At 31.1% G+C, this 72,089-nt stretch overlaps 8 protein-coding genes and 3 long non-coding RNA genes across 12 annotated transcripts in view; 5 read left to right on the top strand and 6 right to left on the bottom strand.

Annotated features, from left to right (window-relative positions):
• Positions 1-468: 468 nt before the first annotated feature.
• On the bottom strand, positions 469-2,824 carry LOC108482297 (peroxidase N1-like). Its single transcript, XM_017785421.2, has 3 exons — positions 2,165-2,824; positions 1,247-1,409; positions 469-1,107 (listed from the first exon to the last, which is right to left on the bottom strand). Exons 1-3 carry the CDS (start codon positions 2,558-2,560, stop codon positions 692-694), a joined length of 975 nt encoding a protein of 324 aa, XP_017640910.1. The 5' UTR covers positions 2,561-2,824; the 3' UTR covers positions 469-691.
• A 3,233-nt stretch (positions 2,825-6,057) lies between these two features.
• LOC108482805 (defensin-like protein 155) lies at positions 6,058-6,599 on the top strand. Its single transcript, XM_017785906.2, has 2 exons — positions 6,058-6,174; positions 6,323-6,599. The coding sequence occupies exons 1-2, from the start codon at positions 6,123-6,125 to the stop codon at positions 6,517-6,519; spliced, it is 249 nt and encodes an 82-aa protein (XP_017641395.1). The 5' UTR covers positions 6,058-6,122; the 3' UTR covers positions 6,520-6,599.
• A 4,431-nt stretch (positions 6,600-11,030) lies between these two features.
• On the top strand, positions 11,031-11,665 carry LOC128289847 (putative defensin-like protein 165). Its single transcript, XM_053025301.1, has 2 exons — positions 11,031-11,148; positions 11,324-11,665. Exons 1-2 carry the CDS (start codon positions 11,097-11,099, stop codon positions 11,518-11,520), a joined length of 249 nt encoding a protein of 82 aa, XP_052881261.1. The 5' UTR covers positions 11,031-11,096; the 3' UTR covers positions 11,521-11,665.
• Positions 11,666-20,027: 8,362 nt separating this feature from the next.
• On the top strand, positions 20,028-20,642 carry LOC128289836 (uncharacterized). Its single transcript, XR_008279484.1, has 2 exons — positions 20,028-20,139; positions 20,318-20,642. It is a non-coding gene; the product is annotated as an uncharacterized LOC128289836 (long non-coding RNA).
• A 5,338-nt stretch (positions 20,643-25,980) lies between these two features.
• On the bottom strand, positions 25,981-27,659 carry LOC108480098 (uncharacterized). Its single transcript, XM_017782952.2, has one exon. It carries the CDS (start codon positions 27,509-27,511, stop codon positions 26,204-26,206), a length of 1,308 nt encoding a protein of 435 aa, XP_017638441.1. The 5' UTR covers positions 27,512-27,659; the 3' UTR covers positions 25,981-26,203.
• Positions 27,660-32,500: 4,841 nt separating this feature from the next.
• Positions 32,501-36,192, top strand: LOC108481306 (putative clathrin assembly protein At1g03050). Of its 2 annotated transcripts, XM_053025300.1 has the most exons (3): positions 32,501-32,582; positions 32,802-33,463; positions 34,913-36,192. In XM_053025300.1, exons 2-3 carry the CDS (start codon positions 32,818-32,820, stop codon positions 36,010-36,012), a joined length of 1,746 nt encoding a protein of 581 aa, XP_052881260.1. In that variant the 5' UTR covers positions 32,501-32,582; positions 32,802-32,817; the 3' UTR covers positions 36,013-36,192. The 2 variants fall into 2 exon arrangements, with proteins under 2 accessions (XP_052881260.1, XP_052881259.1); XM_053025299.1 differs by having other exon boundaries at positions 32,519-33,463.
• Positions 36,193-37,488: 1,296 nt separating this feature from the next.
• LOC108482563 (vacuolar iron transporter homolog 2-like) lies at positions 37,489-38,415 on the bottom strand. Its single transcript, XM_017785692.2, has one exon. It carries the CDS (start codon positions 38,292-38,294, stop codon positions 37,650-37,652), a length of 645 nt encoding a protein of 214 aa, XP_017641181.1. The 5' UTR covers positions 38,295-38,415; the 3' UTR covers positions 37,489-37,649.
• A 4,927-nt stretch (positions 38,416-43,342) lies between these two features.
• LOC108481305 (probable galacturonosyltransferase 3) lies at positions 43,343-48,152 on the bottom strand. Its single transcript, XM_017784456.2, has 6 exons — positions 48,063-48,152; positions 47,848-47,985; positions 47,200-47,343; positions 46,781-47,118; positions 45,016-45,964; positions 43,343-43,699 (listed from the first exon to the last, which is right to left on the bottom strand). Exons 1-6 carry the CDS (start codon positions 48,150-48,152, stop codon positions 43,424-43,426), a joined length of 1,935 nt encoding a protein of 644 aa, XP_017639945.2. The 3' UTR covers positions 43,343-43,423.
• Positions 48,153-51,345: 3,193 nt separating this feature from the next.
• Positions 51,346-53,446, bottom strand: LOC128289769 (metallothionein-like protein 4B). Its single transcript, XM_053025298.1, has 2 exons — positions 53,264-53,446; positions 51,346-51,523 (listed from the first exon to the last, which is right to left on the bottom strand). Exons 1-2 carry the CDS (start codon positions 53,353-53,355, stop codon positions 51,361-51,363), a joined length of 255 nt encoding a protein of 84 aa, XP_052881258.1. The 5' UTR covers positions 53,356-53,446; the 3' UTR covers positions 51,346-51,360.
• Positions 53,050-53,768, top strand: LOC128289785 (uncharacterized). The gene is made up of 2 exons (XR_008279433.1): positions 53,050-53,363; positions 53,477-53,768. It is a non-coding gene; the product is annotated as an uncharacterized LOC128289785 (long non-coding RNA).
• A 17,386-nt stretch (positions 53,769-71,154) lies between these two features.
• The window catches only part of LOC128296570 (uncharacterized), a 2,177-nt gene continuing 1,242 nt past the window's right edge, over positions 71,155-72,089 (bottom strand). Inside the window, exon 2 of the long non-coding RNA XR_008287204.1 lies at positions 71,155-71,310. This is a non-coding gene — a long non-coding RNA (uncharacterized LOC128296570). The remainder of the gene's footprint in view (positions 71,311-72,089) is intronic.

Here is a 72,089-nt window from a genome sequence, read left to right as displayed (position 1 = left end):
CCCCTCTCTTCCCTCCGCAGCTATAAATACCTCTGCCTTCACCGTACCCACAACATGCTGTTGCTTCCTTGAAACCTTTCATATCACCACCCACAGAAAACATATAATTATTCCGGACTCAATGTGAATGTTGAATGTAGAAACTGACACAAATATTTCAAAATTTTGGCCATATCTCATATTTAAGCATGTAGAAATTTGACACAAATAGTTCATGGTCTGTTCGTGATATATTGCGGTGAGTGTTGGCAATGAAAAGTGTTGAAACTAAGATTAAATGAATCTGAGTTTTAAAGATTTTAAGTGATAGATTAATTTCGAGTTCTGATTATTTTAAATTTGAAGCACTTTTCAAATCGATTTATTTAAGTTTAGAAACAGTCTAGCATATTTAACACGAAAGACAATGAACATTACTATTTAGATGATTAAATTAGAATTACAATATCCAAAATAATTCACACTTCATTGTTTTTAACAAAACAAATTCTTAGAATTCAAATATAAACTTATAAAATGATGACAATTTTTTCTTCTAAGATTTTCAATATCCGATAATCACATTACGCATTGATTAGAGCCGGAACACATTTTCGAAAGAGATAAAGGTCTTTTGATTCATATTTCCTCCATTCGCAAGACTTGAAATCGAGAGATTTCATTATCCGAAAACTCGCAATGGTGAAATAAATTAGTTAATGGCCGAGCAAACTCTTCGAATTTCACTGTTACTACCCGTCTTCACACCTATATTGCTCATCTTCACCATGGACTTCGCGAATTCCTTTCCGAAGTTCAATTTTCGGACGCCTTTCTCGCCCAAGAACTGTTGTACAAAAGTCCTCGTCGATGCATCGGTCCACAACTTCTGGTCCGACTCGAGCACTCCCCGACCGTTTTTCAAGTTGGTGAAGAAAGATGTGTCGAACTTGTTAGCACTACCGGTATCCAAATCAACACGTCGGAAGTTGTTTCCGTTTTGCGGGCAAAATGATCGGAGTTGAGGGAGGAATGATGGGTTGATCGTTGGGTCCGGACCACCATTGGTGAAGTTGTTTAATCTATAGTTAAATACCAAGCAAGCTGCTGTCCCTATGGTGTGTCCTCCTATATGATGGAATTTAAAAATAGGGTTAACTTTGGGTTAAACTTATATATATTATGAATATCATGTATATTTATGTATGCTTGATTCTCGATTTAACCGATTAATTAGATTCGAGTTAAAAAAAAAAAAGTTGCTTACCAACAAGGGCGACAAGGTCTTGAGTGTTGAGACCAAAGCGAGCGAACTGTTGCTTTTGGGACTCAATGGAGTCCGTAAATCCAGGCAATTTTGCGGCATCTGACTGCAATGAAACCCTCCCATCTCTACGTCCCGTCGGCACCTTCCAATTTATTCCTTTTGTCTGCATTTTTCAAAGTATTAGACTTTTAGCGACGAAAAATAAGTCGTCACTAAAAACTGTAATATAATAGTTTAATTATGGTTTTAGTCCCTCTTTTATGTTCAAAATTTATAGTTTACCTCCCTACTTTGATTTGGTCTTTTTTATTTTGGGATAAAACAACATTTAGCCCTTGAACTTGGTAATGTTTTTTTTTTTTTTAGTTTGGACACTAAACTCTTTTTCAGGACGGCATTAGTCTTGGAACTTGGCAACTTTTTTCAATTTGGTCCATAAATTTGGATAACATTAAGGCTTAAAAGTTTAAAAAGAAATTATATAAAATCTGAAAAATTTTAGGGACATTATATTAAAAAAATTTTCAGGTGATGACATAGTATAATACCAAAGTATCATTTCATTACACTTTAACAGGATTCAAGTTTAGAGACCAAATTGGAAAAAGCTAAGTTCTAGCACCAATATTGACCAAGAAATTTTTAAGGATCAAGGTAGAAAAGAATGCCAAGTTCAAGGACTAAATATTTGATTTATTCCTTTTTTTATTTTTTTTATGAAGTTGAATTGATAACATTATCATCCTTCGTTGCTATTATGATGAGGTGAATTTTTTTACTGTTACTTAATCTCCACAACTAACATTATAAAAACAAATTATCAAACTACGGTAAAAATTAAAAATGCAAATTTTAGTTAGTAGAGGGACTAAAATTAGTATTAGACCAATATTAGAGAATTCGAGTGTTTTTGTTTACCAAGACGACGGAATCACGAGCGGCGAGAGCTAGAATATCAGCACACGAAACGACGCCGGGACAAGCAGCTTCAAGCTTAGCTTTAGCATCGTCGATGACTTCAAAACCTCTCAACAAGCTATTCTGAACGGCTTTCCTCTCCGTATTAGGACCGTCGATAAGGACGGAGCCGTCACAGCCATTAACGAAGCAATCATGAAAATGCATCCTCAACAACCCTGGCGCAATAGCTGGATTTGAACGGAAATGGGATTCAACAGTCGACTTAACGATGGATTCAGCTCGTGGGCATGTTTTTGAATAGAACCCGACCCGAGTAGTTCCTTGCCCGAAACCAGTCGCAGGCATTGATAACAATGTGACAGCCATTGTAAGGAATATGTAAGAAGGCTCCATTGTTGATGAGGTTGAAGAAAGTGATTTTGGGAGTGATGGATGGTTTGGTTTTGAGGGTTTATTTATAGGGAAAAAAAGGTTAGGGTCAAAAGTAAAGAAAGTCGGCTATAAAGGAATCGCCATTAACAAAGGAGAAAAGAAGGTTTTGGAACAATAATGGAGTAACTATGAGTGTGTAAAGAAGGTTAGAGGAAGCTGCTGGGAACACTGTAATGGCGAGCTGGTGTTTTTGAGGTTCACGTGAAGAAATGTCCTTTTTTGTTCTTGAAGGACGTTGAGCGATGTTATTTGGCAAAAGATTCGTTGTATAATATTATATCGACATATCCATAAAACATGGAGAAACGTGATAGAATTATGAATAAAATATCAATTTTATATCTCCCATGAAATCTATATTATATAAGGGTAGAGTGATTTTATTTTTTTCTTTAAAAGTTTTATTTTTTTTATGTTAAAAACTGTTGTAGACTTAATCACGAGATGAGTCATTCATTTAAGTTGGGAGGTTTATCTGAAAAATAAGAGAATTTAGATAAAAATATATATTTGACAGAAAATAATGTTCGTTTAGAAAATGGGTCAGTCTTAGGTAAAATTTTTTTGCCTAGGCCCTAACATGAATTTGTCTAAATTTTTTCTCTTATTGTCGTTTACTTCTGTTTTGCTGCCATTTTAATGTTGTTTTTACCGTTATTTTATTATTATTTGAATGTTGTATAATTCGTATATTATTATTAATTTTGTTACTATTTTAGAGGTATTTTGCTTGCTAAATTATAATTATTTTAGTGTTATTTAAGTATTAAGACTTTTTTAATATATTTTCAATTTGTTGGAAACATTAATTTTTAATGTTTTTAGTAATTTGTTTTTATATAAAAAAATTTAATTCAGGCGGGCCGAGTCAGGCTCAGATTTAGCATTTTTTATCTAGGTTGGGCTTGGGCAAAATTTTAAGCTCATTTTTCAGTCGGGACTAAAATTTTGCATTGTCTTAGCCCATGACCAGGTCTATCACGCTAACAGTGTAAATGGATGGAATTTTTAACATAAAAGACTGATTTCCTCTTTGCTCTAACATATATGGTCTAATTTTCTCATTTTCTTAATAAAGAGGGTAAAATGCAATATGACTCTTAGTATAGGGGCCTCCATGTTACTTTTACCAAAAATTGATGATAAAAAAAAATTACAAATATGACTAGGTCTATTAGGTCAAGTTGTAAAGAGTTTAATATTCCTTGCCAACCTTAATTTGTCAATTGAGTTAGGTTAATTTTGAGTTTAGTTAATCTGAATTGGATGAATTCAAAATTTAAGATTTTGAATTATTTTGGATTCGATCAATTTTAGGATTTGGTTATTTTGGATTCATACAATTTCAAGTTAAGAAAATTTTCTTTTACTATATATATAGATATATGTTTGTCAAATTTTTAAAAGGTCCTTGAAGTATGTACTTCTTGCAAATTTAATCTTCTATTATAATTTAATCTTTTTTTTCTGAAACAAGTAATTTGATCAGTAAGTATTCTATTACGTTTTATCCTTGTAGTTTATTTTAGTCCTAAAATCAATGATTTTTTGCTAATTATATCCAATAATTTAACATAATTTAGATTTTAAAATGTGATATTATAATTTAACACATATTTTCTTACATTGATAATAATACACATGCTAATCGAATTAAGAATAAATCGACCATACACACAATATATTCTTTATAAGGTTAAACACTTTTTTCACATTTTAAAAGATTAAATATATAATATTTATTCCCACAGTAATAATCCATAAAATTAATATAAAAAACCCATAAAATATTAAGAGAAATGGATATAGTTTTAGATTTAGATTATGGATAAAATAATTTTAAATTATGAAATGCCAAATGCCTTACTGTAAAGTTACCAACCAATATTCCTGTAAAGTTGCCATATGCACGTTGTGTGGTTGAATTTTATATTCTATTAAATAATATATATTTAAATTTTTAAATGGAAGAATTTGAGATATCTTTTGGTTTAATAGTAAAGTTAATACCAATGAGATTTTAAGTTCGAGTTTTACTTGTGTAAATCATATGTGAGTTAAGTTAATTATATGCATAGTGATAAATTTAGCATTCAATATATGTTTATATATTTTTAGGGTTAGATATAAAATTGGTTATTAACCTTTCCGAAAGAGTCAAATAGTTTTTTTTTAACTAAAATGTGGACTAAAATATTATTTTTTGTTAAAATGTGTTATTAGTCCCTGAATTTGTATAAAATTAGAGATTTGGTCCATGTACTTTAAAAGTTACAAAGTTCAATCCTCATGCTTTTTCAATTTAAAAATCCTAATCAAATGATTTTCGTTGTCAGTAGTTTCTGTCAAAATTTGTCAATTTAATATGTTTATTTCTGTCAATTATATACCACTTCATATAAGGACAACCTAATCAAATATTCAAGTTGATAAATTTTGATAGAAAATACTTATAATTTTAATTACTAGACTAAGATTTTTATATAAAAAAGTAGGACTTAATTTTTAAACGTTTCAAGTACAAGGACTAACAACATATTTCAACCTTAATTTTTTTGACGATGTTGGCATGACAACCGACGTGGTAATCCACATAAACTTTATGTTAACATGGCACTATTTAAAAAATATATAAATTATACAATGTTCACAAAAATAAAAATAAAAATTTCAATGAAATACACCTGGATTGCCATACAATATGCCATGTTCAAAATTTTAGCGTTTTAGTCGGTATTTCTATTTAAAAACAAAAATTCGACTATTTTTAAAAAGTCAATTGTCAAATTCAACTATTTCTAAAAGGTTGAGGACTAACTTTTTCAAAAAAAAAAACAAATAAAGACCAAATTGACAAAAGACAAATATTAAAGACTAAATCTATTGATATGATATGGCAAGTTACATGGAGGTGAAGGCGAAATAGCCTAAAAGCAAAAATTATTTTAAAAATTGGTATAATATTTAAAATTATACATGAGTTTTAGTTCAATGTGTAATATTATACATGACTTCTAATTATGTAGCATTTTATACAATAAAGGTTAATTTGATTCAATTTTCAGTATTTCACAAATCACTAACATTATTATTGATATAACATCATTATACTATGTACACATATAATTATATTCATTCAATATAAAAGTAAATTGATGTATTTTTCTTCAAATATGTACATTTGAATCAAAATCAAAGTTTCTTTTATATATATATATATATATATATATATATTTAAACTGTAATTAAAATTTCATTTGTAAAAATTATATCAAATCAAAGTTCATGCATCAAATTAAATATTGAATCAAATTAATATATAATTTTCATATTTATCTCAATAAAGAAAGAAATCTTAAATTTTGCCTTGTATGGAAATAAAATTTGGGTTTTATTTTTAAGTAAATAACACCGAATCAAAACTATAACTATGTCAATCTATATAAAGCTCAAAAATTTCTAAGGCCAAATCACACTTAGAAAATACATCAATTTTTTTTTTAGCAAATTAAATCCTTAAAACATGGGCAAATTTTCTCTCACTCATGTCTTCATCCTTGCCCTTCTTTTCACTGGTTTGTTTTCTTTTATCCCAATAGTTGTTGAGGATGAAGTCGAGAATTTCTTTTTGAAGAATCGAGATTAAGTTATATATTTTTATAAAAAAATAAAATGTAATTTAATTGTTAGTATAAGGGCCGAATTTGATTGTGTTTCTTGCAGTTATTTCAATGGTAGCCAATGTTGAAGCACAAAAGAGATGCTCGGAGGTGTTGAACCCTAGCGGGTGTTTGCTTGCGGAATGTAGACAAGAGTGTTCTGAAAAATACGCAAGTGGAGTTGGAGAATGCATTGGAAATGGTGGAACTCCTTTGCAGCCTATTTATGAGTGTGTTTGTGTTTATGATTGTCCCCTTTAATTATTTTTTTTAAATTTCTATTTTGTATTTCAATAAGTAATGAGAGAGATTTTATATATAAAATTTTGATTTGATTCAAATTTCATTATACACCAATAATATTATTGAATTATCACCTTTTTTACATTGATATATATCGCATATGTATACAATTATATTATTCTGATATGACAATAAAAGGTTAAAAAATGCCATGGGTTCTTTTACTTTTCACAAAATTGGAATTTAATCTTTGTACTTTAGTTTTCTGAAATTTGGTCTGTCTACTTTGTAGTAATGTAACTAAAGGAAGGACGTAATGAACCTGAGTTTAACAAAATAATTTTATCGATGTTAATCGATCTAAATTTTAAAAATTAAAAAGTAAAAAAGAATAAATTCCAAATTTATAAAGAGCAGGAACTTATGCCATATTTTAACCAAAAGATAAACATGCATATATCCAATTAGACATGAAATATTCAAAAATGAAAAAAAAAAGAAGTTTGACTTAGGGTCTCTTGGGATGGGCAATGCGTTTACTAGCGGTTAGTGTAAAAACGGCAGTGGTTGTGAGATTAAATATTGTAGCGAAACTATAGCATGAGATCACAACAAGAAAACTAAATGCACCGTACTGGAGGTAAACACCCATCCAAAGAGGCCTTTGGTTTAGCGAGCAAAGTTAGATTTCGGTAAATAACAACAACATCAACAAAAAGTAACTTGGGTTTATATCATACCATACCAAAGAACTGGGAAATCACAATAAAGGAGCTCATACAATCCAATATATTATCATACAGTTTCTTCTTTCACAACAACATAAGATTTTTCATCGCAACAGTAATGTAGCATCAAGTGTTCCTGTTGTCAATCTCGAAGGCAAAATATTCTTTTCAAAGTCTCTAATCTTCCATTTCTAAGCAGCTTCATTGTATTTCTTTTAAATTCTAGATGCCTAAAAGGTTGCTCTACTAATGTGAATTTATGTACTTAAGGCTTGGAGGTAAAAGTATCATGGAGTTGCCTGTATTACAAGATTGCATTTTGTCCAATTTATTAAAAAAATTGGGTACATTAATCCATGTATGTTAGATTCAAAAGCAACTCCTGTTAAAAATTCCATTATACCCATTTCTACTGTTAAAAATTTGTCCCTGTACGTCAGCATGAGGTACACGTGATACGTTATGTGTTATCGTTGTCAACCATGCCCCTTTTTAACAGCAAAAACAGATGAGATTTTTAACAGGAGGAGCAATTTGCTCTTTGATCTAATGTACAAGGACTATAGTGCCCATTTTTTTTAGTAAACAGGCAAAATGCGATCCGACTCCTAATGCAAGGGCCTTTATAGAACTTTTACCGTCTTTGGACAAATATAGTATCTACTCATCATTATGTAGTAGGGGCCTTGAAATCTTAAGCTCTAGTCTTTGGAACCAAGATGGCTAGATCTTGATGGTATTCCCAAAGAACATTAATTTTACGGTTCATGTCTTAACCTTAATTTTTAACTTTTTAAATACAATGACTAAATCTCAAATTTTGTTAAAGTAGGACTAACAACATATTTTAACCTTAATTTTTTTACGATGTTGGAGTGACAACCCGTGTGCAGTCCACATATACTTCATGTTAACATGACACTATTTATCTTATGTAACACCCTATACTCGACCCGGTCGCCGAGTCTGAGCTATGGGATGCTACATCAGTTGTCGGAGCAATGTAGAAGCCCAAATTGCCCGGGCCCAATTATATGAAAACCCAACCAAACCTCTAAACCCACTAAAACCCTTAACCCATGACCCATTTACATCTACCCAAACCCAATTCAAAAGCCCATTAAGCCCCCCAAAAAAAAAACCTAACCCAAAAAAAAACAAAGAAAAAAAAAGAAAAAGAAAAACCTACCCCAAAAAAAACCTAACCCAAAAAAAAAAAGAAGAAAAAAGAAAAACCTAACAAAAAAAGATAAAAAAACCTAGCCACCTAACCACTTTCCCACTTGCCCCATTTTTCCTCCCATTGTCTACCACCACCACCTACAAAATAGAAAAAAAAAAGAAAATCATGTAAAAGATGGCTATAAAAAGCCATTCAAAAATCATGTAAAAAAGAAAAGGGGGGGGATTTTACAAAAGATTGAAAAAAAAAAGAGGAGACAAACACAAAAATCCCTTCAAATTTTGAACACAAAAGAAACATCAATAAAAAGGTTGCATTTTTTCTTTTTTTCCTCTTCTTTCGAATCTTTTTTTCTTTTTTTTTTGTGTTGTTTTTTTCTTTTTATATACATATATTGTTAAAAAAATTTACCTTTTCCGGCCACCGCCCACGGTTGCAATGGCGGTGTTGGTTGACGGCGGCGACCGACGATCGACCGGTGACCGGCCCCCCTTTGGCCGGATTTCCTTTCCCCCCTCCCTTCTCTCTTCTTTCCACCTTTTTTTTTAGGTATTTTATATATATTATGTATATATTTTTAATGCCATTAGTTATATATTTCTTATGTATTTATTATGTATATATTCTTAAATACTATTATATATATATATATATATATATTTTAAATACCATGTTGTGTATATATTATTATTACAAATTATTACTATTGCTAGTATTATTATAACTATTATTATATTAGTGTATATTTTATGTACATATGTATATATATATATATATATATATACATATATATATATATATTTGTACATATTATTATTTTATATTATTGTTGTATATTTTATGTATATATTTTTATGTACGTTTTCTAATATTTTCTTTTATTGTAGATATTATTATTATTATTATTACATACTTTTATTATATGCATATATATATATGTATTTTTATGTACATATTATTATTTTATATTATTATTACCAAATATGTCATTTTTCCTATTTTATTATTAGTACATGATTTGTTTTTATTTTGTAAATATCATTATTATTGTTATTCTAATATTCTAGTATTCCATGTTAATATTTTTCATTAATGATATAATTTTTTTTTCGTCCTTTATCTATTTTTAATTTCTTACTTTAGGAATATTTTTCTCATGTTTTAATTAATTTCAAAAATAAGGCAATGTACCGATTTAATATTAAGCTATCGATTTCATCGCTATGTTGGGTGAAATTAAATGGCTTGTGTTAAAAAACAGGACACCCTTTCTAAAAAATCGAAAACTAAAAATTCTCATTTTCAATCGGATCACGATTAAATATTATATTGAACTCGTATTTTTGAAAATCAAGTCAACACATGTTTATGAGATACCAATTTTGGGCGTCGCGAGGGTGCTAATACCTTCCTCGCGCGTAACTGACTCCCGAACTCCAATTTTTCTCTGGACTTTTGACGTAGACCTAAATTCGGCCTTCATTTTTGTGCAAGAATAAGTTTTCTTTTTCTAAAAAAGGATGGTTTATTAGGTGTCCGGTCACACCTAGAAAAAAGATCGGTGGCGACTCCCTTTTTTAATAAAATCGAAAGTTGGTTTTCAAATGTTTAATAAATCACCACAATTAGCGACCAAGCGAAACTAAATTTTTTTTACGTCGCTACAAGCAACTACAATCAATTATACACAAAGAAACTACTTACACATGCAAATAAGTATATTACATATTCATAATATGTTACATAATCATTTCCGAGTCTTATAATAGCTTACAAAAGCTTTTATGCTAACTTGAGGTCGAATTAAGACCAAATTATAAAGTTTACAAAATGTTGGGTTGACATCGCGACTTTTGGGATTCTTTGTCGTGAAGCATCTCACTGACTTCATCACATCGCAATGTTAAAGGTCTAGCGTCGCGATGTGACCATGTTTCCAAAAGGTAACCATTTGTAATACTTAAACAGAATAATTCAATCTTTTACATTCACCTTTCGAGCCAAAGATTTAAAAACTAAACATTTAAAACTACAATTTAAAACTACACATAACCTTTAGTCTAATGTGCAATACTATACATGAACTTTGGAATTTTATACAATAAATTAATTTGACTCAATTTTCAATTTTGCACAAATTATTAACACAATTATTGATACAACATTATTTTACATTAACATACAATATACACATAATTATAATTATTCAATATAAAATTAAATTAACGATTTATTTCTTCAAATATGTACAATTGAATCAAAATCAAAGATTCATGTGTACATTTAGACTGAAATTAAAGTTTCATTTACAAAAAATTACATCAAATCAAAATTCATACATCAAATTGAATGTTGAACCAAAAATCATACAGAAATTTGATATTTATCCCAAAAAAAATTGTTTTTAATAGGGAAAGAAATCTTGGAATTGTTTCTAATAGGGAAAGGACTCTTGAAATTTTGCCTTGCATGGAAAGAAGAAAAAAAAATGGCAAATTGGGTTTTATTTTTAAGTAAATAACACCAAATCAGAATATAATCATGTCAATTATTGTAAATCTTCATTATATTTCCAAATTTTGATTACAATTAGTATATATATAAAGCTAAAAAATGTGAAGGCCAAGTATCACACTTAGATAACACATCAATTTTTTCTTTCGAGCAAATTAAATCCTTAAAACATGGGCAGAATTTCTCTCACTCATGTCTTCATCCTTGCCCTTCTTTTCACTGGTTTGGTTACTTATATCCCTTCATGCCATATTTCTATTTATATAGTTCTTTTCAATTTGGGAAATTTCTTTTTGAAGAGTAGAGATTGATTTATATATTTTATAAAAATAAAATATAAATTAATTCTTAATATAAAGGCTTCTATTCATACTTAATTTAATTTTGCTTATTGCAGTTATTTCAATGGTAGCCAAAGTTGAAGCACAAAAGAGATGTACGGAGGTGTTGAGCCCAAGTAGTTGTTTGCTTGCGGAATGTAGACAGGAGTGCTCTCAAAAATACCCAAGTGGAGTAGGACAATGCGTTCAAAGTGGTGGAACTCCTCTTCAGCCTACTTATGAGTGTCTTTGTGCTTATAATTGTCCTCTATAAACTTTTTTTTATTATTTCTATTTTGAATTTCACTAATAAGCAACGATATTATTTTAAAAGATAAATATCAAAATTATATATGAATTTTGATTCAATATTCAATAACACATATGAATTTTGATTTTGTGTTATTTTATACATAAAATTTTAATTTGATTCAATTTTATCGGTGTTAATCGAATCTAAATTTTGAAAATTGAAAAGTAAAAAGATTAAATTCTAAATTTATAAAGAGTATAGTAACTTATGCCATGTTTTAACCAAAAGATAAACACGCAAATATCCAATTAGACATGAAGGATTCAAAGATGGAAAAAAAAAAAGGTTGACTTAGGGTCCCTTGGGATGGGCGGTATGTTTACCTGTGGTCAATGTAAAAACGGTGGTGGCGGTGAGATTAAATATTGTTGCGATACTATAGCGTGAGACAAAAATAAAACTAAATGCACCACATTGGAGGTAAACACCCATATGAAGGGATCCTTGGTGTAGCGTGCAAAGTTAGGTTTCGGTAAATATCAACAACAACAAAAAGCAACTTGGGTTTATATTACCATACCAAAGAGCTGGAAATCATCATAAAGTAGCTCATACAATCCAAGATATTATCTTACTGCTTCTTCTTGTACAACAACATGAGATTTTTCATCACAAGAGTAATGTAGCATCAAGTGTTCCTGTTGTTAACCTTGAAGGCAAAACATTCTTTTCAAAGTCTCAAATCTTCTATTTCTAAGCAGCTTCATTGTATTTCTTTTAGATTCTAAATGCCTAAAAGACTGCTCTACTGATGTGAATTTATGGACTTAAGGCTTGAGGTAAAAGTATCATGGAGTTGCCTGTATTACGAGATTCCATTTTGCCCAATTTATTAAAAAATTGAACACATTAATCCATGTATGTTAGATTAAAAAAGCAGCTCCTATTAAAAATTCTATTATATCCATTTCTACTATTAAAAATTTTTCCCTATACGTCAGCATAAGGTACACGTGACACATTATGTGTCACCATTTGGATATTTTGTCAACCATGCCCGTTTTTAATGGCAGAAACAAATGGGATTTTTAACCGAAGGAGCATTTTGCTCTTTGATCTAACGTACAAGGACTATATTGTTCATTGTGTGAAAAATAAAATAGAATAAAATAAATAAAAATAAAGAACACATAAATTTTACGTGGAAACCCTTTCGGGAAAAAAACCAGGCAAGAGGAGAAGAAAATTCACTATGTCGAAAAATTTTTACTCAAATACAAGAGGAATAGACTATGTCTATTTATAGGCTTGCAAAGCCATATTCTAGTAGGATTGAAACACCTTATCCTAATCAATATAAAATAGATGGAGTTTAATAAGGTTTAAAAACCTTATTCTAAAATAAAATAAAAGAAGTCTAGTTCTATATGGATTTTACTTTTATTTTATTTTCCATCGTATTTTATTTAAATAAGAATTTTGGGTCACTTAATTCTAACAATCTCCACCTTGACACAAATTCTCAATGAACAAGTTCTTCATCGCGAACTTTCAATAAACAAGTTCTTCACCTCTTCCAAAAAACCCCTTAAGGGTTTAACTTCAACAATGAACACCAACCAAGTCTAAGCAATGCTCAAACTTGGTTATAGGAAGTGACTTAGTCATCATATCTGCAGGATTTTCATGAGTGCTAATTTTGCTCACAACAATATCACCACGAGCAATAATATCACGAACAAAATGATACCGAATATCAATGTGTTTTGTTCTCTCATGAAACATTTGATCTTTTGTAAGAAAGATGGCACTCTGATTGTCACCCTTTGCAACAAGCCTTGCTTTATATCTGGGTTCTTCAACTCCTAGAGTCCCTTCTTTCTTTTTAAACACCCATTTACAACGAACAGCCTTTTTACCTTTAGGAAGTTTTACAAGATCCCATGTTCTGTTTTTGTGGAGTGATTCCATCTCCTCTTGCATAGCAAACATCCACTTTTACGAGTCTTCACACTAGTCGCCTCGAATAATTAAATGGCTCTTGATTCGCATCTATATCTTCAGCCACATTTAAAGCATAAGCAACTAGATCAACCTCGGCATACTTCTTTGGAGGTTTAATTTCTCTTCTTGTCCTGTTTTTGGCGATAGAGTATTGCGGTGAAGAAGCAACTCTATTCTCAATTTTTGTACTGGCTTGAGGAGTTGATTCTGTATTAATCTCGATGCTCCACCGCTTTTGGTTTTCTTTATTGGAAGATTCTTTAAGAGATAAGTTAGGTAGCATAGCAGTTTCATCAAAAACAACATCTCTGCTAATCACAACTTTTCTATTTTCAGACACCATAACTTATAGCCTTTTACACCACTTTATAACCAAGAAAACGCATTTAATGGATCTTGGTTCCAATTTTCCATTATCAACATGAGCATACGCAGACACCCAAAAATCTTTAAATCGAATAATTAGCGGGATTACGGACCATACCTCTTGTGGAGTCTTTTTCTCAATGGCAGCGGATGGAGATCGGTTGATCAAAAACATGCAGAGAGGTCGCTACGCCCAAAATGACTTGGTAAGTTGGCATTTGACAACATACATCGAACCTTCTCCATGATCGTTCTGTTCATTCGTTCGCAACGCCGCTTTCTTTGTGGAGTATGACGAATCGTCAAGTGTCTCATGATCCTTCCGACTTGCACAATCTATTAAACTCATCGAGCGAACTCTAAGCCATTGTGCATGCGGAGGTATTTTATCTGTTTTCCGTCTGTTTTTCAATCATAATTTTCCAAGACTTAAATGTGGAAAACACATCGCTTTTCGCTTGGGAAGAACGCCCAAACTTTTTCGGAAAAATCATCAATAAAGGTTAGCATATAATTAGCTCCACCTCTCGAAGGCACTCGGACGCCCCCACGATCGAATGGATATACTCCAACGTTTCCTTCGTGTTATGGATTCCTCTAGTGAATCGAACTCTCTTTGCTTCCCAAAACACAAAGTGCTCACAGAAATTCGGTTTGCAAATTCCTTGCCCATTAAGAAGTCCTCTTTTGCTTAATACGCCATGCCATTCTCACTCATATGCCCTAGGCGCATATGCCAAAGTTTAGTAATATCATCATCGACAAGGAAGAGGAAGCGGCAATTGCATCACCGATATGATAGAACCCAGTAAAACATATAACTTGGCAATCTTTCTTTGCCCTTTCATCACAACAAGGACCCTTTGAAATCTTTAAAACCCCACTTTCATTGTGTATCATGCCCTTTTGAATCAAGAGTACTCAACGAAATTAAATTTCTTTTCAATTCGGAACATGCCGCGCGTCACTAAGTGTTCGACAACTCCATCAAACATCTTAACTTTAATTGTTCCAACACTGCGATTTTACATGAAGCATTATTTCCCATCAAAACAACACCTTGAGATCTTGTTTCATAAGTTGTAAACCAATCCCGATTGGGACTCATGTGGAAGGTGCAGACTGAATCAAGTATCCACTCCTCGCTTACTTTAGAATCATTGATGAAGCAACTAGAAGTTCACCATCATTGTAGTCTTCTACAACATCGCTTCACCGAATTTTTCATTTGTTTTCCTTTTGATTCGCACCTCCCTTTTAATCTTATTTTGTAGCTTATAGCACTCAGATTTAATGTGCCCTTTCTTCTTGCGAAGTTGCAAGTTTTACCTCTGTTTGAAGATTTCGATCTACCCTTAGATTTACCACGAGGATTCCGTTCTGTGTTCTACCACGATCATCATCAACATTCGGTCTTGTCTCCCACGAACAATGAGACCCTCTCCACGAGAGTTGGGTTTAACCACAAGATGCTTCATCTTATCATACGAGGTTAAAGAATCATAAACCTCATCAACTGTGAGAGACTCGGCTATATAAAATCGTGTCTCTAAAGGTTGAATAAGACGGGCCAACGAACAAAGTAGAATCAACCCTAGATCTTCCTTATCATCTTGAACCTCCATGGCCTCCAAGGTTGAGAGAATTTCTTTAAACAACATTAAGTGTTCGTGTCTGACGCACCTTCCTCCAAGCGATGAGCATAAAGACGCCGCTTCATATGCAACTTGCTTGTTAGAGTTTTCGACATACATATTTGTTCTAGCCTCTTCCATAATGCAATGGCGGTTTTCTCTTTCATCACATCCTCGCAAAATTTTGTTGGACAAATGCGATGTAATTGTGTTAATGCCTTCGATCCTTACGTTTCTTCTCTTCATCTGTTAATGTCGAAGGCATCTTATCTATCCTAGCGGGGCATCCTCTAGATCCATCTGTGCAAGAAGCGCTTGCATCTTAATTTGCCACAACGCAAATCGGTGTTGCGATCCAACAATGAATTTCATACTTCAAAGACGCCATTACCGTGATCGAGATGAATAACCTTAAGCTCGATACCAATTTGTGAAAAATAAAATAGAATAAAATAAATAAAATAAAGAACACATAAATTTTACGTGGAAACCCTTTCGGAAAAAAACCACAGGCAGAGGAGAAGAAAATTCACTATGTCGAAAAATTTTTACTCAAATACAAGAGGAATAGACTATGTCTATTTATAGGCTTGCAAAGCCATATTCTAGTAGGATTGAAACACCTTATCTAATCAATATAAAATAGATGGAGTTTAATAAGGTTTAAAACCTTATTCTAAAATAAAATAAAAGAAGTCTAGTTCTATATGGATTTTACTTTTATTTTATTTTCCATCGTATTTTATTTAAATAAGAATTTTGGGTCACTTAATTCTAACACATTGTTTTTAGTAAAGAGGCAAAATGCAATCCGACTCCTAATGTAAGGGCCTTTATAAAACTTTTACCGGCTTTGGAGAAATATAGTATCTAATCATCATTATGTAGTAGAGGCCTTGAAATCCTAAGCTCTAGTTTTTGAAACCGAGATGACTAGATCTTGATGGTATTCTCAAAGAACATTAATTTTACGGTTCATGTCTTAACCTTAATTTTTACCTTTTTAAGTACAATGACTAAATCTCAAATTTTGTTAAAGTAAAAGGACTAACAACATATTTTAACCTTAATTTTTTTTACAATGTTGGAGTGGCAACCCATGTGGCAGTCCACATATACTTCATATTAACATGACACTATTTGTCTTATGTAACACCCATACTCGATCCAATCGCTGAGTTTGAACTACGGGATGCTACATCCGTTGTTGGAGCAACTACAATCAATTATACACAAAGAAACTATTTACATATGTAGATAAGTATATTACATATTCATAATATGTTACATAATCATTTGCAAGTCTTATAATATCTTAGAAAGCTCTTATGCTAACTTGAGGTTGAATTAGGACCAAATTGTAAAGTTTACAAAATGTTGAGTTGACATCGTGACTTTGGGCGTTCCTTGTCGCAACGCAACTTACTGTGTAACAACCAGTTTTTTAATAGTGACGGAACAGTGGTTTCGGAACCACAAATTTCTGTCATGTTGACCCGTAAATATTATTTATAGAATATTTACGGAGTCATTTGAGTCATATTAATTTTTGGTTAAGAAATTTTATCATTTAGATAGTTAAGTAGAGAAAAAGGACTAAATTGAAAAAGGTGCAAAACTTAGTAATTATTGCATTTTGATTATCAAATAGCTTAATCACTAAATTAGAAAGGACCTATGTAGCAATTAGCCCTTATTTATTAATGATAAAATAAATATGTTTTAATGGAAATTTTGTAATTAAATCAAAATTCAAACAAAACAAATAGAAAGAATAAACATTTTCTTCTTCTTGTTCTTCAAATTCATGCCAAAACACCATTCAAGAGGGCTCCAAGCTTCAGTTTCATCTCCCTAGTGCATGTGAGCTCAATTCTCACCTATTTCTTGTAATTTTTATGTTTTTAAGATTGTCGCAACTAGGTCCAGCTAGCAGTACCTTCGTTTCTGAATCTGTTAAAAATTTTGGACGTTGCCATTGATGAATCTTGGTTGTTTTTTTATGATAATTATGTGTTTGAAGTTTTGATTGTGGTATTTGGATGTTTTATGAAGTAATTTTTTTCCTTTTTTATTTAAGGATTAAATTGTTAAAATGTCAAAAATTCAAGGTTTGATGGTGAATTAGAGGTATATTTGGGACTATTTAAGGCCTAGATTATTCGGCTATAAATTTTGACTTGATAAAATGGTTAATTTGATTATTTTCGGGTTAGAGGACTAATTTGAAAAAGTTGTAAAAGGTAGGGGTAATTATATAATTTTAGAAAATAAAAGGGTATAAAAATGTAAGATAAATTGGAATATGAAATGTAAGCAAATAATTGGGAAATTTTACAATATGAATTGTAAGCTAATAATTGGGAAATTTTACATTGTATATCAAGACCTTGTTGATTTAAGTGAAAAAAGGAAAATTACGAAATAGTCCCTAAAATTTTGCAACTATTACAATTTAGTCCAAGTAAGTTCGTTCGATTTATAATTTAATATTTGTATGAGTTGTATGTAGATATAATATGAAATAGTTTATATTAATTATTTTATTGATGATGTAAAGTTGTTTGTGAAAATGTTATTGAATTTTAATACTTGGGCAAAATGAACGTGAGATACAGTACAATTGAATGGCAGCATGTTATACGAGGATTGGAGTGGAGATTGATGTGGTGTGTTTTATATATATATTTTCCCGAGTATATTGATGTTCAGCATTTGTTGCAAACCCTCGTGTTATACTATCCTGTTTTGGCATGTTATGGAGGCGGATGTATAGCCTACGAGCAAGGCACTTAGTGTTGAGGCATGCTATTGGTTGGATTAGCTCCTTGGAGCATTTGGCGTGTTATTAGTTGGATTAGCTCTTATAAGCGTTTGGCATGTTTTGGTTTGATTACTTGTGTATTCATATCTGTAAGTCGTTCATCAGGTCGTAAATTATTGTACTATAACTTGTTTGATGACTTTGAATGGCATGACATGTACTTGACATCTTGAATTAACTCTGTTGTGGACATATATGTTTTTCGGAGGTTATTATTTGAGCTTTGAATTGAAATATGCAATTCATCGATTTGCATTTGTGGATGATAGGAAACATGTGTTGTTGAATCATTTTTTATTTGATTGTTATATTTACTTCGGAAGATTTATTGCTTCTCTCCGTCGAACTTACTAAGATTCAGTAAGCTTTCTTGTGTTAATTTTTATTTCTTGTAGATATTTTTAAAGGTTGGACAATTAGATCAGCACTCGAGTCACACTATCCATCTGTTTTTGGTAGTTTTTGAACGTTTGTTTTGGATTATATGGCACATAATAGGCTTGTTTTGTCATTACTTTTGTTTTGGTATGTAAATATATAAGGAGTGAGCTAAAGTGTAAGTAGATAACTGATTGCAGTAAATGAATGTTGGAAGATGTCTTTGATACAAACTTTTAGCATATGTGTGATTATTTAATTGTTATGAATTTAGGTGCCTATGATAGACATATTGGTTAAAAGTTTAAGTTGTGTGAATTGGCATGTTTTGATTGATAGTTTATATTGTTGTATAAGTGTGTATACTTGTGGTACCATTGAGGGTACATTGGTTAGGCACTTAAGATGGTTGAATTAGCATGATTGAGCATGTTTAACGGCATTTTTAATAGGTCAAATTGCTAGTAAATGGATTGCTTATTGTCCAAGCAATCTTGAAATGGTTCATTTAAGTGCACAGGGCCTGGGATACGGGCTGCCACACGGCTGTGTGCCACACATGATCTAAGACATAACTGTGTGTATTAAGTCAGTGTGTTACACAGCCTGCGAGATAGCCGTGTGACCAACTCAGTGAGTTACACGGGCAGAGATACAGGCTGGGATACAGCCGCGCGTCCCAACTTCGAAAGTCACACGGCCTGATTTAAGATTTAAAAATTACACATTTAAAACTATACATGAGCTTTAGTCTAATGTGAAATACTATACATGAACTTCGATTGTGTAGAATTTTATACAATAAAGGTTAATTTTATTCAATTTTCAATTTTGCACAAATCATTAACACAATTATTGATATAACATTATTTTACATTAACATACAATATACGCATATAATTATATTTATTCAATATAAAAATAAATTGGCATATTTATTTTTTCAAATGTGTATAATTGAATCAAAATCAAAGTTTCATATGTACATTTAAATTGCAATTAAATTTTAATTTATAAAATTACATTAAATCAAAATTCGTGCATCAAATTGAATATTGAACCAAAGTTGATGTAGAATTTTGATATCTATCCCAAAAAATTGTTTTTAATAGGGAAAGAAATCTTGGAATTGTTTTTAATAGGGAAAGGACTCTTGAAATTTTTCCTTGCATGGAAAGAAGAAAAAAATTGTCAAATTGGGTTTTATTTTTAAGTAAATAGCACCAAATCAGACGATAATTATGTCAATTATTGTAAATCTTTATTATATTTCCAAATTTTGATTCCAATTAGTATATATATAAAGCTCAAAAATGTCAAGGCCAACTATCACACTTAGATAACACATCCATTTTTTTTCTAGCATATTAAATCCTTAAATCAAGGGCAGAATTTCTGTCACTCATGTCTTCATCCTTGCCTTACTTTTCACTGGTTTGGTTACTTATATCCCTTCATGCCATAATTGTATTTATATAGTTTTTTTCTAAGTCTGGAAAATTGCATTTTGAAGAGTTGAGATTAAGTTATATATTTTTATAAAAAATAAAATACAAATTAATTTTTAGTATAAAAGTTTCTATCATACTTCATTTAATTTTGTTTATTGTAGTTATTTCAATGGTATTCAAGGTTGAAGCACAAAAAAATGCACGGAGGTGTTGAGCCCAAGCAGTTGTTTGCTTGCGGAATGTAGACAGGAGTGTTCTCAAAAATATCCAAGTGGAATAGGACAATGCATTGAAAGTGGTGGAACTCCTTTTAAACCTACTTATGAGTGTCTTTGTGTTTATAATTGTCCTGTTTAAACTTTTTATTATTTCTGTTTTGAATTTCACTAATAAGCAACGAGATTATTTTTAAGAGATTAATATCAAAATTATGTATGAATTTTGATTCAATATTTAATATCACACATGAACTTTGATTTCGTGTTATTTTAGACATAAAATTTTAATTAGATTCAATTTTATCATTGTTAATCGGGCTTAAAATTTAAAAATTGAAAAGTAAAAAGATTAAATTCTAAATTTATAATGAGTATAAGAACTTATGTCATATTTTAACGAACAGATAAACATGCATATATCCAATTAGACATGGAGGATTCAAAGATGGAAAAAATAAGGTTGACTTAGGGTCCCTTGGGACGAGTGATCTGTTTATCTACGGTTAGTGTAAAAATGGCTGTGGTGGTGAAATTAAATATTGTAACAATACTGTAGCGTTAGATAAAAAGAAAACTAAATGCACCACGCTAGAGGTAAACACCCATCCAAAGAGGGCCTTTGGTATACATACCAAAGAGCTGGGAAATCACAATAAAGGAGCTCATACTATCCAAGATATTATCATACCGTTTCTTCTTTCACAACAACTTTAAGATTTTTCATCACAATAGTAAAATGTAACATTAAGTGTTCGTGTTGTTAATCTCGAAGGCAAAACATCCTTTTTAAAGTTTCTAATCTTCCATTTCTAAGCAGCTTCATTGTTTTTCTATTAGATTCTAAAAACCTTAAAATGCTGCTCTACTAATGTGAATTTATGGACTTAAGGCTTGGAGGTAAAAGTATCATGGAGTTGTTTGTATTAGGAGATTTCATTTTTCCCAATTTATTAAAAAATTGGGCACATTAATCCATGTATGTTAGATTAAAAAGCAGCTCCTCTTAAAAATTCCATTGTAGCCATTTCTACTGTTAAACATTTGTCCCTGTATGTCAGCATGAGGTATAGTGACACTGTTTGGATATTTTGTCAACCAGTTTTAACAACAGAAACAAATGAGATTTTTAATAGGAGGAGCAATTTGCACTTTGATAAAATGTATAGGGACTATATTGCCTATCTTTTTTAGTAAAGAGGCAAAATGCAATCCGACTGCTAATGCAAGGGCCTTTATAGAACTTTTACCGGCTTTGGACAAATATAGTATCTAATCATCGTTATGTAGTAGGGGCCTTGAAATCCCAAGCTCTAGTCTTTGGAACCGAGATGGCTAGATCTTGATGGTATTCCCAAAGAACATTAATTTTACAGTTCTTGGCTCAATCTTAATTTTTAACTTTTTAAATACAATGACTAAATCTTAAATTTTGTTAAAGTACAAGGACTGACAATATATTTTAACCTTAATTTTTTTTACGATGTTGAAGTGACAACCTGGGTGCCAGTCCACATATACTTCATATTAACATGACACTATTTGTCTTATGTAACACCCCATACTCGACTTGGTCGCCGAGTCGAAGCTACGAGATGCTATATTCGTTGTCGGAGCAACTACAATCAATTATACACAAAGAAACTATTTACACATGCAGATAAGTATATTACATATTCATAATATGTTACATAATTATTTTTGAGTCTTTTAATAGCTTACGAAAGCTCTTATGCTAACCTAAGGTCGAACTAGGACCAAATTGTAAAGTTTAAAAAATGTCGGGTTGACATCACAATTTTGGGGATTCCTCGTCGCGGCACAACTCCCTAACTTCATCACGTGACGTCGCGATGTGACCATGTTTCTAAAAGGTAACAATTTGTAATACTTAAACAAAATAATTCAATCTTTCCATTCACCTTTTGAGCCAAAGATTTAAAAACTACACATGAGCTTTAGTCTAATATGCAATACTATACATGAACTTGATTATGTAGAATTTTATACAATAAAGGTTAATTTGAATTCAATTTTCAATTTTACACAAATCATTAACACAATTATTGATATAGCATTATTTTACATTAACATACAATATACACATATAATTATATTTATTCAATATAAAAATAAATTGACGTATTTATTTCTTCAAATGTGTACAATTGAATCAAAATAAAAATTCATATGTACATTTAAACTGTAATTAAAGTTATATTTATAAAAATTAAATCAAATCAAAGTTAATGCATCAAATTGAATGTTGAACCAAAATTCATGCAGAATTTTGATATTTATCCCCCAAAAAAATTTGTTTTTAATAGGAAAGAAATCTTGGAATTGTTTTTAATAGGGAACGGAATCTTGAAATTTTGCCTTGCATGGAAAGAAGAAACCAAATCAGAAGATAATTATGTCAATTATTGTAAATCTTGATTATATTTCCAAATTTTGATTCCAGTTAGTATATATATAAAGCTCAAAAATGTCAAAGGCCAAGCATCACACTTAGAGCACACGTTAATTTTTTTTCTGGCAAATTAAATCCTTAAAACATGGGCAGAATTTCTCTCACTCATGTCTTCATCCTTGCCCTTCTTTTCACTGGTTTGTTTACTTATATCCCTTCATTCCATATTTATATTTATATATTCTTTTTCAAGTCATGAAATTTTCTTTTTGAAGATTCGAGATTGAGTTATATATTTTCATAAAAAATAAGTTGCAATTTAAATCTTAATATAAAATATTCTATCATATTTAATTTGTTTTTGTTTATTGTAGTTATTTCAATTGTAGCCAAGGTTGAAGCACAAAAGAGATGCTCGGAGGTGTTGAATCCAAGTAGTTGTTTGCTTGCGGAATGTAGACAGGAGTGTTCTCAAAAATACCCAAGTGGAGTAGGACAATGTGTTCAAAATGGTGGAACTCCTCTTCAGCCTACTTATGAGTGTCTTTGTGTTTATAATTGTCTTCTTTAAATTTTTTATTTCTATTTTGAATTTCAATAATAAGCAACGAGATTATTTTAAGAAATAAATATCAAAATTATATATGAATTTTGATTCAATATTTAATAACACATAAATTTTGATTTCGTGTTTTTTATACATTAAATTTTTATTAATTTAATTTCATCAAATTACTAACATATTTATTAAATTATCACCATTTTACATTGATATCTTCCGTATATAAACAATTATATTAATTCTATATGAAAATAAATATATACATTCATTTTTTAATGTATACATATGAATGACAATTTAAGTTTCAATATATAAGCGCACCAAATCAAAATTAATGTATCAAATTATACATTGTACTAAAATTAAATTTAATTAATTCTAATTCTATTTAAATAAATATATATTATTTGTGACTATACTGAAAAATTTCTTTAAAAATATATTCAAAAAATATATTCAAATACTATTAAATTATTTGTTTCCTATGATAAATAAAGATCATCGAACCCAAGCTCAACTATTTACAAAATCAAACTAAACTGTTCCTAATTTTCAATTTAATAATTAATTTATTTTGTCAAAAATATTTCTTAAACTAACAACTTTACTTTTAATTTATAAAATAATAATAACAACGTGAAATCTAAAATAAATAAATATGAATTTTTATCGGATACTGACATTAAAAAAACTCTTGTTGGAATTTTTTAAAAATATATATGGGATAATCAATCTATCATATATTTTATTCAAAACAATAAAATATTATATTTTTCAGTAATAACAGCATTTTATTTTGCCTTTAAGATTATGCCATCTAAAAGGCATACATGTAAAATAAGTAAAATATTCCAATGCATTTGCTGCAATTTGAACTAGTGGATAAAGAAACTAAACACTGGGCAACTACACACACAAAAAATATAAAAGTTTAAAATTCGCCATAGGTTCCTGTACATTTCAAAAGTTTAGAATTTAATACTTGTACTTTAATTTCCAAGAATTTAGTCTCTCTACTTGTTAGCAATGGAACTAAAAAAATGATGTCATAAACCTGAATTTAACAAAATAATTTTATAAATGTTAATTGTACCTAAATTTTGAAATTCAAAAAGTAAAAGGATTAAAATCTAAATTTATAAAGAGTACAGGGACTTATGGCATATTTGGTTAAACATGCATATATCCAAGCAGGCAGAGTTAGATTCCAGTAAACAACAACAAAAAGCCTCTTTTCATTTGGAAAACAAAAGGTAACTTGGCATTATATCATATCATACCAAAGAGCTGGGAAATCACAATAAAGGAGTTCATACAATCCAAGATATTATCATACTGTTCCTTCTTTCACAACATAAGATTTTTCATCACAACAGTAATCTAGCATCAAATGTTCATGTTGTTAATCTCAAAGGTAAAACATTCTTTCCATTTCAAAGCAACTTCATTGTGATTCTTTTAGCTTCCAAATGCCTAAAAGGCTGCTCCGCTAATGTGAATTTATGGACTTAAGGCTATGGAGGTAAAAGTATCATGGAGTCATCTGCATTTGGAAATTGCATTTTGCCATGGACAAATTAATCCATGTACTCCTATTAAAAATTTTATTCCATCTATTTTTACTGTTAAAAATTGATTCCTATACATCAGCATAAGATACATGTGGCACTATTTGGTTATTTTGTCAACCATGCTTGTTTTTAACAGAAAAAACACATGGAATTTTTAACAGAATGAGTAATTTGCTCTTTGGTCTAACATTTAAGGACTCTATTGCCCATTTCTAAGTAAAGGGGCAAAATGCAATCTGATTCGTAATGAAAGAGCCTCCATGAAACTTTTACTGGCTCTAGACAAAGATAGTCATCATTATGTAGTAGGGGCCTTGAAATCCTAAGCTCTAGTTTTTGGTACCTAGATGGCTACACCTTGATGGTATTCTCAAAGAACATTAATTTTACAGTTCATGTCTTAATATCCTACAACTTGTATTAAACTCCTTTCCAATAATCCGAAAGTTGAAACACTAATTTATCACCAAAACTATACAGTCCTTCAGTCCATTGACCTCGTTCTATAGTCCGTTCTAGTGCATGAATTCCTATTAGACAGCATGTTTATAAAACATAAAGTACTATAAGAGAGGAATATGAAAGTTTCCCCATTTCATCTGATATGTGATCCACTGAAAAACACCTAATCCAAGTTATTAACTTGTAACTGATTAGTGAGCCACACAAAAAGAAAATCAAAGACCTCTGTTCTTCGTGTTCGTCAAATGATCCATAATGGATACCATGCTTTAGATGTCTATAATGTAACATAACTATAAACAAAGTAACTTATGCTCGAGACATTGCCCTGAAGCACAATATTAGTGCTAGACCGTGAGAGTGTTAACTCTCTAGGTATGGCAGTTCGAAGAAACCAAGCATAACAATAGCAGCGTACTCAGAAGTCAGAACTGTAAATTCAACAGGCACATAGTACAGAAATAAATGGAAATTGTATGCAGTGCTCAAAAGTACATCAATCATACAATATAATGATAACCAAAAAGAGTATGCCTCAAATGAGGGGACTCATATAGTCTAAGCTAGTAAAGATTACAAAACAATGTATCAAGAAAAACAATTTAATCAATCCAAACTCATTCAATATAAACCCACACATCTTAAACAATCAGAATCCACAAGCATCGAATTTGAGACCTTAAGAATCAATACAATTTTAAGGATGATAACTAAACTAATAGTAGTAAAATTGAATTTCCACAAGTGTGAATTATCCTACACAAAGATACCAGAAGCTTAAAACACTATGCACATCCATTACCTCAAAAAGCAAAACCATGAAATCACTTGGAAACCAATAGGATTTCGGGCTTCTTAGCCTTGCTAGGAGTGTTAGCATTCGAAGAAGAGTTCGTTGTCACCGTAGCAGCCGTTGTTGCAGCTGCTCTTGTATTCTTATCAAGCCTTATCAGACTCTGCAATGCCAAGATCGCTTGGGGTGCCAAATCATGAGATGCCCTCGCGTATAAACACCTAACCGCGACCGAGGCGGAGTCCTTCACATCTTGGGAATTCAAAGGACCAAACAAACAATGCCCTAAAATTGTCACTACCGGCCTCAAAAGTTCCCAAGGTAACGGGATCCTCACACCCTTTGTCTCCAAATTCTCTTCATTAATTCCCAAATTGTTCATCTCCACCACCACCACTTCCTTAATCACATCATCCTCATAGTCCACTTCATCTCCGTCGCCGCTTCTTGTTCCGTTGCTAAACCCTGAATCCTCCCTTAAGAGGCGAATGTGACCATTACCGTTTACGTTGCCGTTTTCATGGTGGTTATCTTCATCTCTGTCAAGCTTTGTTCTGCAAGGACAATCTTGCCCCGCCCAAGCGGCGGCGAATTTGCAGAAATCCAGTTTAGACCAAGCCGGCATTTGAGATACTTGTTTGTAATAGCAATCAAGTGCGGTTCCAACGATGATGGCTCGCTTAGTTGACTTAACGGCTAAGTGTGGCTCCAGTGGAGGTGATAAAACGCCCACGGATTGTCTAGATCTGTCGTCAACAGGCTTGTTACGAGGAGCGTGGTAAAGAGAAGGTTGAGATAGGTCGGGAATTTGAACGAGAAGTGGTTTCCCGGCACGAGATTTCGCTTCAGAAGAGTAAACAGCGAGGAGAACGGCTTCGAATCCGGCAAGCGATGGCAGAGAAGAAGAATCCGATGAGTGGACACGGGAAAGGTAGATGCCGGAAAGAAGAGGTAGAAAAGAGAGGACGAGAAGGCGGAGATGAGGATCGGAAGATTGGAAAGTTTCGTAAAGCCATTGGCAGAGACGGTCGGAGCCAGAGCCGGATTTAGGAGAAGAAAGGGCGGAGGAAATCAAAGAGTAAGTGGAGGGCGACGAGAGTAGGGAGACAGCGGGACGGTCAGAATCAGCCAAGGAAGAAACGGCGACTCCATCGGAAGGGAGGAGAGCGGCGAGGGAAAGGATGCGCGAACGTTGTTTGGAGACGGATTCCCACCATGAATGCATCGGATCGTTGTCGGTGGCGGAGGAAGGAGGAGGTTGGTGGTGAGCAGCGGCGGAGGAAGTGGAGGAGGTGGAAGAAGAGGCAGAGTTTGCGGAGGGGTTACGGTGGAAGTCCATGGCGGAGATGACGGTGGTTTGACTTGAAAGAGATTCGGGGGGATTTGGGTGTTCCGAAACGCGGTAAAATCGGGTCTCGCCTTTGCTTAGTTCCTATGGACTATGAAGCTGACTTTCAAAATTTTTTTCTCCTATTTTTCTCTATTTATTCTTTAAAATGAAATTTTCCTTTTTAAAAAAAAGCGTTAAATATGGGCAAAACCGTAATTAAGTATCTTTATTCAATGCCTTTTTGTTAAAATTTGACATAAATTTTGTATTTTTAATTTAAAATTCAGTATTTATACTTTTATTTTAGAATTTAATTTCTCTATTTTTCAAATTTTAACAGTTAGGTCCAATTGTTAATAATGTTAAGATCATTTTGTTAAATTCAAGTTCATTACAAATTTTTTCGATTACATTACTGACAAATGAATATTTTTTTTATTTCAAAATATCACACCAAACCTTTTAAAAGTGTTAGCAATTGAATCTAAATTTTAAAATATGAAAAATAGTGACTAAATTCTAAATTCGTGATGAGTACAAGAACTATCGCATATTTTAACCATTTTTTTATTTGTATCTTTATTCAATATTGATTTACACCAAGATTCATTATTTCTGTTTAAGCATAACAAATTGACGGCACCGAACTGAAGCGTGCAGGGGCAAAGCATTCAGGGACCTGATGAAGTAATTACCCTTTTTAATTGGCTGAAAAAAAAGTGTCGCATGAAAGTATGGCGGCACCTAATTAAACTTTTTATCTATTTGCATGTTAAGTTTATTCTATTTTGAAATTAAATTTAAATAGGCCTTAGAAGACATAAGAAAAACAAAAATAAACCTTTAGACGCAATATATAATTAATCTTTTCTGTTAGGATCAACCCGATTAAGCAACAAATAAAAAAAATAGCGGAATAAATTAAGAAACTGATCACACAAATTTAACATGGAAAAACCCCTCTAAAGAGGATAAAAAATCACGGGCAAAGATAATTTTACTATAATGGCAAAAGAACGAATAGTACAAAAGATGGAAATAAAAACTAAACCCCGAAAACCCGAAAACAGAGAACCCTCAAAACGTAAATACAAAATTCTCTAAATGTGTTATGAGTTCTAATATCTAATGGGTGTATTTTTTAAGGTTGTAAAAAAGCCTATTTATAGGTTAAATTCATAGGTCAAATAATAATAAAATAATCTAAACTAATCAGTGTTTGATTGAAACAAATAAACAGAGTTTAACTAGAAGATTATTTCTCAAATTTGAGTGAAATAGGAGTCATACTTAACAAATCTTCACCTTGACTCATATTTCCACAACGCCATCTTTGCCAAAGCCCGCCACGAGCCCGCCACGAGCCTATCTTGAATCATGCAGGGAATTAACTAAGTCGAATCTGTGCTTAGAAACTGGAAGACTTCTAGCATTTGACTTGTACACTACCAAATCAAAACTAACCCAGGTTTGATTTTCACGAACATAGTGCCCTAACTTTTCAAAACCTGCATCCAAAAGAAAGCCTCTCTTTAAAGAAACGATCATACATTTTTCCCTCCTATGACCAAGTTGCCTCCACTCCAAATGAGTTGACTTCGACTCTGTAACGGACGAGAGAGTCCGATTTCACCAGGCACGGTAGAACCTTCTAGAATATAAAGACTGTCAGCTCTTTTACCTTTTAACAAGCTCCACGAGATACTTCAATACCACTCAACTAGATGTTGATTTTGCATCCTTTCAAGTCTAAAATACTCAATGAGATGAGATTCTTTCGTAAATCAGGTACATACCCGACATCTGAGAGTGTCCTAATCGTCCCATCGTATATCCTAATTTTAACAGTACCAATACCAATTATCTTACTAGATGAATCATTTCTCATGCACACAACTCCACTTTCAACTGAACTGTATGTGGAGAACCACTCTCTATTGAGACATGTGTCGAAAGAACATCCCGAATCTAGGATCCACTCGGACATGAGCTTGGAGTTATCACTCATTAACACCAACAAGAAGTCATCACTGCTTTCATCGGTCAAATTAGCACTAATTATATCTTCCTTATTACTCTCAACAACTCTTTTATTCCGTAGTTTATAACAATCTGTTTTGACGTGACCTAACTTTTTACAATAACGACACATTTTGTCTCGTTTCTTTGATGCTACTAAAATGGAAGCTTGCTTATCTACCTTGTTATCCAAACCAAACTCGTGTCGAGTTTGTCTCTACTCAACAAATGACCCTTCACATCTTCAAATGAGAGTTTGTCTTTGTCATAAATCAGGGTCTCTCTGAAAGACTTGTATGAATGGGGTAAAAAGCAGAATAATAGCATAGCCTGATCTTCATCGTCAATATGAACCTCAACATTCTTTAAATCATTTAAAAGATTAATGAATTGACTGATGTGATCTCTAAGAAGCTCACATTCGTTCATACGAAACATAAATAGACGTTGTTTCAACACTAAACGGTTAGCCAGAGACTTAGTCGCATAAAGAGTTTCTAACCTTTTCCACAAGGCGGATGAGGTTTTCTCTATCAATACCTCTTGTAATACCGTATTCGCAAGGTACAACTGGATTGTAGACAAGGCCTTTTCATCAAGCTTTTCCCATTCGGTTTGATTTATATTCTCAGGCTTTTTCCTCGTAACAACCATTTTCAAGCTGGTTTGAACTAGAATTGCTATCATCCAAACTTGCCACAGATTGAAATTTGTCTCACCATCAAACTTCTCAATTTCAAACCTTATTGCTGCCATATCTGAATGGATTGATCTATGAAAATTGAACTAGCTTTGATACCACTTGTTAGGATCGACTCGATTAAGTAATAAGTAAAAAAAAATAGCGGGATAAATTGAGAAATTGAACACATAAATTTAACATATAAAAACCCCTCCAAAGAGGATAAAAAACCACAGGCAAAGATAATTTTACTATAACGGAAAAAGAACGAAGAGTAAAAAAGATAGAAATAAAAATAAAACCCCAAAAATAAAGAACCTTCAAAACGTAAACATAAAATTCTCTAAATGTGTTATGAGCTCTAATATCTAATGGGTATATTTTCTGATGTTGTAAAAAAACCTATTTATAGGCTAAATTCATAGGTCAAATAATAATAAAATAATCTAAACTAAGCAGTGTTTAATTGAAACAAATAAACAAAGTTTAACTAGAAAATCATTTTTCAAATTTGACTAAAATAGGAGTCATACTTAACATTTTCCTTTATGAAAATTCCAACGTCAACCTAAAGCTCATTCTTCTAATATTGAATAACACTATTCCAAGAAAACCAAAACAATATATAACATATATTTTTTCTAAATAAACTATACATGTATGTATTAAAATATTATTTGCAAACTTCCAAATAAACCTAAAATATCAAGTTAAAGCACACCCATTATCCATATGTAAGTATTTTGAGACCATTGTTGTTAGAAAGAATATGTTTTCAGTACATTTAAACATATATTTTCTTTCGATTTAAGAATTTAGAGCGAGTTATGATTTTATGGGTAATAGTAGAAATTGTATAAAAATTGTATCGACACGTAAATATTTAAAATTGAATCTTTACAATTATTAGAGTTAATAGCGCTATGCACCTCAAATTATAACTTTTATTTTAAATTGGTCTCTAAACTTTAAAATATTTTAATTACATCCTTAAACTGTCAATACCATATCAATAAAATCCTTTCATTACTAAAATCATTAATTTTATCGTTAAATGAGATGTCAAATCTTATATGGCATATTTTACAATGATAATTTTAAAGAAAATTAATATTGTAAAAATATTGGTTTTAAGGTTTTCAAGGCTTTTGCAAAAGCTTTATCACTCACTCTCTTGTTTTTTCAATTTTTACCGGTAAAAGTTATGTGCTAACTAAATAAACAGGTTTAATAATTGAAAGACCTGATTAATATAACATTGATAGTTTAAGGATGTAATTAGAATATTTTAATGTTTGAAGACCAATTTAGAATGTGAGGTATAGTTTAAGGATTTGTAGTTTAATTTAGTCCTCCTAATAAAGTTATCACATTCAATCACTATAGTTTGAAATATTAGAAGTAACTCCGCCAAAAAAACTAACTTGATTTCTCCAACTTAAATTCAACCACTAAACATGAAAAGATTATAACTTGAAATGATTCAACCTTCAAACCAAATATGACCTGAAATTAACATATAATAATCCAAACTCGAAATTATCCCAATCTAAAATAATATGAAATTTTAAAAATCTAACTCGAATTCTCTAACTTAAAGTAGCTCTACTTCTAATAATACTACATGATGAATTAGAATAGGACAGGGTACGTTGGTTTAAAACCGATTTGTAGTTTGTGAAATAAGTAGTAGGACAAATTAATTTAATCGCATTTATATAATTTCAATTATATTTTAACATACCAACAAAATTTGGGTCAAATTGTAAAAATATTTAATATTTATTAAGTAAAATTTTGAGTTTAAGTATCATTAGGATCCGAATTTTGGGTTTAGTTCTCAATTCAATAATAGAGTTTTTTTTTCATCGATGCTTAAATTTAGTTTCAATGTTAAATTAGATATTTGGATTTTTTTTAATGTTTAATTTGATATTTAATTTTTTATCCTAATTATCAATGTGTTTTTATTAGAATACATATGTCAAATAATTATTGGATCATTTGATGCCATTTGGTTTAGATATCAAATTAAATATTAAAGCGAAACTTAAATATCAATTGAATATTAAAATTAAATTTAAATACAAAATGATATATATAAGATATATATTTTTAGTGATCCATTGTAAAACTAAAAATATCAAAAAGGGTTTGAAAAAGACAAGACCCGAAGACGAGAATTTTCATGTTTTTCTTTAGCAATAGCCAATTAAAATTTGCCATTTGGCTAAATGATTGCCATTGAAATTTTTCTAGTTTTTATTTGTTTCATGCTAAAATGTAGGGAAATAAATGGCAATGGCAATGGCAATGCATGGTTGATTCAAGATTGGATACCGTTTGGTTTCTAGGAAAACAAAAGAACAATAAACAAAGGTAAAAAAAAAAAAAAAATTGAAGAGGGAAGATTAGGAAAGTTTAACAAAGGAGAGAAAGAGTAAAAAATTTTCTTTCATTTTCCTTCATTTTCTTTCGTTTTCTTCTCTCTTCTCTTTTTTTTTTTCCCTTTTCCGATCAACAATCTTTTCTCCGTCGATTGTTGTTGAGAATTTTCCTTTTTTAAATTTTGATCTCGTTTGGGTATTTACTTGATAGTTAAATCCTTAAATCCATGGCGCCGAGTAAGATCCGAAGAGCTCTCGGCCATGTTAAAGACCAGACGAGCATTAGTCTCGCCAAAGTCGGCGGTAGTACGTCGCTTTCTGACCTCGATGTCGCCATCGTTAAAGCGACGAGACACGAAGAATACCCCGCCGAAGAACGGCACATTCGAGAAATACTCACGTTAACCTCGTATTCAAGAGCTTACGTTAGTGCGTGCGTCAACACTCTCTCGAGACGTCTCAATAAGACTAAAAATTGGACCGTGGCGTTGAAAACTTTAATATTGATACATCGTCTTCTCACCGAAGGTGATCCGACTTACGAGCAAGAGATCTTCTTCTCGACGAGGCGTGGGACTCGGATTCTCAACATGTCAGATTTTCGTGACACTTCGCGATCGAATTCGTGGGATTTCTCTGCATTCGTGCGGACTTTCGCGTTGTACCTCGATGAAAGTTTGGAATTTAGAATGCAAGGGAAGAATACAAAACGGAATGTTTATAAATGCGAAGAAGATTTCGGGGAAGACTATAACAATAGCCTTGTCGCCGTTAAACCCACTCCGGTCAATGAGATGAAAACCGAGCAATTATTTCAAAGAATGCAGCAATTGCAGCAGCTTCTTGAACGCTTCTTAGCTTGTCGACCAACAGGTTCGTTTACATAGTTTGGTAACTCAGTTCGATAAAAAAAAATTTAACCTGATATTTGTGTTATTTTTTATTTAATATGGTCAGTTTTGACCGTGGATTAGATAGCACATCCGGTCTGACCTGACTGGGGCTAGGCCTGGATAAGGGATTTTTATGTCTTGAGTCGTCTGAATTTAATTTAAATAATATAAAATATTTTTTAAAATTAATTTAATTCTAAAAATATATTTTTAATATTTTATTAATTTTAAACAGTGAAATGGGCTTTTGTGTGGGTCGAGTTGGACGGCAAATGAGCTTGTGCTTTAATTTTTTTAACCCAGATGTGGCTAGACTCGTAGATAAGTCTAAATGTGATTTTTGCTTGGACAAAAGTTATTATAATTTGGTACAATTTAGATTTTAAAATTAATTTAATAAAAGTTATATTAGCAATTAATTTTCATTAAATCAACTCTAAAACTCAAATAAAATCAAATATGTAAAATTAAACATTCATAATTAACACTCAATTTATTCTATTAATAAAATCATAAAAATTCAAACATAATAATATTACTATTAATAAAATCATGAAAAATTCAAACATAATAATATTAGCAATTCAACTTTCATCAAATCAACACTAAAACATGAATTAAATACTAAAATTTAACATAGTTACCTTTGAGTATCAAAATATATAACTTTAAGTCAAATATATTGAATTGAACAAAAAATAACACATGTACCACATTAAAAAAAACGTCGAACTTGGGCACAAGATGATACATGTTTAAATAAAATATGACATGTATATATTTTAAGCATTAAATGAAGATTAGCATAACTTTTAAAAAGTTTGTAAACAAGTTTAGATTAACCATTAACAAATAAAGAAAGGTTTAGATAAAATGATACTTATATTTCAAGTTAGGAAGAGCTTGAACAACCATATATCATTTAAATACAATACACAAATCCAAATCAGACTAGCTTGACCCATGAAAACAAATCTCGTAAACATATATTTTGAGTCGGATCGAACTTAAAAGACTTGTATATGATATTGATATCGTAAATAAGCTTTATTTTACCCGTGATAACTATGAGATTTTTATTATTATAAATAATCATGGTGTTCATCATTTCGATAAAAGTATTATGAAAGCTCGAATTAGAATATATTTTTTATTTATTTAAAAAAAGAGTAAATTAATTATTACATGCTAAATAAAAGAGTAAATCATTTTTTTTTAAATTTCATTCATTTGTATTATTAGAAGTAAATGAAATTTTTAATAAAAGATAATTTACTCATTGATTTTTCGAGTAAGGGAGAAAAATATAATCCTTATACCTCCATGGTAATTTTAACTTACAGTTTTCGATTTTACGTTGCATGAATTAATGACGTAACGTTGTCTTTTTTCTTTTCTCTTTGCATGATGGGAAAAATTAAATCAACAGGTGAAGCCAAATGCAATAGAGTGGTGACGGTGGCGCTTTATCCTATTGTAAAAGAGAGTTTCAATTTATATTATGACATAACCGAAACAATGGGAGCTTTAATCGATCGTTTCATGGAAGTCGACATGACAGATACCATTAAAATCTACGAGATTTTTTGCCGTCAAAGCAAACAATTCGACGAACTCGATGCTTTTTATTCATGGTGTCGGAGCATCGGCATAGCTCGACCGTCGGAGTTCCCGGAGATCGAAAAAATAACTCAAAAGAAACTCGACCTCCTCGACGAGTTGATCCGTGACAAATCGGCGTTAGCTCAAGGGAACGTCAATAGAGATGAACCGGAACGGGAACCGGAAATTAAAGAACTGGAACCGGAACCGGAAGAAGATATTAACGCTATTAAAGCATTACCACCGCCGGCTGAAAATTTCTTTGAAGAAGAAGAAAAGGTTGAAGACGATAATTCAAAAGCTATTGTAGTACAACAAGAAGTTGATTTTTTGAACTTAGGGGAGAACGCTATGTCGAGTGAAGACCACGCCGATAAATTAGCTTTAGCTTTATTCGACGGTGCCGTTCCGGCGGCTACATCGTCGGGGTCGGGATGGGATACTTTTAAAGCCGATGCTGATTGGGAAACCGCCTTGGTTCAGTCCGCGAGTAACCTAAATAACCTAAAACCGACCCTAGGTGGTGGGTTCGACCATTTATTACTCGACGGAATGTATCGACATGGACAAATGATGGTGGCGATGACGAGTTCTGCGGCGACCGGAAGTGCTAGCAGTGTTGCATTTAGATCAGCAGGGAGATCAGCGGCGACACTTACGTTGCCGGCGCCACCTTCATCGAATGGTAATAAGAACAATGAACCCGTCGCCGTTGACCCGTTTGCGGGGTCGTTTTCAGTGGCGCCGCCGTCGTACGTGCAGATGTCGGATATGGAGAAGAAGCAAAAGTTGCTAATGGAAGAGCAAGTAATGTGGGATCAATTTAAAAGGAATGGAATGCGAGGAGGTAATGTTGCAAAGTCGAATGTACAACAACAAACGTATCCGTACAATCAAGGAGGGTGGCATACACATAATTATTATTGAAGCTTTTCAAACTTCATTAGTTATTAATGTTTTGGTGTTAATTTTTGTTTCTGTTTTTTGTGTTTCATCGAAATCCATCTTCTAATATTGGATTTGATTAAGAATTTGACAATTATTCTCGTATAAACACTTAAACTTTGGGGTTTTTAATGATTAATTATCAAATTCGAGTGGTATAAAGTGATTTAATCCAATATCTAATTAAATACCCTTTTTTTTTATTTCTTTACCAAAAGATTTTGAGTTAAAATATGTTATTAGTCCTTATATTTTGATAAAACTTAAGATTTAGTCTTTATAGTTAAAATACTAAAATTAAGTCTATTTAGTTTTACGGTTTAAAGATTTCAGTCCAATTATCAACATTCTTAATATTTTGCCAACTTGATATATTGATTAGATTATCTTAGCATGACATGACCTATGGTTGATGGAAATAACCTAATCAAGTTAATAAATTTTGATGAAAACAGATTAACGGCGTTAATGATTAAATTGTAATTTTTAAGTTGAAAAGAAAAAGGGTTTAATTTTTTTAACTTTTAAAGTATAATGATTAAATCTCAAATTATGTAAAATTACAAAAATAAACTAACATATTTTAACCAAAATTTAAAAATTATAATTTTATTTTCATCCGGGATTGTTGAATTTTATAATTTAGGAATAAAAATGGAATTATAGATGTTAAATTTTGATTTCCTTCATCTATGGATATAACTAATTTTATAAAGGAGATTTTCGGGATGAATGGTGAATTTTAACATAGTTTGTTTTCCTGTAATTATATATTAATACTTTAATGACTAAAATTTATAATTTAATTTTGATCCTTTAAAAGAAAAGTTGGATTTTGTCACTGCAAAGTACTAACTCTAGGTTAGGATTATAAATTTTATTATTATTATATATTATGAATTATTAGTTTAAATATAAAAAATGAAAAATTAACGTTTTTGAATCTATGATAAGAAGTTCGATATTCTTTAAACAATATTTATTTAGGGATATATCTCAGCTTGACTCCTTGAAACAAAATGTGACTACCAATATATAGGAAAGCACTAAGACTTTTGTATTGGCAGGATCAAATTACTATCACACACATTAATTTACAATTTGATTCTTTGATTAAGTATCAGAGAATGCCCTTGACCAATGGGGTAAAAGTACTATAAAGGTTTTTATACTAGTAGTCGGATTGTATTTTGCCTTTCCCTGCTAAAAAATAGATAAATTGGTCTTTATATTTTAAATCAAATGACAAATTGATAATTCAATTAAAAAATTCATCTATTTCTATTGTTAAAAATTAGTCACCGTAAGTCACATGTAACTATCTGATTATTTCGTTGGTCATGTCAAATCTTGACAATAGAAATAAATGAAATTTTTAATAGAAACAATTAGTTTGGTCTTTGATCTAACGTAGAAGAGTTAGTTTGCTTTTTTTTTAATAAAAAGAGCAAAATATAATTTAACTCTTAATACAGATAACCTCCATAACACTTTTGCAGACTAATATGACAAACTTTTGGATTGAAAACACTAAAAGATTATAATTTCACAAACTATTTACCTTGCATGGGAATAGTAAAATAACAAAGCTAAGGGGAAATTAAGCAAATTATTCAAATTTACATCCCATTTAAGCTAATCAACTTAGTAAGCCCAAAAGTAATACCCATAGCAATCCATCCTCCCACAAGCACCCTACCACCGGATTTCGCCACCGGAGCTCCCCCAAGCAAGGCCCCCACCACCCCAAACACCATCAACGCCACACTAGCCACCACAACCACCACCGCCATCCTCACCTTATGGTCCCTTATAAAAGCTGCCGCCAACAACGGAAGCACCGCACCAACCGAGAAAGCCAACGCTGATGCTCCGGCGGCTACTCCCGGACTCGGCAACCGCTCCTTCTTCTCCATTTTCCGGTCATTTTCATCAACCACCGGTGATCTCTTTTCTCCGCCTCTTTTCATTTGAGCCATCTCGACATCCCTTTGGGTGTATACCGAGACGAACTCTCCGATGGCCATGCTACAAGCTCCGGCTACCAAGCCGGCGAAACCGGCGAGAACCATGGCTTTAACGTCTTGTTTAACTGAACCAACACCCATTAACAGTGACGATACTGAAACTAACCCATCGTTGGCTCCCAAAACAGCAGCTCGAAGCCATTGTCCTCTTTGCGAGTAATCGAACTCGGGGTTTTCAACAGGTTCTTGAAACTGCTTTTGCTCGGTACCGCCATTGACATGAATTGACAACGCCATTATTGAAAAAAAAGAGAGCCAAAAAAGCAAAGATAAATAATAGAATATATAATATGATAATGATAAGAAAAAGGAGACTTGTGGAGGACACACGCCTTCGATGGAGGGGGATTTATAGGAGAGGAATAGCGATGGTGAGATTATAAATTATGATGTGGAAGGTCCACTCTCCTAATATTTAATGTATATTTTATTTTGTTAGTGGAACTAAAATATCTTTATTTTTACCTAAAAATTTTCCCGCTTTTATAGAAAATTCATGAATATACTAGGAATCAATATTCATAGATAAATAAAATATATTTTAAATGTTAGATATTAGAGAATAATAGAATTTAATTTGAAAATTTGCGACGTTAAAAGTTATTTTATTAAAAAAATTAAATTATATAAAAGAAGGAAAAAAATTTATGATTGGTATAAGCTGTGCTAATATAGAAAGCTATATAATATCGGTTTAACAATCCAATCACTTAATGGAAACTTTAGAATAATTTAACGATCATTTATATATATTTTTTTAAAATTGAGTGACCAAATGTAAGCTTACTAATAATTTAGTGATTTTAACTGTAATTTAATTTGAATTTACCTTTTTGAGAGTGTAATGCAGATTTGTTGGTCATAGTTAAGGTGTGTTTTGCATTTTTCAACTTAACACGTTTTCTTTAATGTTTTCTATTTTTTTTTGGTGAAATGTTTTCTATTTTTCAAGAATATGAAAACGAAAATAACATTTGTTAGTTAAAACTAAATGGAGCTTAATCTCTCTACTTGATTGATTTTAAAATTAAACCCCAATTGGTAATACTATTAATGAATTTATGTTAAACATGAATATGCAAGACATTTTAATATTCAAAAGTATAATTTAAGAATTAAAATCCAATCGATAACATATATTCAAATTTAATGAAACTAATTAATAATGTTATCAATTAAATTTAATTTTAGAATCAGACAAATATAGAGATTAAGTCCTATTTTAGGAATGCTTCTCAAAAGCATTTTTAGGAAAAAAAAATTTACTTTTGGAGAGAAGCTAAAAATTTAACTTCTGAAAAAAGTAATTTTGAGCTAATTTTTAACTTAGGAGCACACATTTTCTCTAAAAAAATAGCTTATTTAGGAGTACTTTTGGGACAATAAAGCTTTTGTTCCAAAAGTGCTTCTTAGAAATAATATTGAAGACATCCTAAATTTATAAAATTAAAAGTAGAGATTTAATTTCCAAAAATCCAAAAAACAGAGGGACTGAGGATAAAATTAAGCCCAAGTAAATTAATATCAATTTTCATATAAATTATAAGCATTTAAGTTAATTTGCATCACCTAATTTTTGTTAGGAATTAAGAAATTAAGTCACTTATACCTAACATTGTTAAATATTTCTAATGAAAAAGTTGACTCAACACTCTATTTTATGTACTTAAATTAACATTTACCCAACATGTGAGTTTCAATGATTCTTCATCATAATTCTTGATGTTTTGATTTCAAAAAAAATGTATTACACCTGTTTAAATGTTTTCTTGTTGAGTAAGACTAGCATTTTCAACTTAATCTTTTTTATTTATTTTTTTAGAAGTAAAATAAAATACAAAAGTAGGAGTGCAAGATATAATAGGATCAAAGCATGCAATAATGGAAAAATGGCTTAAAAGCAGCTTTAGAATTGATACATGTAGATCATATAAAAAGGTCTAGTGTATATTTATATACATAACCATTGTTTTCTTCATCTCATAATATTCCAAAGTTAAGCCAGGACAAGGTTGAGATTTTAAGAATTTTAAAATTTAAGGTTGGAGTTTTTGGGTTTTTTCTCTCATTTTTTTTTTGTGTATGGTTATTGAATCAATTATTCAATTTAGTGTTTATAGTGATTGATTTTAATTAGAACTTTTGATATAGTTTTAACTTAAAAAAAATATTTAAAACTTGATTTGTTATGATTGAATTAGATTAATGTTAATTGTTGATTGAGTGTTCGTTCGATTGACATCGGTATTATTATCAGTGTAGGAGGACGCAGGTTCGAATGCGCTGAAGCGCATTATCCTCTTATTTAAGGGTTGAGGAGGGGCTATAGGTATTTCTAAGCATTATATCAAAAAGAACACATATGATAATAACCTATAATGAGATTAATGTTAAAAAAATAGATTAAGACGAATTATCTTAAAGGCTCAAAACCTGTCTACAAACCATTTATTCCATAACATCATCAAACTTTCTATGTCTTTCAACAATGTGAATATTGAGTAACATTATGAACCAAAATCAGATTAGAAAAGTTGATTTTTCTAGCAAGTTTTGCTATGAAAGGAACCCTTTGGGGACAGCCTAAAAGCAGTTTGCTTCTCTAAATAATGGGTTTTTAGTTGACTTTTTGTAACACTTAACAACATATTTTTATTGGCGATTGTTCATTTTAAGTTTTAATTATCTCAATAAATTGCATAATAAATTAAAAATTGAAATATACCTAAACCCTAAAATACTTAAAGAAACTTACATACGACAATTATGCATATTAAGACCTTAAATAGAACCATCAGACTTTTAAGGTCTCAACATTATCAGCACAATGGATGCAGGTTGATTTGGTTATTGTTTTGCCTAGACCTCATTATCAATGATTTTCTCTCTCTATTTTCCTTGCTTAAACCTGTTTAATGCCATTGGTAAAACCAAAGGTCAATTAACATTGGATAACCTGCATATCACATGTTTCTAATAAGTGATATGAACAAAGAAGTAAAAAATAAAAAATCGGAATAAAAATCGTAATTTTGATTTTATTTTTCCTATCAAACTTATTAATGAACGAATTAATTAAATTATTGATTTTCAATTTGATCAATTCAAATTAAATAAATTATTAAAAATTATAAAGTTCAATTTAATAAAATTTTAATTTGAATTATTTAGTTTATACCAATTTACTGAATCAAACAATTTTTACTCTCTTTCAAATTGATATTCAATTGTTGTTAAACTATATGAAAAAGAAAACTAATACTGAAAATTTTGATATTTTGAATTCGGATTTTACTGGGATTTTTATAAAAGACTGAATAGCAAATGAAATCATATTTCATCTTGCGAAAGAAGAAAAATAAATATGAGTTATATTGTTGCATTACCTAATCATCACTTTAAATAGGTTATTTTCTATATATAAGAAGATACCCACTATCATTGTTTATATACAGACGATCTTCAAATATATTTGACAAGCAATAGTCAATCATCATTAATGAGAGTGGTTAAATGTGTGAAAAGGGGTTAACTTTGGGAATAATCCATCTCCATCAATAGTGGATATCTGAGTTGGACACCATTTTTGTTTGATTATTATAAGGAAGTGTGGCTTCCACACGAAAGTAATTGGGAATATATAAATACTTTTATATCTCAATTTTGGGTAAACTTCATCCTAGGTCATTAAATTATTAATAAATTTATATTTTGGTCACTTAACTTAAAAAAAGTTATAATGATCAATGAACTATTTGAAAGTTTTCATTTAAGTTACTAGGCCGTTAAAATCATTATTTATGACCTTTCTTGTTCGCACTATCTGCACTAATAAAAAATTCTCCTTTTTCTCTTTTACAATTTAATTTTTTTCATGAAATAACTTTAAATGTCAAGAATCTACGAACTAAAATCTAAACAACTTTCTTCTTCGATTTTCAACATTGACCATCAGATCAACTTGAATTGAATATATTCTTCTACTCGTCAATAAGTACTAATTCACCGTACTAATAATCGAATTATCACTTGAAGCTTGTTAATTGAATTTAAAAAAAAACTTAACATCTTAATGATTTAAATAAATTTTTTTTAATGGTTCGCTGACTCAAAAGAAAACTTTGTAATAGTTTCATTACCATTTCATAATTTTTGAAGTTAAATAACTAAGATATAAACTTATTAATAATTCAGTGACTTCAAGGGTAATTTACCGTTAAGTCTTTGAAAGTGTGTAGTACACCCCACTACTCTTTTTTGGTTAAAATAATGAATTTGTTCCACTTTTACGACCAAATTGTACGCTTTTTCTACTCACTTTATATTCCTTTTTCTTCTATTTATGGTGCTGCTTAACCCTACTTAATCGTGGTTGAGTTTGGAAGTGATAATCGAGGGGATTCAAAATTTGTTGAGTTGGATCTTTTATTTAGATTTATGTTTGGATAAGTTGGATTAAATTTTTACATAAATAATTGTTTTTTTTGGATAAAAGATAAGTTTGATGAACGGTGATGATATAAAAATTAATGTTTGATTGTTTAATTTAAATTGCAGGTGTGTTACATATTTTTAAATAAAAATATGATGAAAGTTTTATATTAGAAGTTAAATTATATTTTCTCTTAAAATGTGAATAAATTAATTATTATATGTTAGATCAAAGAGTAAATTGATTATTCTGTTAAAATTTCATCCCATTCTACCTTTTAAAACTAGTTTCTATATGTCAATATAAGGTACACATGGCAGATCATATGTAACTATATTTTATTATTCTATTAATTATACCAATTTTTAACAATAGAAATAAAAAGTTATTATCTGTACAATTTAAGAGTCAATTTATGAATAAAGCCGAAAAAGAGGTTAAAAGTACCATGAAAACTCCTGTAATAGGAATTAAATTGCATTTTGCTCTATTTACTAAAAAAATGAACAAATTAACCTTTGTAAATTAGATTAAAGAGTAAATGAGTTATTCTGTTAAAAATTACATCCATTTGTACTATTAAAAATTGATCATTGCAAGTCAGCATGAGAGACATAAAGCTTGTCATGTATAACTATCTAGTTATTTTGTTAATCATGCTCGTTTTTAGTAATAGAAATATATATAAGTTTTAATAATAAGAACTAGCTTGCTTTTATTTTTAAACGTATAAAAACTAATTTATCTATTTAAAAAAACTTTTCATGATACTGTTACAATTTGATATTCACATCAAAAGCAACAAAGAATAAAAGAACAAAGTTCCCCCTACTTTTTTTGAGGGATTAATTTTCTTTGCTATAACAAGTGAATTACAAGTATGACAAAGTGAAAACAAAACAAAATGAAAAAGAAAAAGAAAAAGAGGAAAATGTTACTCACTTATGTTGCAGCGTTGAAGGTAATAGTTACCAGAACTTACATATTTAGACCAGTATGATTGGTACTTGGAGACTGCTAGATCCAACCATGGCTTATAGTTTCCATTATAATGGATGACGGCTGCATTTTCGATCTCGGTTCGGTTTAAGGCCGGATCGTAACCGAGTCCTAATACGTGCCATTTTCGATCCAGTGGATGAGTCAAGTTGTAGAAAGTGATCAACCCTGGTGGCAATGTGCCAAGCTTCCAAAGAGTTCTATCATCATTCTGCAAAAACAGTTTATCTTCATCAGTGACGAATCTCGGTAAACTATGGAGAAAATGATGTTTAGAAACTCATATATCAATGACAATCCTTATGGTTTCTGGATTAAGCTAACATAATATAACAGACAAATGCGAAATACAATTTTCCATTTTTTATTAAGGAAAATAGGAGACTTGTCCAATAAGAACAAAGGACAAAGTAATCATTTATATTAAGAGCTAAAAAGAAATTAATAAGTCTTGAGGGCTTAAGGCATAATTTTGTATTAAAAAGACCTTAAATTATTAAATTTTGAAAGGATTAGAAGAAAAAAATTAACTATTTGACCCAACGGGTGCAGAGGCAAAAATTATTACTTTTTAAAAAAAAAATTAAGTACCAAGGTGAAAAAAAAATTACTAAGTTCAAAAGACAAAAATTATATTAACCCGTAAAAATATTAGGGATAAAGCAACATTTAATTTTAAATTTGACAGTTTTTCTTAAATTGGTCATTGAATTTTTTTTTGTCTATTTTAATGCACGAACTTAATTACTTTTCTCAAATTGGATCATTGTGATATTGTGATATTTTGATTTTATGCCACATCATCATTTAAAAATTTAGGTGATAACATGACACAATATCGAAATATCACATTATTATAAAATTAATATTTAAAAATTATTGAATTTAAAATCTAATGTAGACAAAAAAAGAATATAAACCTAATTATAAAGAATTATCAAATTCAAAAACTAAATATTGGGTTAGCGCAAAATATTATTACACTTTAAGGTATGGGATGTGCATGGACTCCAACATTAGGCTTAAGCTTCGCCTAGCGCATCGCAGTCCATTTTCTAATTTATAACATATTATTAAAATATTTTTAAGAATTATGTAATTTATATGTAACATGGAATTATATATAAGGTATCATATAAAAATTAAGAAATATATTAAAAATATTAAATATATTAAAATTAAAAAATAACATTATTTAAAAAATTAAAAATATAAAATACTTGTTTATATAATATCTAAAAATATTCATCATTTTTCTCAAACTTTTAAAAAGATAAATGTATTTTAATATTGATGTCAAGCAATTAATATCTTATGGGCAAAAATATAAAGGATTTAAATAGGCTTAAACCAATCATTTATAAGTAGGAGGTGTTTAAAAAAACCTTTAAAATTATATTTTCAACTAAATTGAGTTTAAAGAGGTATATATATATATATTTGGAATTGAATTATTTTCTATTTCCTAAACCCAAACTATCTACTTGAAAGAGAACTGAAAGAGTAAGAAAAGCAAAGAAGCATTACCAAATCTTGCCAATGATGATATATAGCAGTGATGTTTCGCTTTCTCCACTCCTTCAAATCGAAAATATTCATTCCAAATGCCCAACCACAAGCATTGGGGTTGAAATTCTCTATGATTATCGGATTAGAGAAGTTGAGATACTTATCAAATCTATGAAAGCTTTCTTTACATGTCTCCACTGCACCATTCACCATCCCTTTCAGATCAACATCCCAAAGAGGTGTCAAATCCTTTTGAACCACAATATCATCATCCAAAAACAAGATTTTATCCAGCTTTGGATGTACTTCAGGTAGGTAAAACCTAAGATGATTCAGAATAGACAAATACTTCGGGTTCCTATACTTGAGGTGATCAGCTCCATCAGACAGAGTCGAAGGATGATTCGCCTTGAAATAATAATCTTTAATCCTTACAGATTCGAGTTGTCGAAGAACCGAACAGTAAGACGAATTCATCCACTTGAAATCATCGATGTTGTCGACTTGAATCGTCGCATTCCCGGGAGAATTCACCAAGAACCACATTTTCATGGCGGCGAAATTCAGTTTATCAGTTACTATATGGAAAACATGTTTCTCAGGCTCGTTTGCGTGCAACACCGTTGAATTGACGACCACTGATGTCGCTAATACGTTATCGGAAAAGATGGCGTAATGGTATAACGAAGGGTCTTTGAGCTTTTCGTTGTATGGTTCTTGCTTGGTTTGATAATATCCATGAAAGTAGTAGTCGGCTGATAGCTGCAGAGATAGGCAATGCAATGGTTTCGGGACAGTTTTTGCAGCTAATTGAATCAAGAAGGCGCTTCTTTTCTTCTGTGATTCTAAATTGTCTTCTGTTGTTACAAGCATGGCTTGAAGTTTTCTTTCAACCGTGAAGCAATTATAGAGTTCATCTTTTGCTACAGATAATGCATGCCCCATTGCTTTTGCACGATCAAGTGAACTAGAAACAGAACAACATCCATTTACATGAAAACCAATAGTATATAATCTATACATGATAGCCAAAGGTTAAATTCTCTGATTAGTCCTTATACTATAAAAATGAGCAATTTAATCATCCTATATTTAATTTTTAGGGATAAACGCAACATTTGGTCATTGAATTTGGCAACTTTTTGCACCTTGCTCCTTGACCTTTCACATTAGTCCCTAAACTTGTTAATTTTTATCAATTTGGTCCTTAAATTTGAATTCCGTTAAAATATGATGACGTGGAATTCTGAGATTATGCCACATCATTCACATGAATTTTTTTAAAAAGATACTTCTAAAAATATTTTATGTATTTTTTAGATTTTATATAAAAATTTAAATTTCCATATAATGACATGGCACAATGTCAAAGTATTACATCATCATCACACCTAATAGAATCTAAGTTCAGGAACCAAATTAAGAAAAATTTTCAAACTTCAAACTAAAATGGACTAAGCAAAAAATTAGTTTGAAAAAGTTATCAAAACTAAATGCTGCCTTATCCCTAATTTTAAACCAAATAGTAAAAATTGTAAAAGGTGGGGAAAAGTTCGCTCACTAATTTTGAAGCAACTTAGTTATTGTATACATGATAACTAAAGACCAAATATCACATTAAAACGCAACAAGTAACGATCAAGTTAATTCTACTTTTCTGCCTGAAAGTTAATATGTTAAGGGACTAAATTGCTCAACTAATTTACTTGTTAACTTATAGTACAGGGACTTGTTAGGTAATTTAACTGATAACCAAAAACAGTAGACATAAAAGTAGCCATACCTAGGATGAAGATCAGCATCGGAGTTAGCTTCTCCAATAACATTTAGACTTTCCATGACTTGCTTCAAAAGAGAATTGTAAAGAACAGTTTGTTTCTTAGAAAAAGCAATGTTTGCATATGCTTTGGCCATAATAATCTGGTCACGCATAAGCTTCAAGGTAGAATCAGCATTAGGATTTTCGAAATCTTTTCTCCATATACTGTATTTTCCCTTCACAACAGGGTCCATATTTTTCAAGCTCTCAATTGCTTCCGTTGCTTGCAGCTCTTTATTAACTTCTTTATCTTGGCGAACAAGTTCTGCAGTACGGAGATCCCTTCTTTTTTGCCTCAATATCTGAAGACCTTTACATACTATCACAACTCTAAACCAGGAAAGAAATATGTAAATATACAGTAGGACTTGTGGATGGTTTACCTGACGCTTGAACTTCACAGGGCTCCAATACGTCTGTCGATGACTTAGAATTTCACCTTCTTGAAATTGTTGATCATCGGTGGACTGTTCAACATTTTCTTGAAATGGTGTGCTAGTTTGGTATGTATCTTTCAGCTTAAGTACCTGGGAAGTAAATTACTCAACTGGTGATGTCAAAAAACAGTACTTGGGTGTAAGTTGAGGAATGTGCTTGATATACGTATGGTTAGAATTCTCTTTTAAGTTTTTTCAGATATCTGGAAGGTCTTTGGAGGCCTATCTCCACATCCATTTGTCGGATACGAGTGTCAAACATGGGCCTTTAGTTGAGATAGGTATGCTTTATTTCTCAAAGTTTTTTCATGTGTATCGAAGATGCTAGGAGGTCTATTCCTATATTTGATGTGTCAGACATAAGTGTTGGATACAAGGAATTCAACAATAACCAACTTGAACAAGGGAAAAAAAGGAGATAGATAAGAGTTGATATAATTTTGGTTTTCCGGGCCATATAGCTCATATAACAGCTGAAAATGTATAATTTCACCATAGAACAGTGCTTAGTTTACTGCACTTAGTTAGATTATACTTGCTGTTATGAATTGGACAGCCATGAATTGCTAGAAAGGATTTAACAAAATCAAATACCTGTACTTGGGAGCCCTGTACTTTGTCTACATTGATAGGGTTTTCGAGAACCCATGAAGCAGAAAGGTCCTTCATTTTCACCCTACATGTTCTAATAGTGCCCGAAACATCACTGTATGTTGCAATTATGTCAAGATCCTGTATGAAAAATAATTTACATGAGTATCATTCATCTTAGTTATTAAGTTAAGACAAAGATGAACTCCACGCATTACCTTCTCATTGTCATTGAACATGTAAGCCGCAGAGGAAGCGTCCCTTCCCTGCTTGTCAACATTCGGACAGATGGTAAGTTCATGCAACATTAAGAAACCTTGAATGCGGGCAGTGGTATTGCACAGTATGATAAGTTATGAAGCGATTCTGACTCAAAACCTATTAAATATAAAGGAAATCTTTCTGTACTACAGGCTGCAGCGACCATGCAGGCAGCAGTATAGACTATGATTAGTTATGAAACATTTCTGAGTTTTGCTAAATCGAACACAACATGGATTCGGAATTTATAAAACATAATGGAAACATTTTTGTCTGTTGAGGGTTGCTCAGCTCCTTTAAGATAAGTCCTTGTAGTTTCGTCTGCCGGGCAGCCGACTGGATCCCAACAACTGAAGGTAATGTTCCTCAAGAGGGTTTTGTCTCCCGTGCTTTGCCGAGAGCCAACATTCTGTGAGCGGCTGCCCTGAGAGCCTAGCTCACAAAGTCGGGAGCGCTTTGACACACTAGCTCTTGGAAGACCACGGGAGACAAAACACTCCCCGGAATTTCAAATCTTAAAAAATATAAAGGAAACCATTCTGTCATACAAGGGATGATTGCAGGCAGCGGTATCAAATACTACGATTAGCTATGAAATACTTCCGAATTTTGATAAATCAACTACAATGTAATTCAAAGTCTAAACAATATAAAGGAAATCTTTCTTTCAGACGACGTATGATATGCAGGCAGCAGTATCAAACAGTATGATTAGCTATGAATCACTATTTGAAATTCGATAAATCTAACTGCAACATTATTCAAAATCTATGAAGTATAAAAGAGACCTGTCATACAATGGCGGATATGCAAGCAGTGGCATCAAACACTATTACAAGCTATGAAGCACTTCCAAATTTCGATGAATCAAACTAAAATATGATTCGAAATCTATAAAATAGAAAGGAATCTTTTGTGTCCTTAAACGGATGACATGCAGGCAGCGTTATCAAAAACCATTATTAGAGAAACACCTCTGAATTTCGACAAATCAATCTACAAAATGATTCAGAATCTTATAAATTATAAAGGAAACCTTTCTGTAATACAGTGGCCAACATGCAGGAAGCAATATTGAACACTATGGTTAGCTAGAAACACTCCGTAATTTCGATAAATCAAACTAATGCATGATTCAAAATCTATAAAATATAAGCGGCAGATATGCAGGCTACAGTATCAAACACCGCAATTAGTTATGGTACACTTCTGGATTTCGATAAATATTAATAAAAATCTATAAAATATAAAGGAAACCTTTCTCTCATACGGCAACGATATGCAGGCAGCGGTATCGAACACAATGATTAGCTACGGAACACTTTTGAATTTCGATAAATCAAATTACAACATGATTCGAAAGCTATAAAACAAAGGAAACCTTTCTGTCTTTCGGCAGCCGATAAGCTTTGAGTGTTCTTCCACTGAAAGAAATTGTATAGAGCAAAAAATTAAGGTAAATTAAAATTAGGATAAAAATTTCTTAAAAATCCTGAAATGATCTCACATCGTTCTGTTATCTGATATTTCAGCATCCACAATGATAATACTGGAAATAACCTGAAACAATAGCCATTAGTGGTGTCAATTATAATAAATAACTGATAAATGGCATAGAAAAAAAAACAGAATAAACAAATTATTATCTAATAAACATCGGCATTTTCTATTTTATTCTAATTTTAAGGTTAATTTGGATACTAATTTAATGAAATCAATACATAAATAAAAGATTTAAAACTTGTAAAATTGATCCAATTAAAACAAAAAGATTCAAATCCAAATCAATTCGATTTAAAAAGAGAAGAAGAAGAGATTTGAGAGAGCGAAACATATCGGAATACGTACGAGTAGGAAACAAGTGAGTAGCAAGGAATCGAAGCTCCATACAATTCTTGAAGCTGCTGCCATGGAGAAAAAAGAGAAACCGAGAGATTTGATTTTGAAAATTGTTAAAAAAAATACAGCGGGAAAGTGACGAACAGGATCTGTATATATAAATATATTATGAATCAAGGAACGGTTTCTTTGCTAAACTGCGCCAGAGGAGCGCATTGTGGGAAGCTCGCAAATGGAGTGCTAAAACTTTTCAGTTCTCCGACGGGTTTGAAAGTTGAACCTTTCTAATTCTGTTTTACTTTTTCGTTTCATTTTATTATTATTTCGCGGGTGAAAAGGAATTTTAAAATCGGAAATATAAATATATATGGTTAAATTTTGCTTTGACTCCCTATGCTCTTTGCACATATCAAATTTAGTCATTTTACTTTTATTTCCAGAATTTAATCTTACTTTTCAAATTTTAATAGTCAACACGGTTAAAATTCTTCTATCAAATTCAGGTTCATTATAATATAATTTTCTTTAGATTTCTTCCAAATGAGATTTTTTAATTTTAAAAATATCATACTAACTAATTTAATAGAAGAATTTTAGTAGTATTAATAATTGGACTTGATTTTTGAACTTGATTTTTGTTTTGCCCAATTTGGTCCTTGGGTTTGGCTTTAATGTTCAATTTGTGTACCTAGACCAAATAGCCCAATGAATATTTGACATGTGTAATCTAGTAAAAAAAAAACGTAGATACTTAATTGGAACAACACAAATAAAGTTTAGGTACCAAATTGAACATTGAAGCCAAACTTGGTACTTAAATGGGGTGAAATTTGAAGCCAAACTTAGGTGCCAAATTGAGAGAAAAAAACTCAAGTACTAAATTGAACATTAAAACTAAACTTATATACCAAATAGTATATTAACCCTAAATTAAAAAACCTTTCCGTGGTGCTTAACATTTTAGATATCAAATTTAACCTTAAAACTAAGTTCAAACACCTAATTTTGGACCAAAAATAACCTTAAGTACCAATTTGAACCTTGAACCCATGTTTAGATACTAAAATGTATATTATCCTAAAATAAAAGGATTGAGTATGCCATTATTTTTTTAAAATATAAAATTTTGAGCCTTATTTATATTGATTAGTACCATACATTCCATGTTGTTTCTATGTATTATGTTTTATCAATTGGATTGCATGCTTGTGCCTGTAGTCATAAAAATGCATTACTCCACAATTGAAAAAAAAAAAAATTCAACTCGTTTACATCAAAACGAAAACAACCCTTATTATCGTTTCTCTCGAAACAACATACATTGCATAATTTACTTTCCGTTCTATAATAATATAGCTTAAAAACATATCATCAAAGAATGTGCCCATCCATACATTACTCTTTTGCTCTTAAAATTCAATTGGCACAAGTAGCGCAGGTACAACCGGCACCACATTTGCAGTACATCTTTCCGGTCCCGCTGCCCCCGGCGGCTTCAGCCTGGCTGCATGTGCATGGATTGCATCCGCAATGCTCCCCGCACGAGCACCGCTTGTGGTCCACCTCGCCGGCTCCGCAACTGTTTCATTACTCGTACAAATTCGACAATGATGATAAAGTGATTGGATGTTTATATATAGAATGCACATTAAAAATAATAAAGATAACTAACTAATAGTATAAGGTGGGGAAAATAATTAGTAAAAAAAATCTCTTTACTCCTCAATTTTCAAATTGAGCAAATTGATCCCTCTAAAAGAATAGAACAATTTCATCCCTGTTGATTTCGAAAGTGAGCAACTAAGAACAATTTATAACATTAATGTTTTCTATCAATTGCACATAATTTTGATTGGTATAATAACAAATTTAACCCTCAAAGTTTACACATTCAGTTATTGATCCTAATTTATCAAATTTAGCACTCAAATATTTTTGTTTACTGAAACTTAAAATTCATTTTCCGTGTCGTGTAAAATAAAATAAAGAGTAAGTTATAGAATTAGTCACCCAATTATTAGCTTGTTTATGTTTTGGTCACCCAACTATGAAAATTTTCAATTTAGTCACTAACGATTTAGATCATTTCTATTTTTGTCACTCTTTGTTAAATATTTAACAAAAATGATGATGTGACTTTTTCTAACTAGTATAATAACATATTTAATCCTCAACACTTACACATTTTATCAATTTGATTCTAATTCTAAATAATTCAAAAATTTAACCATCCATATTTATAAATTCTATTAATTTGATCATCAAACACATATAACTTTTTAAACACATAATTAAATCTTGACAAAATTATATGTAAATCTGTGATTTTGACAAACCCAAAAACTTAGAATGCCCCAAAACTCAGTAATTTTGTAATTTTTATAAACTTATTCATAATCGTTCTAATAACATTCTCAACAAAGGAATCCAATTTTTCCTATGAAACCTAACATATAATTAACGAAAAAAAAAAGCTTCATTTTTCAAATTACCATATTTTACATTCTTGTCAACTTGAAGAATTGTGTAATAATCTGCACCTATCTTTGAGCATAAAATTTATTGTAAAATTTATTTTCATATATTTTGTTTGCAATTTATTTAGAAAAATATGTAAATTTTGTGGGTTTTTATTTTCTAACTTAAATTTTGGATTTTTATTTTTGTAATTTTTAAATTTTTAGATACATATATTTTTATGATTTATAATTTCTTTTATATTTTAAAATTTTATATAATTTGTATATAGTTTCTTTTAAATTTTAAATATTTTTATGAGAAAACAAACTAAGGCATCATCGGTGCCACGTATCACAACCTAAGAATATCACGTGTCCTATTTTTAATAGCATTACCAAAAAGTAATGGAGCCCTTGACAAAATGAAAATCTTAGTATCAACTTAGGGTACAGGAAATCATAAGTACCAACTTGGGAGAAGGTCTCAAGTTTGAGGGCTAAATACATATTTGAGCCTTATAATTATAAATAATATTACATTTGATACTTTTTATAATATATAATTTATATTTAATTATATATGTTTGAGAATCAAATTGATAGAATGTGTAAGTATTGAAGAATGAATATGTTATTATATCAGTTATAAAAATGCTACATCATCACTTCCGTTTACCATTTTACAGAAAGTGACCAAAATAGAACGATCTAAAACGTGAGTGCCCAAAACAAAAATGGTCTAAAATAACTAGTAATTAAACTAAAAAAAATTATAATTGAGTGATCAAAACAGAAATAAATTAGGTGACTAATTTATAGTTTACCCTAAAATAAATCAGAGAAAATAATAGGGCGAAAACCTGCAAGTCGTGCCGCCGGGGCATGGCGAAGGACAGCCACATCTATCGTTACACGCAGCGAGTCCTCTAACTTCAACCTTGGAATCCGCCATTTTGTACCGTATAATCTTTTTGCGTTCTTTACAATATGTTTAATGTGAATGAAAATTTTGAAGCTTCTGAAAGATATCCTAAAGATTGTCCGTTTAAATAGAATTCTGAAAATCATTGCAGGTTAAGTGTTCGTTAAATTGCGTAAAAGGATTGCGGAAAAGCTACCACATGGCAATGTGTCGGATAAATGGGAAGAGTTCATGAAGCTGTGTCGTACTTATAGTGCAAAAAAGTTACGTGTACCTAAAATCCTGTAAATTGTTAAGAGTTTTTGTTCGAATTTGTCATCTATGAATTAATGAGATTTATTGTCGATCTTATATAAACAAATCTTATTCTTACATTAGTTGTCAATTTATGCCATGTTAAACATACTATACCAAACCTCAATATATATACCAAAATTTTTATATTTTTTAAGGATTCTTTTCAATTTTTCATTTTCTTTTGGAACCTTTTATGAGATTTTGTAATTTTTTTTATTTTGCTCTAAAATTTTAATTTTTAAGATTTATCGTTTTAGATTTTTAAATATTTGTTAGTGGAACATGTAAAACTAAATAGTACACATCATCATAAAGTTTCACTTTGATATGTCAAGTAATAAGAAAAATACCACATAATCACTTAACTGATATATATTATTTACTTAATGATAAATTTGTAACAACGTTAAACAAATATTATTTGCATAATTTCTTAATGTATAAAGATGTGTGTGTACCAATCTATGATAACAATGTTCTCTTCTAGAGATATCGCCGAAGTGGATTGTCTTTGTCTCTTCTTTCATTCGGTGTAGGGTGGGATACCAAAAAGATTCGATTAAGAGAGGATGAACAAAAATGTAACACCCCAAACCCGGCCCAGACGTTATGGCCGGATCCGACATGCCACATCGAAGCGTTCAAAACATTTTATATTGTTGATCCAGAAAAACTTACTTAGTGTTTTAAAAGATAATTTCAGTATAGGTTAAAGTGAATGGAAGCTGTGCACCAAGTAGGAAATCAGAAAAGAGGAGGTGAGTCCATCGGACTGCTTAAGTACCAAGCTCCTTTCGGATCCAATCCTAGACATGCATACTGCCATTGCCACACCTTAACGTCATGTATATTTTTAGGAAACCAATTTGATTAAGTCCTTTTTAGGAAAAGTGATTGATTTTGGAAAATATCTTCATTGCGGAAGCTTTGCTTGTTGTTGTGTTATTTTGAAATCAATTACTGTTTTTTTTGAAAACGCGCCCTAAAGCTATCCAGTTCCAACAGTTAATATAAGTAATACCTATCTTAATAAAACATATCAAAACCATCAAAAATAATTAAGCGGCCTTATTACAACTTAAAACCCAAATCATAAAAATAAAAGAAAAGATGTCCAATTCACCGGAAGAAAACAGGAATTTGCAGAACGTGTGGCCACTCCGAATTCCTTCACAGCTCCAAGCCCACTATGGTTGGGGTTTACCTACGTGGATGAAAAATAAGGGGTGAGTTTGGGAAAACTCAGTGTGTAAAATAACCCAACCATGGTCTAAATCAGCTCAAACCACAGAAACAGAATAAGTTTGCCTTAGCCCAGAACAGAAATTCAGAATAAAGCCCATAGGCCCATAACAGAACAGAACAGATATTACATGTTTATGCAGAAACCCAACCATATCTAACCGTATACACCCCCGTACCAACCTTACACCATGTGGGGAGACAACTCGACCCACCCAACCGCTAACACCACAGAATTTGCATCATGGCTGCCAGAACAGATAATGTGACAGAGTCACCAGATACAGATAATCGTGGCAGAGCCACCAGAATAGATATATGTGGCAGAGCCACTAGATCAGATATTTGTGGCATAGCCACCAGGACGCTTCCTCCATAATATAACCCATGTCCCCATGTAACAGAAATAATATGTCATGGCATACGTATACAGAAACAGAACATCATGCTTTTCAGAAAAAAAATAACCCTAGGGGTATAACGGTAATTTTGCATACATAGGGGGTGTTCAAGTAATTTCAGTATTCTTAAGGTTTTCATACATAACATAACCATTTACGTACGATCAGAAACACTTACCGCGTTTTCTTACCAACTTGGGCCCGTTGGCCCATTATCTCGTTTTCCGCCCATTAAGCCCAAAAACATCAAAATGCACGGAATCGCGCACTCTGCAGTCTTATCACTTTAATTTACCATATATATCAAACTATTAATCTCATGAGCATTCACACACTCGCAAGATCTCAAAATACCGGCTTTTCGGCATTTCGCTTTTTTCGCTTGTGCCGATCTAGTCTATAAGAGGGTGTTAGTTACACACTGCTGCGACGATATCTTGTGAGATCCACACACGAACTGCCTACAATTGGATTACTAACACGTTAATCTAACTATTCAAATATGAACTACGCATTAACCCCTTACAATATTCGGCCAATCACACCTACAGATCAGAGTAAGCTTATAAGAAATCAATAAGCAACTCATTAACAAATTTGTCAATGTTTACCACATAATCATAATTTCATTGCAAGCTGTCTTCCTGAGCAACAGTCACTAAATCATTTATAACTAGAGCTACGAAACTCCAAATCAAGTTCTGTTAATTTTCCCTGAAAATAGAATCATATATCTTCTATCCATAAAATTTTCAGAATTTTTTGGTTTAGCCAATCAATACCAGATTTTTCTCAAAGTTTCCCATGTTTCACTGTTTGACTAATCTGACCACTCTTCTTTACGAATCAAATTTCTCATTGTACAGAATTCAAAATATGTTCTTGTTTATTTCATTTGAAACTAGACTCATTAAGCTTTAATTACATAATTTACTTAGCTTCTAACTCATCTCCCACAATTTATGGTGATTTTCCAAAGTCACGTTACTGCTGCTGTCCCAAGCAGATTTATTACCAAATCACTCTTTCACACACCTAACTTGCATGCATGTTGTTTAAACATGTATATCACCAATCAATCATCACATATCTATGATTTTACTTAAGTATAATCTCCATTTCATCATTTTAAAGCACAACATGTTAGCCGATTTTTTTTCCCTTAGCATCTAAGGCACATGCATGCTCATTTGTTTGGCTAAACTTCACCTATCTTCCATTTTTCATCAAAAGAACATGAAACAACAACCATTTCCTTCATTTTAATTCATGACCAAATGCTTACAACACAACCAAAAACCAAAATATGCTTCAAGAGTTAAGGTAGAATCAAGAAGAACCCATGAACACCAAAATAGAAGCAAAGTACCAAGAACTTACCTTCAATTTTCCTCCTCCTAGTGACTGAATATTCAAGGGTTTCCTCCCCTATTTGCTCTCTCTCAAATTCGGCTATGAAGAACAAAGAATGAACAAAAACATTCCTTTACTTCCTTTTGTTATTCTTATCACTTAACATTTAATGACACATAAATGATTTACTAATATTTGTGCCATACTCATGCCATAATTCCAATAAAAATGCCCATAATGCTTATCATGCCCATCATGGAACATTTTCCTAACCCATTATCAATTTTTAACAATTTGTACCATAAATTATTAATATCAAGTGCACATATTGTCTACCACCAACATGATGACCAGCCACTACATGTAAAATGGGAGGTTTGACATGCAAATCCTCCTATTTTGCACTCCTATTTATTTGGCCACTTCAATTTAGCCTATAGCATTTTCAAACATTTTCACATAGGTCCTATTTCATAATTTCACCCGCTTTTTCTTATAGAACAAAAATTAACTAAAATTGCCAGGTTCTATCTTAAGCTTGGGCCTTCTAGAGGCCCACTAACATAATTAAACCTATGCCAACATTCACAGAATTCTCGAAAATTGGGGTGTTACAAAAAAATTGATCGTTTAAAGAGACTCTCTTGAGTGCAATGCGGAATGTGGTAGATGCGAAAAGTAATACAAGTGAGGAAGATATCAAACTCTTAGAGGATGATGTTTTCACTGAAATTGTTGATAAAATCCCTTCAATCAAATTTTTTGAGCAAATTCACTCATTCTTACATAAAAGTATGAGCAAAGTAGTTATAATTGTTAAAGTTTGTGTGATCCGAATCCCATCACTTATTGAAGAAATAAATACAGTGACATTGATTAGAATAAGGTTTTTCATTCTTTTGAATAGATTTAGTTGAAACTTCTTTTATATCAATTGTTTTTCAACATTAGTGAAATTCTTCTTCTCTGCCTATGATTTTTTTCTCGAAAGGGTTTCTACGTAATATTTATGTGTTTTTACTTTTTTTTTCTTGGGCTATCATTCTATTATCATTCTCAACATCTATTCTAATAATAATCAAATTAAATTGAGAGAGAATTGGATTTAACACCCTTTTGAGTAAGCTTTATTGTACTTGGAAACCTTTAACTACAATCAATCTCATGAATTTAGAAAATGAGTATTATATGATCAAATTCGATTCACAAAAACTCCCATCTACAAGCTTGTCAATGTTGGAGTGAGAAGCTATTTTTGGACAAGCCTTTGCCCTCGCCAATCCCACATGGCGTGAGAACTTCACATTGAGATGCACGAGGCTCCCACAGTTTTTGTAAAATATATCATGTAATAATTTACTTTTAACATATGTTGGCACATTTTTTTTGTTATTTATTTTCTCAACTATATATAGTTACCGATAAATATATTTAATTTTCATTTTAATAAAGTAGATAACATATTTTATTTGAGAAATTAATATTCTTAAATTTACAAATTGATCTATTATTTCTTCTTTTAATAGTACAATAATACAAGTGAAAATCAGTAAAAAGTATTATAGAAATTATTGTACTAGGAGTTAAATTGTATTTTGTAGTATCCAATAAAAAAAAAAGGTAAATTAATCCTACAATTCAAGTTTCATATGTTTAGTTTCACCAAATTAAAATTCATACATTAAATTATATATTGAAACAAAATTCACGTATAAATTCAAAATTTATCCCTTTTGGGATCGAATCCAAAACAGGAAAGTTATTTTTTAAATATTGGTGATGATTTTTTATTTCACAATATATGTTAGGAATCACTCAAATGTCTATTTTAAATTAAATTTCTATGTTGTCTATTCTAAAATACAAATATCACGATAGTAATATATTATTACTCTTGATATATATTAAATATTTATTATTTAAAAGTTTAAAGGAAAAATTGTTAAAAGATTTATTGACCTTAATCAATATTCAAAATTTTGTATGGTGCACATGATTAAAATAAGTATACTATTTATAATATCAACGATCACCCACAACATCATTAAGTAAAATAAAGAGAAGTAAATTAAAACCACTAATAATAGTGAAAAACAAGGCATTTGAAGATGTAGAGAGAAGTTATATATATTTTAGTAGTGCATAGCTATTAAACACCGGACCAATCAACGGCCTTAAATTCGTCCAAAATATCTCATTATAAACTCTTTAAATTTTGTCTCATTTTCATTCTTTTGCGTCAATAAAAATATATCTTAATTTTTTGTTAACCCTATTAAAAAATAAACAAGATGGCGAAAGTTTCTTTTGTTGTCTTCTAGATGATTTTGGTGTTTTCAATCCAATTCGTAGTAGGATAAAATGAGAACGCTTTTGATGAGGCAGCATCCCCGGGACCCGAAGGGATTATGACCGGCTTTTTCTCAACATTGAAAGATGTCAGAATACAACAGGATCATTTGAACAAAGTAATGACGGACCCTAACTGTCGAAACCATTTTTTTATTTCGATTTAAAAATGATGGATCGACTTTTTGGAAAACGAAAATGGAGTTGCCACCAATCTTTTCTTGTTTAGGTGTGATCGGATCACCTAGAAATTTGGGTTGTTTTAATAAAACATTTTGGTTTACTAAAACAATGATTTTGGTCTACGAAAATATGAGAAAATAGGCTCGGGAGTCGGTTACGTATGAGGAAGGATTAGCACCCTCATTACGCCCAAAATTGGTACCAAATCGATTAAATACTGTCCTTTTGTCTAAAATTAAAAATTTTTTTGAAATGTGGTTCTTGTTAATAACATTTGAATAACCCGAGTCCTTTGCCAAAAATCTTCTTGTTTCGACGTTCGAAAATTTATAATTCGAAAATAACAAAAGGATGCCCAACTATTTGGTCCAACGAAAAATCGATACCCAGCTCAGTAGGGCACGATTCCTCGAATTTCCAAACATTGACCATTGCCTCACCTTGGAAAATACGAGTGAAATTCCGAAGAGACATTCGATTATTTTGAACAAACGGGAGATTGCAACCCAACACGATAGGGCACTATTCCCCGAATTGCCAAACATCGAACATTTCTTTCATTTTAAAGAGTTTTTAGAAAACGTGAGTGAAATTCCAAAGGGATCTTCGATTATTTTGAACAAACGAAAAAGCGCAACCCAGCACAACATTTCAAATCCTCGATACAAGATCATTTTATAATTTCCAAAACTCATGCATTTGAAATTTCAAAAGGATATTTAGTTATTTAGGTTAAACAAGAAAAATTGAAACCTAGTAAGTTAGGGTACTATTTTCTTGAATTTCCTAAATTTGAAATATTGCCTTATTTTTAATTTGAAAAGAACATGGATGAAATCTCGAGAGAATATTTATTTGGTCAAACAGAAAATCGAAACCCAACACGTTAGGGCACAATTTCTCGAATTACCAAACACGAAATATTACCTCGCTTTGAAATTTTATTTTTTTATTTTTTTAAAAGGGAGTGATTATGGAAACAAACTTGCAACGTATTTATTCGATTCAATTGAAGCAAAGAAAATGAAATGAATAATTTCAGGCAAATAGGTTGGCAATCTCAATCATAATATAATACATGAGGATGCAAAACAAAGTAACAAATATGGAAAACGTATATCAATAATATATTATACAAATTTTTGAAAAGTACAAACACGAAAATCAAAACATGCCCAATGATAATAATCTTACCACATACACTATTTAACGTTTCTAACTAATGGTTAAATAAAAATCTATTTTAAGAAAAATATTTTAAAAGGTAATAAAAATGTTAAAACAAGTAAACTTGAAATGAACAATTTAAAAGTACCTAAATTATATATATATATATATATATATATATATACATAAACAGATAATACATGCAAAAAATTTACAATAGATCGTAAAATAAATAAAAATAAAAATAAATAATACATAAAGTATATAAAGTTTAACATATAAATGAGCTTCAAAATAAGTATTATAAGAGGAAACTTAAAGTTAGTGTTATGCAAAATAATTTAAAACCAAGATTCAAAAAATGTATATATATATATATATAATATTATGTGCATTGCAATAGTAATGTGTACCTATATAAAATTTTAAAACGAATAATGTACATATTAGCAAGTTGTAACATAAATGAATTATATAAATGCAACCATGTAAGAGTACACAAAAGAATATACTGAATGATATACTATATAATATAAATCAATAATTATACAAAATAATTTGAAACAAGATTTACTTACCAACAATTAACAAGATACATAAAGCATAAAACTTAATATAAACATTGTATATAAAAAAATAGTAATATAGGCAAGTATTTGAAATAAACAAAGTATAATTTAAAATTGGGGAACAAATGGTATACATAAATAGATTTAAAGGGAAAAATATAAACATGTTTGCAAGAGAATTCAAATAAGTAATTCAATTAAATTATGTATATATATATGTATATAAAATAAAGAAAATAAAATAACAAAAATGAAAAATGAACAAAGGGAATACAAGAAATTAAAATCAACTTTTTTTTTTGCTTTGGATTTTTTATCTCTATACGAAAATACAATGTTTTTTTTATCCCCCTTTTCCTTCCTCTACATTTGGTTTTATGATGGCTTTTATAGCCTTCTTACAACATTTTTTTTATTATTTACTATCTTTTCTTTTTACAAGTGGTAGACAAAAAAGGACTAGGGCGGCGCTTAGGGTGGCACATAGGGTGAGGAGGTTAAGTTTTTTTTTTTTCTTCATTTTTTTATTTTTTTATTTTTTATTTTGGGTTGTATTTGGGCTTGGGGTATTTTGGGTTTTAGTTGAGTTTTGGTATTTGGGCTGTGATTTTATTGGGCCTCGGGCAAAATTTGGGTCTTACACTAACTTTATGTCGGGGATGGATAAACTTGTTGAAAAGATTAAAAGCTCTGCCGGAGATGATTCCGAGAGAGTGGATGGGCCAACTTCTGCCTTAACTGATGCAGATACTGATAAGGATGCAGCTTTCCCAAAATCGGAAGTAGAAGTTGCTATTGATTTTGCCAGCGGCTTGTTGAAGGAAATGTCATAGTAGACCCCGATGATGCTTAGAAAGCAACTTCAGACCCAAAGTTTAAGAAAGAGATAGCTAAAGCCGTTTGAATATTATAAAAACAATGCAAAAGATAATGCTAACACACACAACAAATTTACTTTAACGTTAGTTGACACATTTTTTTCACTTATTTTGTAACTATATATCATATACTTTACCAATAGATATATTTATTTTTGAATTTAATAAAGTAGATAACATATTTTATTTTGAGCAATTAATATTATTTATTTTGCGGAATGATCTTTTAATACCTCTTTTAACTTTTCAAGAATGAAATGAATAGTACATAAATGTAAATAAAAATCTGTAAAAATAGTATGGAGGTCCTTGTATTAGGAGTTAAATTGTATTTTACTCCCTCTAATAAAAAAAGGGGCAAATTAGTTCCTTAGATTGAAGAGAAAATTCGTCCTTCCCGTTAAAATTTTCATACATTTTTACTATTAATAACTAGTGTGGTTGATAAAATAATCAAATAGTAACATATGGTGTGCCATGTGTATCTCATGCTGACATACAATGACCAATTTTTAATAGTATAAATGAATGAAGTTTTTAATAGGAAGACCAAATCACTCTTTGATTTAATGTGAAGGGACAAATTTGCCCACTTTTTGAGTAGAGGGAGTAAAATGCAATTCGACTACAAATACAGGGCTTTCCATGGTACTTTTATCGTAAAAAATTGTAATGTATGATAGTAAAGTCGAAGCATTTTTCTTACTATATGTTGCATATTTAAAAAGAACCAAAGATTCTCCTTTTTTCTCCAAGTCGTTTGCTTCTTATCTTTTGTTTTGCTCAGCGACAATGTCGGCCTCCGGGCTGACTATCGCCTGTCTTTTTCCTCTCCCATCAATCATTTTTTTCTTTCTTCTTCTCATTCACTACACACGTCTTCTCTCTTTTCAGTTTGCAAATATTTTTTTGTGGGTATCTTTGTTGTTTTCACAAGTGATGGACAGATGGCGATGCCTGTCGTTCGCTAAAACTCTATCGGCCACCAGTAGTTTTTCTTGGAAAGTGGGTGGCTATTCGTCAACTTCTTAATTTGTTTCTATTTTGAGAGTATTTCAGAATAATAAATGATTTCACGTGTCGATTTGGACCCGTGTTGTCTTAGGTTTTATATGTTTTTTTGTTTGTTTTTCTATTGTTTAGCAAATCTTTAGTTTTAAAAATTTTTGTCTGCTCTTGTAGCACGTTTTTTAGTCTTATTTATGCATGTAATCTTAGTTTTATAAGTGATTTTAGGGATGATTTTGTTGTTGTCCTCTCTAGTTTGGTGAATCCTCGATTCTTTTGTCGATTTTTGCTCGCCGCTTTGGACTATCCGGGGCTGATTTCCTTATCGTATTAAGTGCTTGAAATCACTCCAGATATGTCGTGCTTGAGTTGTGACAAAGCCAATTGTCAACGTGTCATAATGTTATATTGATGCGGAGGCTAAAGCCTTTGTTGTATTGATGGAGTTTATCCTTGACCATGACGAGTGTTTGTTATTATTTTCCCTTTGAATTGTATGGTTCCATTGAATGAATTAATCAATTTACCTTTAAAAAAAGTATTATTTCCTTAAAAAAAGACCAAAAAGATTTTGTGATAAAAATCATATATCTTTTTGGATTGAAACTAAAAGTGAATTTGGGTAAATTCAAAAAGAAGTAACTTATATTTGGTTAAGTTTACGTTTTGGCTACTAAACTTTAATTTATTACATTTTGATCACTAGTGTTGTCGTTCTGTAACATTTTGCCCGGCTATTCTTTTTCATTTTTTTTTAACTTCAAAACGAGAATGATCCGACAGAAAACGGTGGGGGACGAGGTTATTGGATTCAAATCCTTAAATGGATTTTTTAACAATATGAATTGATTTATGAAAAATCTAACCATACCCATTCTTACTATCACCAGAGAATACAATCGGGAATGGCGAAGGCGACGCGGCTAAGAGGTGGGCAAGATTTTATAGTTGAGATAAAGATGAATTTCACTTTTTGGGAAAATAAAAAGGTAACGAAGGAAGGAAAAAAATAAGAAGAAAAAGAAGATAACATAAGGAAATTCAGGGAAAAAGAGATGAAGAGATAAGGAAGAAATGTCTTTAGATTATATGGAAATGACATGGAAGTCATGTGGTATTTAATGGGCTACCTGTGATTCTCTTTACACTTCTAACTATAGATAATATTATTTAGCAGATAACTTATGCAATTAAATATAACAAATTAAAGTTTAATAACTAAAACGTGAATTTAACCAAACATAAGTGATTATTTTAATAATTTATCCCATAAATTTTGTACTTATAAAGTGAGTATTTTACATTTACGTATTTATTTAATCTCACTTAATTAAAAAAATGCATTAATGAACTCAAAGGTGTTTGTAATATGTAATTGAGATATAAAAGTTGAGACCAAAGTTTTCCACTTTGTATAAATAATTGATTGTATGAGTTGGTCTATTATTTCGAACATATATTTTTTTCATCTTAATTTCATTTTATTAATTTTGAGCATATTCTTATAATTATTGTTGTAGTTTGTTGTAGTTTTGAGATTGAATCGAAAATAAGAAAATTTGCACGATATGTCACACAGTCAAATATCTATTTTTAAATTAGATTTCTAAGTTATTTTATATATTCTCGAGATATAAGTATCATCGTATTAATAGCACTTTAAAAGACTATAAATATTACTCTTGAGATATATGAAATATTTAATATTTAAAAGTTTGGAGAAATTTTTTAAGAGATTAATTGACCTTAATCAATATTCAAAATTTTATATAGTGCACGTGCTTAAAATAAGTATACTATTCATAACATTTGTTTTCATTAAAATGTATCAACGATCACCCACCATGTCTTCGAGTAAAACAAAAAGAAGCAAATCTATATCACCAATAAGAATGATAAACATGGCCACTGAAAATGTGGAGAGACGTTATATGTATTTCTGCTGTGTATGGCTATTAGGCACCAGACTTGTCAACGGCCCCCAAAAATCGCCAAAATTATATCATTTTAAACACTTTAAATTTTGTCTCATTTTCATCCTTAAGCATCAATAAGAATATATCTCACTTTTTTCCTTAACCTTTTAAAAAACATAAAAGATGGTAAAGGTTCCTTTTGTTGTGTTCTTATTGACTTTGGTGCTTTCAATCCAATTCGTAGTGGGACAAGATGAGGAGGCTATAGATGAGGAAGTATCCCGGGAAGCCGACAATGTACTTTTGAGTTCAGGGGCAACTAATCTTGTTGAAAGCTTTAAAAGCGCTGCTGGAGATAATTCCCAAAGTGTGGATGGGCCAACTTCTGGCTTAGCTGATGAGATTGCAGCTTCTCCAGAATCGAAAGTAGAAGTTGCTACTGAATCTGCTGGTGGGATGAAGCGTAAAATGGCATAATAGACCCCGATGATGTTTAGAAAGAAACATCAGACCTAAATTTTTTTAAAGAGGTGGCTAAATCCATTAAAAATAATAAAAACAATGCAAAAAATAATAAAAGCAACATCCATAGTTTTTGCAAAATATGTAATGCAACAATTTACTTTTAAAAAGAAAAAAAGTTACGTTAACATTTATTGGCACATTTTGTCACTTATTTTCTTAATTATGTAAACTTTTCCAATAGATATATTTATTTTTCATTTTAATAAAGTAGATGACATATTTTATTTTTGAGCAATTAATATGTTAGATCAAGAGAAAATTCATCCTATCCGTTAAAAATTTCATACGTTTGCACTGTTAATAACAAATGTGGATTATGAAATAACCAAATAGTGGCACATGGCATACCATGTGTATCTCACGTTGGTATACAATGACCAATTTTTAAAAATAGAAATGGATGGAAGTGTTAACAGAATAGCCAATTTGCTATTTGATCTAACGTGCAGGGACAAATTTACTCACTTTTTGAATAGATAGGCCTCCGTGGTACTTTTTTTGTAAATCTATAATGTAAGATAGTAAAGTCGAAGCATTTTCTTATTGTATGTTCTATATTTAAAAGAACTAATGATGTATTATTTCCTAAAATAGACCAAAAGGATTTTGAGACAAATCTTTTTTTTTGGAACTAATAATGAATTTGGGTAAACTCAAAAAAAAAATAGTCACTTATGATTGGCTAAATATAGGTCTTGGCCATTGAACTTTAATTTGTTACGTATTGCTCCCTAACATGTCATTTGGTAACATTTTACTCAGTTATTCGTATTTATTTTTTTACTCAAAATAAAACCTAGTGACCCAATCTCAGCTCTATCCTCACCACCATTCAAAACTCCAATCTCTAAACCTTGGCAAATTTGCACCATAGCCCACTGTAAACCGAGACCTAATCTCAACTCTAACAATACATTTTCATAGTCATATAAATCAACCTACCAACTTCAACCTCACCGAACCATTACTAGCAAAGTTCCCAGAGCTCTCAACTCCAGCTAATCATCACCAACCTTTCTTACCATTCTCTCTCATTGACATTCTCTTAGCTTCCACTCACCCATTATCTCCATCACCAATCTCTTCCCTCAGCATAGTCTCGACCTCAACAACTCCCATCCCGTCTCCCATCAACGGTCACAAACTCCAACTTAAACAAGTAAGCTTTCACCACTCCCTTCACCATAGTTAGCATCAACAACACCCATCCTCTAACAACAACGTGAAATATATTCGACTCGGTCCGAACAACTAATAGTGTAACCAAATTCTAACTTCATTGTACAATTCAATTTATGCTTTATCATGCTTATTTCATCATTAATTTATAAATTCAACATAGAATATAACAGGTACCAACTCAATTTTATAACAATTTCATATATTAAGTCATGCAATTTTCTATTCTATTCAATTTAGTACTTGTTTTGATATCTAATCTAAATCACATCAATTCCGTTCAAGAAATCATCAAGAACTCACCTCCAACTCCATATAATGTAGAGTGATATAAACATGTAGAAAATAAATGGCTCTCGAATCATAGAAATAGAAACCAAAATTCTGAGCTACTTATCAACGATTTTAGATTTTCATTTCCTTCCTTCTCAACGAATCTGAGTCGACGTTAGCTACAGATTGACATAGAACATATAGAATGTCAATAGTCAACAAATTCCCAATCAATTATCAATTTATAAAAAATTCAATTTATTCAATTTAGTCCCTAAAACCTAGACTAACATAACTTTCAATTTAAAGCTTTGGATTGAAATTCAATTTCATTATTACTCATTACAGACTTCTTATTTCTTATTCCTACTTCCAATTTTATGTTTTTTCAATTTTTCCCTAATATACTAAACTATCAATTAATCCTTACAGTTTAGTCCTTTTATTAAACTAAACTTAATTTCTAGCAATTTAACACCTAAAACTTCAAGAAATCAACAATTCAAATTTTTTAAAACTTCAACAATTTTAAAATTGGTACATGAGCTAGCTAAATCAAGCTCCCACAACCTCAAACTTTTTTTTACAAGAAAATGACTTGGAAATGCTTACCAATTATGGATCGAATTGGCTGAGGTTCAAAAATGGTTTTTTTTATTTAGGTTTTTAGGCTTTGAATGACAAGGAAGAAGAAAGATGAACAAATTTCCACTAAGGTTTTATATTTATACTTTAATCTAATCTTTAATTATCTAGTTAACTTAATTTAATCAAAATTTATTAACTCAATCTATCATTAATCAAAATAAGTGGATTCTTCCATCACAAAGCAGCAACTTACATTTCAAAATGGTTTAATTGTTATTTTGAACCTTTGGTTAATTGCAATTGAAGTCCTCAAACCTATTTCTAATTAAAAATCTATAACAATTAAACTTTTACAATTTAGTACTGATATGATGGTATTGCTTCTTTTTCACAAGATTTGTTAAGAATTTGCCACACTCAAATATCTATTTTAAATTAGATTTCTAAGTTATCTTATATATTCTTTAAATACAAGTATCATCATATTAATAGCACTTTGAAAGACTAAAATATTACTCTTGAGATATATGAAATATTTAATATTTAAAAGTTTGGAGATATTTTTTAAGAGATTAATTGACCTTAATCAATATTCAAAATTTTATATAGTGCATGTGCTTAAAGTAAGTATACTATTCATAACATTTGTTTTCATTAAAATGTATCAACGATCACCCACCATGTCTTCGAGTAAAACAAAGAGAAGCAAATCTATATCACCAATAAGAATGATAAACATGGCCAGTGAAAATGTGGAGAGAAGTTATATGTATTTTTGCTGTGTATGGCTATTAGGCATCGGACTTGTTAACGGCCCTCAAAATTCGCCAAAACATACTCATTTTAAACACTTTAAATTTTGTCTCATTTTCATCCTTAAGCATCAATAAAAATATATCTTACTTTTTTCCTTAACCTTTTAAAAAACATAAAAGATGGTAAAGGTTCCTTTTGTTGTGTTCTCATTGGCTTTGGTGCTCTCAATCCAATTCGTAGTGGGACAAGATGAGGAGGCTATAGATGAGGAAGTATCCCGGGAAGCCGATGATGTACTTTTGAGTTCAGGGGCAACTAATCTCGTTGAAAACTTTAAAAGCTCTGCTGGAGATAATTCCCAGAGTGTGGATGGGCCAACTTCTGGCTTAGCTGATGAGATTGCAGCTTCTCCAGAATCGGAAGTAGAAGTTGCTATTGAATCTGCCGGTGGGATGAAGCGTAAAATGGCATAATAATCCCAATGATGTTTAGAAAGAAACATCAGACCCAAATTTTTTTAAAGAGGTGGCTAAAGTCGTTCAAAATAATAAAAACAATGCAAAAAATAATAAAAGCAACATCCATAGTTTTTGTAAAATATGTAATGCAATAATTTACTTTTAAAAATAAAAAAAGTTACGTTAACATTTATTGGCACATTTTATCACTTATTTTCTAAATTATATACACGTTTCCAATAGATATATTTATTTTTTAATTTAATAAAGTAGATGGCATATTTTATTTTTGAGCAATTAATATGTTAGATCGAATAGAAAATTTGTCCTATCCGTTAAAAATTTCATGCATTTGCACTGTTAATAACAAATGTGGATCATGAAATAATCAAATAGTGACACATGACATCCATGTGTATCTCACGTTGGCATACAATGACCAATTTTTAATTATAAAAATGGATGGAAATTTTAACAGAATAGCCAATTTGTTGTTTGATCTAACGTGCAGAGACAAATTTACCCGCTTTTTGAATAGATGTGGCAAAATGTCCTAGTACAAGGGCCCCCATAGTACTTTTATCATAAAAATCTGTAATGTAAGATAGTAAAGTCGAAGCATTTTCTTACTGTATGTACTATATTTAAAAAAGGCCAATGATTTATTATTTCCATAAAAAAAGACCAAAAGATTTTGAGACAAAAATCATATATATTTTTTTGGGATTTAAACTAATAAAGAATTTGGGTAAACTCAAAAAAAAAAGTCACTTATGATTGGTTAAATATAGTTTTTGGCCATTGAACTTTAATTTCTTACGTTTTGCTCCCTACCGTGTCATTTTGTAACATTTTACTCAGTTATTCGTATTTATTTTTTTACTCAAAATAAAACCTAGTGACCCAATCTCAAGTCTATCCTCACCACCTTTCAAAACTCCAATCTCTATACCTTGGCAAATCTGCACCATAGCCCACTGTAAACTGAGACCTAATCTCAACACTAACAATACATTTTCATAGTCATCTAAATCAACCCACCAACTTCAACCTCACTGAACCATTACTAGCAAAGTTCCCAGAGCTCTCAACTCCAGCTAATCATCACCAACCTTTCTTACCATTCACTCTCATTGACATTCTCTTAGCTTCCACTCACCCATTATCTGCATCACCAATCTCTTCCCTCAGCATTTTCTCGGCCTCAACAACTCCCATCCTGTTTCCCGTCAATGATCACAAACTCCAACTTAAATAAGAAAGCTTTCACCTCTCCCTTCACCGTAGTTAGCATCAACAACACCCATCCTCTAACAGCAACGCCAAATATTTTTGACTCAGTCCGAACAACTAATAGGGCAACCAAATTCTAACTTCATTATACAATTCAATTTATGCTTTATCATGCTTATTTCATCATTAGTTTATAAATTCAACATAGAATATAACATGTACCAACTCAATTTTATAACAATTCCATATATTAAGTAAGTCATGCAATTTTCTATTCCATTCAATTTAGTACTTTCAATATCTAATCTAAATCACATCAATTTTGTTCAACTCTCCTCCAACTGTGTAGAGTGATATAAACATACAGAAAATAAATGGTTTTCAAATCATAGAAATAAAAACCAAAATTCTGAGCTACTCATCAACGACTTTGGATTTTCATTTCCTTCTCAACGAATCTGAGTTGATGTTAGCTAAGAATTGTCATAGAACATATAGAACTGTCAATAGTCAACAAATTCCCAATCAATTATGAATTTATAAAAAAATACAATTTATTCAATTTAATCCCTGAAACCGAGACTAACATAACTTTCAATTTAAAGCTTTGGATTGAGATTCAATTTCATTATTACTCATTACAGACTTCCTATTTCTTATTCCCACTTCAAATTTTACGTTTTATTCAATTTTTTCCTAATATACTAAACTATCAATTAATCCTTACAGTTTAGTCCTTTTATTAAACTAAACTTAATTTCTTGCAATTTAACACCTAAAACTTCAAGAAATCAACAATGACAATTTTTTTAAAACTTCAACAATTTTAAAATTGGTACATGAGCTAGCTAAATCAAGCTTCCACGACCTCAAAACTTTTTTTACAAGAAAATCACTTGAAAATGCTTACCAATTATAGATCGAATTGACTGAGCTTCAAAAATGGTTTTTTTTTTTTTAGGTTTTTAGGCTTTGGATGACGAGGAAGAAGAAAGATGAACAAATTTCCACTAATGTAGCACCCCAAACCCGGCTCAGAAGTTATGGCCGGATCCGGCATGCCACATCAAAAATGTAAAAAAAAATTTCCATTCTAAGTCCAGAAAATCGTACTTGATGTTTAAAAGATTAATTCATTAAAGGTTAAAGTGAATGGAAGTTGTGCACCAGGTAGGAAACCGGAAAAGAGGTGGTGAGTCCATCGGACTGCTTAAGTACCAAGCTCCCTTCGGATCCAATCCTAGACATGCATAATATTTCTAGGAAACCGATTTGATTAAGTCATTTTTAGGAAAAGTGATTAATTTTGGAAAATACTTTCACTGCGGAAGCTTTGCTTGTTGTCGTGTTATTTTGAAATCAACTGTTGTTTTTGAAAACGCGCCCTAAAGCTATCCAATTTCAACAGTTAAAATAAGTATTGCCTATCTTAGTAATACATATAAAAAAAACCATCAAAAATAAATAAGCGACCTTATCACATTTAAAAACCCAAAACTTCAAACGTAAATAAAAGGATGTCCAGTTCACCAGAAGAAAATCAAACTTTCAGAACAGGTGGCCACTCCGAATTCCCTCACAGCTCCAAGCCCACTATGGTTGGGGATTACCTACGTGGATGAAAATAAAAGGGGTGAGTTTGGGGAAACTCAGTGTGTAAATTAACCCAACCATAGCCTATATCAGCTTAAACCACAGAAATAGAATAAGTTGGCCTTAGCCCAGAACAGAATTCAAACTAAAGCCCATAGGCCCATAATGTAACGTAATGATATTACATGTTTATGCAGAAACCCAACCATATCCAACCGTATACACCCCTGTACCAACCTTACACCGTGTGGGGAGACAACTCGACCCACCCAACCGCTACACACCACAGAATTTGCAGCATGGCTGCAGAGAAGAATAATGTGACGAGTCACCAGATATAGATAATCGTGGCGAGCCACCGTAGCAGAATATTTGTGGCGAGCCACCGGATCAGATATTTGTGGCATAGCCACCAGAACGCTTCCTCCATAATATAATCCATGTCCCCATGCAACAGATATATAATCATGGCATACATCATACAGAATCAGATCGTCATGCCTTTCAGTCAAAATTAACCCTAAGGGTATAACGGTAATTTTGCACCTAGGGGTATAACAGTAATTTTCCATACATAGGGGTATTATAGTAATTTAGCTACTTTTAGGGTTTTCATGCATATCCTAACTATTTACGTACTATCAGAACACTTACCGCACATACTTACTGAATTGGGCCCGTTGGCCCATGAACCCGATCTTTGGCCCATTAAGCCCAAATTATCAAAATGTACAAAATCGCTGCAGTTTATTACTTTAGATTACCAAATATACAAACCCAACTATCTTACGAGCAT

Source organism: Gossypium arboreum, chromosome 1, assembly GCF_025698485.1.
Source record: "Gossypium arboreum isolate Shixiya-1 chromosome 1, ASM2569848v2, whole genome shotgun sequence".
In the NCBI taxonomy this organism is placed as follows: Eukaryota; Viridiplantae; Streptophyta; class Magnoliopsida; order Malvales; family Malvaceae; genus Gossypium; species Gossypium arboreum.
Note: the sequence above shows the minus strand (reverse complement) of the source record. Positions and strands in the feature narration are given on the sequence as shown.

Excerpts from the sequence above, each read along its gene's own strand:
- LOC128289847 (XM_053025301.1), top strand. The coding sequence starts at position 11,097 with ATGGGCAGAATTTCTCTCACTCATGTCTTCATCCTTGCCCTTCTTTTC. Across the intron at positions 11,149-11,323 it reads CCTTGCCCTTCTTTTCACTG|TTATTTCAATGGTAGCCAAA; the intron begins GTTTGGTTACTT and ends TGCTTATTGCAG.
- LOC128289769 (XM_053025298.1), bottom strand. The coding sequence starts at position 53,355 with ATGGCGGATTCCAAGGTTGAAGTTAGAGGACTCGCTGCGTGTAACGAT. Across the intron at positions 51,524-53,263 it reads CCCGGCGGCACGACTTGCAG|TTGCGGAGCCGGCGAGGTGG; the intron begins GTTTTCGCCCTA and ends GTAATGAAACAG.
- LOC108482297 (XM_017785421.2), bottom strand. The coding sequence starts at position 2,560 with ATGGAGCCTTCTTACATATTCCTTACAATGGCTGTCACATTGTTATCA. Across the intron at positions 1,410-2,164 it reads CTCGTGATTCCGTCGTCTTG|ACAAAAGGAATAAATTGGAA; the intron begins GTAAACAAAAAC and ends TGAAAAATGCAG. Across the intron at positions 1,108-1,246 it reads AGACCTTGTCGCCCTTGTTG|GAGGACACACCATAGGGACA; the intron begins GTAAGCAACTTT and ends TCCATCATATAG.
- LOC108481305 (XM_017784456.2), bottom strand. The coding sequence starts at position 48,152 with ATGTTGCATGAACTTACCATCTGTCCGAATGTTGACAAGCAGGGAAGG. Across the intron at positions 47,344-47,847 it reads TACAGGGCTCCCAAGTACAG|GTACTTAAGCTGAAAGATAC; the intron begins GTATTTGATTTT and ends TTTACTTCCCAG. Across the intron at positions 45,965-46,780 it reads GATGCTGATCTTCATCCTAG|TTCACTTGATCGTGCAAAAG; the intron begins GTATGGCTACTT and ends TTCTGTTTCTAG.
- LOC108481306 (XM_053025300.1), top strand. The coding sequence starts at position 32,818 with ATGGCGCCGAGTAAGATCCGAAGAGCTCTCGGCCATGTTAAAGACCAG. Across the intron at positions 33,464-34,912 it reads CTTAGCTTGTCGACCAACAG|GTGAAGCCAAATGCAATAGA; the intron begins GTTCGTTTACAT and ends TTAAATCAACAG.
- LOC108480098 (XM_017782952.2), bottom strand. The coding sequence starts at position 27,511 with ATGGACTTCCACCGTAACCCCTCCGCAAACTCTGCCTCTTCTTCCACC.
- LOC108482563 (XM_017785692.2), bottom strand. The coding sequence starts at position 38,294 with ATGGCGTTGTCAATTCATGTCAATGGCGGTACCGAGCAAAAGCAGTTT.
- LOC108482805 (XM_017785906.2), top strand. The coding sequence starts at position 6,123 with ATGGGCAAATTTTCTCTCACTCATGTCTTCATCCTTGCCCTTCTTTTC. Across the intron at positions 6,175-6,322 it reads CCTTGCCCTTCTTTTCACTG|TTATTTCAATGGTAGCCAAT; the intron begins GTTTGTTTTCTT and ends TGTTTCTTGCAG.